Source organism: Cavia porcellus, unplaced genomic scaffold, assembly GCF_034190915.1.
Source record: "Cavia porcellus strain 051 isolate PalLab524CR breed Dunkin Hartley unplaced genomic scaffold, mCavPor4.1 scaffold_7, whole genome shotgun sequence".
Lineage (NCBI taxonomy): Eukaryota > Metazoa > Chordata > Mammalia > Rodentia > Caviidae > Cavia > Cavia porcellus.
Window position 1 is genome coordinate 87,839,321 of NW_026947490.1, and position 72,089 is coordinate 87,911,409.

The 72,089-nt window shown below is 36.1% G+C and overlaps 1 long non-coding RNA gene across 1 annotated transcript; it reads right to left on the reverse strand.

The window, feature by feature from the left end:
- Positions 1-17,390: 17,390 nt before the first annotated feature.
- On the reverse strand, positions 17,391-42,400 carry LOC134476766 (uncharacterized). Its single transcript, XR_010048561.1, has 3 exons — positions 42,261-42,400; positions 18,404-18,530; positions 17,391-18,209 (listed from the first exon to the last, which is right to left on the reverse strand). It is a non-coding gene; the product is annotated as an uncharacterized LOC134476766 (long non-coding RNA).
- Between the last annotated feature and the right edge of the window lie 29,689 nt (positions 42,401-72,089).

The following is a 72,089-nucleotide window of genomic DNA, read 5'->3' on the forward strand; positions in this document are numbered from 1 at the left end:
CCGAATAGTTTCCCTAGTGTAACAAATTAGAAGAATACATAGAAGTGTGTGGTAATCATGATTCCCAATCATATTGGTTTGAAGACATATAATGTTTTCACTCATTATCCGCAATGGTTTTAACCGGGGTTGTTCAATTTTAGTATCTATGAAAGCATGAATATCTTTTTTGAAGACAGCAACATAACATAAAAGCTAGTGCTGATTTAATATCGTCTTGTTTTGAAGTCCCATAAAGCTATAGTACCTCTGTTTCCAATGGTTTTAACATGTTGTATCTTACTATATTTCACTATATGCTATAGTATAAACAAAATTCTTTATAGGCAAAGAGATTATATAGAAACCATTGTTAGTTTTCTATTAGCAGGTTCTAAATTCTCTGTAATTCTTGCATTCTATTGAAAGGCTTCACACTGTCTAAATACGCTTGATATTATAGTTTGTGAAGTTACACTCAAATAATTTATGGAAAGAGGCACTATGGTGATTACTATTATGTTAGATTATCTGGTGGTGAAACACAATGATGCTTGAATTATTCGGTTCTGCCCTGCATTGTTCTATTACAATGTTCTCTCTTATCTCAATCTCTCCCTTTTTAAAATTAACTTATTTTCTCTCATTTTTTAATTAAGGAAAACTAAATTAAAAATAATGTGACATATTATAGTAATTTTTTTGTTATCCTATTAACCTGACTTGAACCCCAGTATTGCTCTTCCCATCTTGTTCTGTCTGATTATTATATATTCTATTTTGTTTGATAGTATCATGTTTGAGGGTATAGGCAATCACTTTGAAGGCAATAAGATATGCTATGATGCCCAATATGGATTGACTATTATCCTTTTTTTGAAGTCCTGTAAGGTCCTCAGTGTAGGTTTTATTGGTTTTCTTCTGTACTCTTTTGATGAATTCTATTATACCTGATGACATAGACAACTCAATTTAAAAATAGCAAGAGGCACAATGGTAACCACTTTTGATCACCTGGAATTCTATTTTTGCATCATGTGCTATGCTCACACTTCTGTTCCAGCTGACTCTTTTTTGTTTAGTCACATTTGGTTTTATTCTCTTCAAAAAAATAATAAGAACTGTGAGGATAATAAAACCCTAAAAGTCTAATTGTTATTGTAAAAAAGAGAGGAAAGTAAGGTGGACTAAGGGTTATAACTGCAGGTATGTTCGAGTGTGTAGGATGTAAAACCATATAACTGAGCTTTTGTTGGATCATTGAATGGAACTGTCTCCGATTTCACTGTTTCAAGTGGACATTTGTCCACTTCATATGCTTTAATTTAGTGATATGGACAACGGTTTCTCAGAAGATAATATGTAATCTATTACCTGGTGATTTCATACTATGTATTTTTTTCTTGAAACAATGTATTATTTGTACCCTTTTACTAAAGTTTTATGTCCTTTTTTTTTCTTCTCTCCTTAAATAAAAAAAAATATTCTTAACAATTTGTGTCTCTGTGAGGCTCACTGCAGGATCTTTTGCTGGTTGAAATACGTGGAGCAATTCACCCAGTGCTTTAGCGTGTGTCCTCAAGTAAGCAGGACACTTCCTAAGAAGATCCATTTTGCCAGAAAAGAATTAATTGTAACACTAAAAGGGGGAAAATGTTCAGGAAGGGAAAATGTGTAAGTTCAGTGCTAGTGACATAAAATTTGCAAGAGTATAAGGACAAATTCCTGATGTGCATAAAACTGATACATGATAATCATAGTGACAAAGAGAAGTAAATTGAAATAATTATAATTAATTATTCACAAAATCTAAAAGATTAGAGAAAATGATACCTGAATAACTATTCTGCATAGAGGGACAATTATCTTCATGCGGCAAAGACTATATATTTTGGCCAAAATATTTGAGAGCATTCCTAAGATATGTCTCTAAATTCTTTTTCCTGTGACACAGTTGGCCAACTCATTAATATCTTTTCTTCATCCAAAACTCATTAGGTAACCAGTGGCTGTAATTATGTGGAAATGGTGGTTGATAATAATTATACCTTTCCTCAATTTGTTTTTGTCCACACTAAGAGGTGCAGTAAAAGTATGGGTCTTCACCTTCTCAGTTTTATGGGCAAAATGTCCTCCAACTCATGGTACTGGATAGATATCTGAGTCTATTTTCTATTGCTGGAACAGAATGGATGGAGCAGATTGAATAAGTTCTGAAGGTTGAGGGTTCACGGTCAACCTTTTTTATAGTGACCCAAATGCTTGGCACAAGCCTCTGCTGTGGTTTAAAGAGAGCACTTCACACTGGGTCTACCCAAATCAGTGACATCCTGTGTGAGACAATAATTGGCCAAGTAATTAGCCCCTCACCAACAAGCTACTAATCCACTGTGCCATGAGAGGGTGAATCAAGCCATGATCAGGTTTTCTAGACCCCAGCACTTGCTTGTATTTACATTTTCGAACACTACTATTTCTCATATCCCATTTTTAAAATTTGTTAATTGCTTTTTCCATTCTCTGCTCTTATGCACCTCTGTCTTGACTAGTGTAGGTATTAAACTTTGTTAATATTTACATAACTAGTGTACATTACAGTATTGCCATTGAATGGTGTTCTACTTTTTAGAGGCAAATCTGTTCCATTTAGTAGATATTTACATTAGGTTAATAGCAGGTGAATATTTTGTTTGTCTTAGTGTTCATGCCATAAAAAAAGATCTCTTTTCTGTCAATAAGTGTAGTACTTTAAGGGTCCTTAGGTTTGATATTCATTTTGCATTTAATGACACAGTGGATACTGATTTAATTATTTTTCCAAAGTAACATAACATTGCTATTAATTGACTTTCTTTGACATCCAAACATCTATGTTAACTTGGTGTTATTACAAATATTATGGACTATTCCAGGAGAACTATGTATGGGCCCATCATGCTACCACATCACATATCAATTAAACAGAGCTGACAGAATCTTGGGACACAGACAAAGGTTGCTTGTTAACCACTCCCAGGGAACATCACTGAAAAACAGAAATTAACCAGAGATATCTCTAAAATAAGAACTCCACTGCAATAAGCTAACTACTCTCAACACAAAACAAAACAAACAAAAACACAAAGAGAAACACAAGAAGGCAATCCAACAGAAATCTTCCTAGGAATCCCAACTCTCCCAAAACTCTTCCATGTACTGATGGTGAAGAAACCAAACACCTCAGAGTGAATCATTCAATGTGGTTTGAGAGGGATAACAAAACCTTTCGATCTAAAAACTGGTACAGGCACAGAATAAGAAATAAAACATTGGACCTGTTAAATATAGTAATCAATAATTCTAAAAAAGGCAATACAAATATAGAAAACCTAATCAAATTATGTGAAGCACACATGATAATGATGTAACATGAGTGAGGGAGATGTTGGAGAGGAAACCAATGTGAATTCTGAAAGACTCATATCTGATGGAGTTAGACCATTACAGTCCCAGATGGATGGAAAAAGCACATTGTGCATCTCCTCAAGTAAAGCACCTGCATGGAGTGTTCTCTGGAGCACAGCCTGATGGTTTCATGGTGTAAGGGCATTATTATAAAATAGTAAAGGCACAGTTAGCACAACAAACTGAAAGACATGACAGCAATTGAAAATTCAAATAGTGGCTTTGGCCTAACCTCCTGGTGCTTTTCATATAAGCAGCCTGCTACATTCAGTTAGCTTTGACTGCTCAGCTGCTTTCTTCTGATCATACACTGATCAGGCAGACTATTCCTAGCTTGTAATTCTCTTACTTAAAAAACATATATCCTGTTTCCAACTTGTTTCAAGGTCTTTGATTTGAACAAAGTGATACAATCAAGAATACTTTTAACTTTGCTTTCTCCACTCAAGTCCCCTCTCCTTGTCCCCATCATGTTCCTACGTGACATTAAATGGTGGCTTTTAAGTAAATCTATTTAGACTTAAGTAGCCTGACAATATGTAACTTAATTAGATTCAGGAAACCAATAACCTGCCATCTGCCTTGCATTTCTGCTCAAAAGCTATTTAAACTGAACTCAAACTAGGGTTCCTCATTGGTGATTTAGATGCTATCATTCCCCAGCCCAATTGTGCTGAGATCACTAAATCAGCCTACTTGATTTCTCAGTGCAAAGAGCCTTCTACTTGGTTTGACATTGGATTTTCTTCACAAATGGAAGACAACAGGAAAAGCTCCAACATTTCCTTTCCATGCCCAGCAACTGCATCAACCACACACGAAAGCCACAGAAAGCAGTACAGCTTAGGCATGGATAAATCTCTCATGGTCAATGCCAGGCTGGGCAGCTGGGCAGCTCTCATACACAATAATGCCTGATCTTGGATACATTGAAAGTCATGCTGGCTCAGTATCCTATATAATGTCCTTCAACACATATGTGCAAATTAGGCTAGGGAATAGCAGACTAAATTCCCATGTGCAGCTTGGCTATTGGGAAGGTCCTCATCCTGCAGGCAACATGCAAACAATATGAACCTTAGGTTAGTCCTGAGGTCTCTAGATATTTAAGGGTTCTGGCTGTGGGAATGGAAGATTCTTCATGACTCCCCTTGTTCTCATGTGTGCTGCGTGATCTGACACTTGGGCAGTCAGGATCAAGCCTATTGAATGAGAAGAGCTTCTGTCCTACACCTGCCCTGTCTTAAGGAGCTCTGTCTCCAGTTACTACTTGAGCTGGAGCCACCAGCCTCCTGGTAAAGATTTACCATGGATGAGGTACTTGTTAGCACAGTCTACAACCTGGATTTTCAAGTCTGCATCTCCCTCACTGGTGACACAAATAAGAACCACTTTACCATGCAACTGAACTCCATGACCTCCAAGGACATGATCACATTTTACTGAGCAAGACACTCAGAAGATTTCAGTGTAAACCCAGACATAAACCTGGGGTGCTTTTAACTGACAGGAGTTTCTCCTGATCACCAAAATTTTAAAAAAAGTTTCATGTACATGGAATGATGTAGAGACACAGAGCTGGAAATGCTTGAGTAGCAAGTGTCATGTCACACTTCATAAAGACATACTTAACAACACTGATAGACAGTTGGTCAAGTCACAGTATCAAAGCATACAAAGTGGACATTCAAACAGTGAGACTGAAAACAGTTGTGTTCAATGATCCAACCAAAAACATTAATATTGTCAGCTATTTAACACCCCTAAAGAATACACTTGGGGTTATATCCTTTAGAGCACTTTTTTCCCCTCTTTTTACAAAAAAAATTTACACATTGTAGGTTTTATTACTCCTTAGTTCTTATTATTTTTTTGGAAGAGAATAAAGTCAAATATGGCAAAACAAAGCTGTCAGTCAAAATCAAGCATAGACATAGTACATGATGTAAAAACAGAATACAAGGTTATCAACAATGGCAACCATAATGACTCTTGCTTCCTTAAAAAGAATTGTCTATCTCATTAGGTATTATAAAGTTGAACAAAACAGTAGAGAGCAAGACCAATAAAACTTAAACATTGTAAACATTACAGGACTTCCAAAGGAGACAACAGTCAAACCAGAATGGGCATCTTAGTGAATCTTATTGCCTTCAAAGTAGTTGCCTGTACCCTGGAACTTGATACTATCATACAGAATGGAACAGAGTCTAATCAGTCAAAACAAGATAGTGGGAGTATTACAGGACTTCAAGTTAATAGGAAATCAAAAAAAGTTACTATAATATATCTTGCTAATTTTTAAAAGTTTTCCCCTTAATTAAAAAAAACCATAAACAATAACTAAATATTTTTTAATGAAAAGGGAGAGATTGAGATAAAATAGGACACAACAACATAACAATACAGGTCAAGCATGATTGTTGCTGCAACCTAGTGCTTCACCACCAAATGACCCGGCTTAATAGTAGTTACCATAGTGTCTATCTTTTTCCTTGAAATATTTGAATATAATTTGATATACTATAGCTTCAAATATTTCCATATCAAGAAGCCCAGAAAAAACCAACTCAATTAATAAGTGAAAACTTTATAAGGCTTCAAGGCCACATAATGGGGAGTCATGATTACCACATACTTTTATATATTTGAATCATTACTTACATTAGGGAAACTATTCAGTATTCACACATGCGAGATTGATTTATTTCACTTATGAGTATGGTCTCAAGCTGTGGCCATTTATTGATAAATATCTCAATGTGATCCTTCTTTATAGCTGAATAATACTCCATTGTATAGAAATACCACAACTTTTCTATCCATTCCTCTGTTGATGGACACTTGGGTTGTTTCCAAGATCTGGAGATTACAAATTGTGCTGCTATAAACACATATATCACTGTGATATAATGCACATGTATTACTCTAGTATAATGCTTTCAGTTCATCTGGGAATATGCCTAGAAGTGGAATAGCTGGAATAAATGGGACTTCCAATCCCAGCTTTTTGAGAAATCTCCAGACTGACCTCCACAAAGGTTGTACCAGTCTAGACTCCCACCAACAGTGTAGAAGAGTTCTTTTTCCCCAGAGCCTCACCAGCATTTGTTGTTGGTGGTTTTCTTGATCCTGGCCATTGTTTCAGGAGTGAGATGGAATCTCAGTGTGGTTTAAATTTGCATTTCTCTAATGTCCAATGATGATGAACATTTTTTCATGTATTAATTTGCCATTTGTATTTCTTCATCTGAGAAGTGCATATTCACCTCAGATGCCCATTTTTGGATTTTATCTTTGTATTTTGGGGGTCTCAGTTTTTTTTTTTTTAATTCTCTATATGTTTTAGACAGAAGTCCTTTGTCTGAGGGACAGTTCACTAAGATTTTTTCCGAGTTTGTGGGTTTTCTTTTCACTATGCTGGAGATTTCTTTTGACATGCAGAAACTTTTTAATAAGAAGTGGTCCCAGTTATTGATTCTGGGAAATATTCCCCATGCGGTTTGAGTCCTGTTCATGAATTTTCTACCTAGCCCTATGTCTTCAAGGTTTTCAACCAATTTGTCTTCCAATAGATTGAGTGTTTCTGTTTTAATATTCAGATCTTTGACCCATTTAGATTTTAATTTAGTACATGGTGATAGGCATGGGTCTAGCTTTAGTTTTCAGCAAAAGTCCCATTAAGCTTTTGTTCTTCTGTCTCCATTGGTTTTAATGTGTTGTATCTTATTGGATTTTATTATATGTGATAATATAAACAAAAACTTTTATAGACAAAGAGATCATACAGAAACAATTTTTCATTTTCTGTTAGTTGATTCTAAATACCCTGTAATATTGTCATTCTCTTGAATGGTTTTACATTGTCTTGATATGTTTGATGCTACAGTATATGAAGTTATACCCAAAAATTTTAAGGGAAGAGACACTATGGTAATTGCTATTATGTCGAGATTATCTTGTGGTGAAACACTATTTTGCTTAAATGGCTATTTTTGACCTGCACAGTTTTATTGTTATGCCCTCTTTTTTTATCTCAATATCCTTTTTATTATCTACTTTTTCATTTTTATCCTTTTAATTAAGGGAAAAATAAATAAAAATAGCAGGACATATTATAGTAACCCACTTTGCTTTCCTATTAACTTGATTTGAAACTCTGTATTGCTCTCACCATCTTGTTTTGACTGATTTTCCTCTATTCTGTTATGCTTGATAGTACCAAGTCTGAAAGTATAGGTAACAACTATGAAGACAATAAGATGTATTGTGACACCCATTCTGGTTGACTATTATCTTCTTTTGAAGACCTCTAATGTCTCCAATGTTTTGGTTTTATTGGTGTTATTCTTTACTGTTCTGTTCAATTTTATTATAACTGATGATATAAGCAATTCTTTTTAAGATAACAAGAGGCATTATAGTAACCATTGTTGATCACCTTACATTTTGGTTTTACATTGTGTATTATGTCCATCTTTTTTATTTGACTGACTCTGTCCTGATATGTCACAATTGGTTTTACTTTCTTCAAAAAAAAAGTAATAAGAATGGTGGGTGCAATAAAATCCAAAATGTGTAATTGTCATTGTACAAAAAAAAAAAAAGAAAGAATGTTCTCTAAAAGATATAACTGCATATATATTTAAGAGTATAAGATAGATAACCATATTAATGAGTTTTGTTGGGTCATTGAACAAAATTGTTTGCAGTCTCACTGTTTGAAAGCCTCCTCTATATGAGTTAATTTTGTAACTTCAACAACGACTTCTAAGATGACAATATGTAATTAACTAGTGATTTCCTACTGTTTATTTTTTCTGAAATTCTGTATAACTTGTAACCTTTTTCTGTTTTTTTTCTTTTTTCTCCTTAAATAAAATTTAAAAAAAGAGACAAGCAAAATTATTCTTTTGTAAATAAAAATTATACTTTCAAAACACGATCCCATTTTCATGTTTTTTTTTTTCTATTCACAGAACAGAATAAACAGGGAAAATACCCATTTACATAGATAATTGTTTAGCGTTCCATTTCTTAGGAGCAAACGGACTTTTCATGTGTAGAGAGATCACTGCTTACATATGGAATAGGTTTTATTCATTGAATCCTTCATTATCATACTATACATGGGCGATTCTACTCACCTACCCAAATGAAGAAGACTGTAAGCAGTCAGATTTCAGATTCCCATTACCTAAAACACATAATGTTCTCCAGATCCTAACTACAGTGCAGCTCACACTCTTGATGGTCCACCATCAACTGTTCAATATGTAAATAAAATTACTCTGATTAACACTTTCTGTACCTTCGTTATACATGTTCTCAAAATTCTCCTTCTGTGAAAAGACTCAGTGAACCTCCATCCGTCTGGGTGTATGGCATGTGAAGTTCTTCTAAGACCAAGTTCAGCAAAAACACAATTGCAGATGAAACTGAACACCAGGGAAGAAGAGAGTGTAAATGAGGGGCAATAGCAGAATCAAAATAATCACAGTATATTTTATGTAATATATATATCAATGGAAAGTTAGAAAAAGATCACATTCATCTCAAAAGATGCACAAAAATTATTTCACAAAGGATACACATTTATGATAATCTTCTTACAAAATTGTAAAGATGGTTTTCAATCTTAATCTGATAATCCAACTGTGACACCAACAGCAAACATCAGTCTAAGTGGCCCAAAACTGAAAACTCACTCGGAATTCTGAAATGAGCATGAGTTGAATGCACTCTGCTCAGATGATGAAGTACAAATGGCAAATTCATATATGGAGAAAACTTCAACATACTTGTCATTTTAAAGATGGAAATGAAAACAACTCAGATTTCATCTTACTACAGAAGATGGGAAATAATCAAGAAAACAAGCAATAAAAATTGCTAAGAATAATTTGGGAAATAAACTCTTCTTCACTGTTTATAGAAGTGTAAACAGATACACACCTCTGGAAATCAATGCAGACATTCCTAAAATATCTAGTATTACAGGGCTCATGTGTCACAATTGTTCTCCAACATAATATCTTCCCAAAATAATTTAATACATTTTACAAGAATGATGTATGTGTACCCATATTTATAAGAAAATATTTGGTAATGCTAAAATCTTGGGAACACCTCAAAATGTCCATCAACAGATGAAAATATCAAGAAGGCCTGATGTTTTATACAGTGATGAAATACCCAGCCGTTAATGATATACTTTATGCATTAATAGGTAAAATGATGCACTTTCACAATCTCCTTCAGTGACGTAAATTTTTAAAATTTGTGTAAATACTGCATGATCTCACTGGTGTGAAGATTTGAAAGTGGAAATAGAAAGCAAATGTAAAATAGATATAATGAAATAGTAAGCAGTTGTTCAAAAACAAAGGAGAAGTAGTGAAGGGGAGTATAAAAGGAAAGAAGGAGAAAAATGGAAGAACACAAAAAATCATTGAAAATGAGGAAAGGAGGGATTGTAGAGAGCAAAACAGAATTACAAAAAGAAGAATCAGAATATATAATGTACAGGTACATTTACCTGTGATGAATGCGAAGATTAGGAATATCTCAATTGTAAAAATAAATAATAATAATAATAATAATAATAACAACAAAGTGATTCCCATAAAAATCAATGTATATTATATGCAAGTTGCAGTACACCAAAATGTAATCCACTATTCTGTGCAATTTACATGAATTTTAAATCATTTTCAAATTCTATATATGTGGAAAGATTTATTAACTACCTTAATGTTTTCATTCAGCTATCTATCTAACAAAGATTAAAAACTCCAGTTATTTTTGGTTACGAGAAACAGGCTAGTGAAAAAGAAAGCTTTCTCCATCAGAATTAAATTAACACACACACACACACACACACACACACACACACACAGAGACTCACTCACACATATGTCCAGATTCACTACAGCCAGTTATTTCTTGCCAAAATTCCACTGTTGCAATTCAGCATTTTAAATAAAATATTTGGATGATTAATGTCAACAGATTGCTCCCTAAGTTTCCATTGATCTTCAGTTCTATGGATTTGATCTCCTCTCATCCTGGGTCAGGTCAAGACTCAGGTTTTATTTCCACCCTGGGACAAGCTGACCTCAGGAAGACCTTCCTTGGTCCATGAGGTGATATTGCCATGCGCCTTCATCCATTATGCCCTACACAAATGTGTTTCAATTTTCTACTTATTTTTGCCTATGACAGAGATGCTGGTACAGAACATATTCAATGTATCTCTAAATTTTGGTATTATGTTCAGTGAATCATGTTCTACCTCAGTCAGTATTCATGTTTGTTAAACAAGGTTAAAAGGACTCCATGGCACAGACTATGTTAGAGATGGAAACAGCCTCCTTATTCTCTGGAAACACAGTCATGGGTATTATGTATGTCCATGTGCAGATGTTCTGGAAACTTGAAATTTAATTCCTACCTTAGAAATGCTTCTTTCTGTACTCAAATCATGAACTTCACACTTTGCTTCCAAAACATTCAGTAAATGTAGAGTAATCATGACTGTCTGAGTCAAAAGAAGAATGAAGATTGAGGAAAAAAATACCTTTCTATATAGAAACAGCAGATGGGCCCGTAGACTACACATGCACCAATGAAGTCACCATAAAGAGTGTCAAGACATGGAACTGCAGGATAATTTGCTAAATGGGTGCCACTTTCCATGAAAATGATATTGCAGCTGGAACAGGACAGGGTACTGAGGTCTCAACTGCCAGTCAAGCCTCATGGCACACATCTGAAGGAATCAGGAGGAAGCCAGTACACAGATCAGGTCACAGACTTCACATATTTATAAGGAGACTCCAACTTCATCAGATAACATGTAGTCTGTCTGTCTCCATCTCAGAGCACCTTATCCCACACTTGCATTTCTAGCCTCTATGTTGTTTCCTTGTGTATTTGATTCCTGCTCTCTGAGGAAATCATCCAGCAACCAGGCTCCAATTCTAGGGTCTTTTGTTGACAGGTGACCATGGGTCCAAAACATGGTAGCAAAAATATAAAGGAAGACTCCGTATAATGAATTGTCCTCATCTCCCTGGTCCTCTTTCCAGTTGACAATGCACACAGCCTTCCTGCATCACCCAATAGCTGGTGATGAAAGACCAAATATTTGAGACTGAAAGGACAGAGAAAGTGATCCAAAACCTATACTGATGAGCAAGTTGACAGGTGCCTTTCCTGGATTACATATGGGCTACTGCAGTGCTCCACAAGGGCATTAGTACACTCAAAATGAGGTTTCTCTTGTATATACAGAGCAGGTATTGACTAACTGTATTTTTTGCAAGTTTACTCCTACTTTCAGTAAATAGAATGGAAACTATACTCCAGTGAATTCAGATTATGTAGTCTGGAAATGATTCCTAAACTGGGGGGTGGGGAGGGAAGAACAGGCTGGATATGCTCAGTGTGTGAGATGAGGCCAGTTGTTTTACTGCCTTATGAGAAAACAAGGCCTATTTCAACTTTTCAGGGCAGATGCTGGAATCCAGGACATTTATACAGACCTATCTCCTCAGCATCATTTTTCATTTGCAGACATGTTTTCACTATGTTTCCAAGTTACCAAGCCTGGGTTTAAATTGCAAACTTGAAAAACACTTGCCTCAGGTTCCCAGATTGCTTAAATCAAATGAAATCGCCTACTTTCCTATGTCTGAAACATTTTACTAAAAAATAATAAAACATTAAAATTAGAGAATATAAATATGAACTACATTGTAGTAATTCATCAGCAATATTCTATATCAAGATCAAGTGTGCAGAAATTCCAAATGCCTCAATGTATATTAGAATATTGGAGAGTAATATATTTCATACATGGAAACTTACACAAATAATATATTATACATGTTTACAATTTTAGAATATATTGAAAAATGAATACAAGTAAATAATTAAATAGTACTAAATACAGAAATTAGCATAATAACCACAATATAATCAGAATTTTGTGAATGTTTTCTCTTTCTTTTCATATCTCATACTGCCTTGCACTTAAACTTCTTTTCAGGTTGTGACATCATGTGATGGCTCTCAAATGAAGCAACATGAGATAAATAATGACTCCATGTGACATCAGATTTATTTACTCTACTGAGAATGAAACATGACTTAGAATTTCTCAACATTTATTTCTGAGTTTTATTTTAATATCATAAGATGCTGCTGAAATGCCACTGTGGATCATGTGCCTAAATGGGTACTACGAGAGTTTAGCAGTGCCATGTCCCCAAAGACTGTACAGAGAGCAGCAAAAGTGGTGTATTATTATCCTGCGTGAAATTTATTGCTAGAAATATAATGCTACAGCCTGGGCATGAAGGTGTATGCTTGTAATCTCAGGACTTGTAAGGCTAACACAAGACGATTGCTGGAAGTTCAAGATCAGCTTGGACTACAAATGGAGCCCAAGGTTAGCCTGAACTACAAAGTGAGCTCATGACAAGCCTGACCTACAAAGTGAGCCCAAAATCAGCCTGAACTTCATAGCAAGTTTGTTTCAGACAAAACAAAACTAATGGTACAAGTCTCATGCATTGAATTCACGCACTTGTAGTTGTTACCTTATTTATTGCACACTGGTGATTCTTTCTTTCTGATGTCATGATTTAAACATCACTTCCATCACTCACTAGTGCTATTCTGGCAACCATATTCCATGCATTTTCCTTTGAACTCTAGGAACTTCATGAAATCATGATTCACTTGCATACTCAGGATTGTACTATTTATAAATGACTGCCTTAATCTTAGAAGGATGCTGCTTACATTTGTAGAAAAGTACAAGATGTGTAACAGGCAGTAGGAGCATACTTCTTTCAGAATAGAGATGATCAAGAAAGAGAAAAAACATAAATTGGGCATGTTAAGGCAACAATAATGAACTCACGCCTATTATATCCAGAGGCCTTCCAAAGATGAACACTTACATTGTGAACTAAAAACAGGCACTAATGCATTTATACATATTTTAAATTTTCTTTTGCTTTTGTGATTGTCTTATCATAAGCATACCTGCATACTTGCATGTCATGAGCTGTTGTGAAGGACACTGCTGCTGTGTTTGTGAAGATCCTTTTACATGAAATAATTTATACACATCCAACTGGAAAAGAGTGTGAAAAAATAGGTGTCATCTATGCAGATGATGGTGGGTCAAAAATGAGGGGGAAATTCTTCAGAATCCTTGAATTATCATTGAAAACTATATTTTTAATAGTAAGCCTACAAATAGTTAAGCTAGTTATATGTGATACTGAAGCATAAAATGAACGGGATATCTCAATCTTCAACTGTGATCACTGGAAATTCTATAAAAATATATTCACATCTTTTTTTTGGTATTTCTACAGATCTTGACTACAAGAGTAATTTGCAAAGTATTTTCAAAATAGTTACTTACATATGCCCAATTTGTTTTCATAGTGCTGACTTTCATGTATTTGACCATACGCAGGAATACTGAGTGCTTTCTCAGACAGCATACAGAGGCATAATTTTGGAGGTTAGCATCTCTGTCAATGGAATATTTTACTCAACACATTTTTCACAGCTATAACCCAGTGTGTGAGAAATTTAGCATTTATACAATGCAAAAATTTGCAAGAAATCCTTCTCACATTAACTACTTACATGAAATGTTTCTCTGTTTGCATTATTTCATTATTTGATGGCATTATTTTGTACGGAATGCTTTTCTCCATTGTTGGAATGCATAGGGTTACTTCTTTATATGAACTCTTTCATGTCATTATAATCACTGGTGGTGGACAAATTTGCTGCATTGCTTACATGCATACAGATTTTCCCCATTGTGGTTTCTTTCATGTGTTCATCAAGTACAAAACGAACTGAATGTTTTCCCAAGTTGCTTATCTACATAGGATTTCTTCCCATTGTGGAATGTTTGATACATTTACAAGCTATGGGCTTGGCTGGTAGATTTCCCACACAGCTTACATACTGAAGTTTTTTCTCCATGTGGGATCTTCTAGGTCTAGAAAATGTGGATTATCAGCAGAGCTTTTAAATTATGACTTATATAAGTTTTCTCCTGTGTGAATTATTTTATGGACAAGATTACAATATTAATTGAAAGATTTTCCACATTATGCACCAATATAGGCTTTCTCCCTACTGAGAGTTCTATCATGTTTTTTATAACCTGTAATGAACTTTACTGCATAGATGACACCTATTTTTTCACACTCTTTTCCAGTTGGATGTGTATAAATTATTTCATGTAAAAGGATCTTCACAAACACAGCAACAGTGTCCTTCACAACAGCTCATGACATGCAACTATGCATGTATGCTTATGATAAGATAATCACAAAAGCAAAAGAAAATTTAAAATATGTATAACTACATTAGTGCAGAGGATGTACTGAATGCTTTCCCACATTTGTTTCATAAATAGGGTTTATCACCTGTGTGAATTCTTACATGTGTAATAAGGTTAGACTTTTGATTGAAAGATTTCCCACATGGCTTACATACAAAGGGTTTCTCCCCAGAGTGAATTCTGTCATGTACTTTACAAGCATAGGCTGTACTGAATGCTTTCCCACATTTGTTGCATACATAGGGTTTATCCCCTGTGTGAATTCTTTCATGTCTAATAAGGTTAGACTTTTGATTGAAAGATTTCCCACATTTGTTGCATACATAGCGTTTATCCCCTGTGTGAATTCTTTCATGTGTAATAAGGTTGGATTTTTGATTGAAAGATTTCCCACATGGCTTACATACAAAGGGTTTCTCCCCAGTGTGAATTCTTTCATGTTTAATAAGGTCACTATTTCGACTGAAAGATTTACCACATTGCTTACATACAAAGGATTTTTCCCCAGTGTGAATTCTATCATGTGCTTTACAAGCAGATGCGTGACTGAATGCTTTCCCACATTTGTTGCATACATGAGGTTTATCCCCTGTGTGAATTATTTCATGTCTAATAAGGGTAGACTTTTGATTGAATGCTTTCCAACATTTGTTGCATACATAAGGTTTATCCCCTGTGTGAATTCTTTCATGTATAATAAGGGTAGACTTTTGATTGAATGCTTTCCCACATTTGTTGCATGCAAAGGGTTTCTCCCCAGTGTGAATTCTTTCATGTTTAATAAGGTCACGATTTTGGCTGAAAGATTTCCCACATTGCTTGCCTACAAAGGGTTTCTCCCCAGTGTGAATTCTATCATGTACTTCAAAAGCAGAGGCTGTACTGAATGCTTTCCCACATTTGTTGCATGCAAAGGGTTTCTCCCCAGTGTGAATGTTTTTATTACTTTGACAGCCACTGAGTTTACTGAATGCTGTCCCACATTGCTTGCATTCATATGGTTGCTTTCCAGTGTGAAGTTTCTTATTTTTTTGAAAGATATTACTGTGAGATAATGCTTTTGCACATTTTTCAGTTATATGTTTCTCTCTACCGTATTTTCTCACAGGTTTTTCAATATTGGATGAAGAAATAGAATTATTCTCATAGTGATTTTGTACATACGAGTTTCCCAAATGGTGGTTTGTTTTGGAGGTTTGAACACTGTTAGGTGTTGTGTGGGCTTTGACACTTTTGTTACCTACAAAAATTTTCTGCCCAGAGTGAGTTTTTTCACTAAGATCAGATCTCTCCTCCTCATATTGCCCATATTCACAGGGTCTCTCTACAGTCTTCCTCATTTCATGCTTCCAAAAGGACTGGAAATCACTGCAGGTCTCTACATTTTCATTAAATTTATATTGCTGCTCTTCAATTCTCAAATAATTGTCTTCATCACATCTGTGAAGAAATACAAAAAAAGATATCAATCACAATGGAAAAGGCTCCACATTAGCAATAATTTTTATGATGACAAATTTAGTTTTATTCCTGCTAAGTAATTCTGATTGGTTAACTGACTCACTGCCCCGCAGGACTTCTTTCAAAATACTATTCATTCTAAATTTTTTTTACTGTTTTATTTTTGCGGGGAGTACCAGGGATTGAACTCACAACTGCATGCTTGCAAGGCAGACACTTATGCCCCTGAGATAAATCCCCTGCTCCATTTAGGCAATTTTAAATTGTTATGTGATTCTAATACTTAATATCATTTTAGGAGACTGGTACAAATGAATAGCAAACATTGATCATTTTTTTAGCTCTTTGTGTCTTAATCTCCCCTTTGTCTATTTAGCCTGATCATCTTTCTCATCTACAGATCATAAGGATTTCTGGTAATATATTTTCTCTCTTTACTTTCACTTCTCAAATAAGGTTTTAATTTCTCATTTAAGAAAAAACCTGAATTGTGGCCAGCGATTTAGCTCACCAGCATAAGCACCAGCCTGGCAAGCATGAGATTGTGAGTTCATTTCTCTGTACCAAAAGAGAGAGAGAAAGAGAGAGAAGAGAGAGAGAGAGAGAGAGAGAGAGAGAGAGAGAGAGAGAGACCTGTGATATTTCCATTTCTATGTCTGAATTACTTCACTTAAGGTCCAATACTTCTTGTTTCTTGGGAAATAATATCATGGTTCCCTTTCATAGCTTTTTTTTCAACATGGAGTTAAACACAGGTCATAGAATGAACTACATTTGCTGATCTACTATTTGTTTTGTTGAGAGAGATTTTTATTGATCATCAACTTGCCCGAGCTGAACTTCAAGTTATCATCTTGGTGATTCAGCTTCCCCAGCTACTTGGATTGCAGGAATGCACCACCGTGATGAGCTGACTTCATGTTTTCTTTACTTTGGCATCCAGTGATGGGCATCTGGGCTCTTCTCAATGCTTAGCTACTGTGAGTTGATTCTTTTATTGGATATTGTAAATGCCCTTTCATGTGCTTTAACAAACAACACACTCATACATCACTAACATTTGATGATTTTAATGTATTTGACAATATACTGAGAGAATCATTACACATAATGACACAGTACGACCCAATCAACGGTCAGGAGGTAGAGGCAGGAGGATTTGTCTGAGGTTCAGGCCATTATGGGCTTCACAGTAAGTTCAAAGTCAACCTGAACTACAGTATAAAATCATGGCTCACAAGATTTAAAAAAAGATATCATTGTGGATGTACATGTGAAACAATATGAAATATGTTGTTTTAATTTTCAGACCACTGAATATTTATTACCATGTTTGTATTTTATGTGTCCATCAACAATGTATGAGGAATTTTAAACACGAACAGCTCAATATTCTATAGGATATTTTCAGAGTAATTATTGTAACAGTAGAATTCATTTTCATTTTGAATGCTAATGCTATGTGAAAATAATTCTAGATCATGAAAATCTCAATACTCACGTGTATACATAAATGGTATTTTGAAGATGGGTTTTTATCAACTTTCACAATTTGTTCATTTCCTACATATCAGAACACAATATTTGAATTTATTATCATACATTTATACGATGTTGATCATGAAGGCAATTTTTAAACTGATACTATAGATAGTGTTATTTACTACATAGCATTAGAATTACCTCTGATTCTTATATTTCAGTATGTTTCTATGGATTCCCAGAAAATACAAAATAAAATCAAGTATATCTCTTGGTATTTTTCTGAAGTTAAATAAAGTATAACATGATTTCATTTCTTCAAGTTCCTTTGTTGTAATATTTTTGCTCACACACTGACAATTAAGTAATGTCCCCTTTCTCTTATGTTTCAGTCACCTTATATTACTTGAGCAATTTTTGTCCTCTTCCTTAATTTGCTGATTATTCCATATTCTTCCTGTAATATGGACATAGAAATAAAATACAATTACTATAACTGTGCACTAAAATATCACTGATTTGATTTACACACATAGTATAGTATAATCAGACTTGAGATACTCAAGCAAATGTTATTATTATCAAATATATTAAACTGTATCAATGAGCAATAATTAATGCTGTTAGTATAAACAAACATGTCATCCTTACTTGTTGCAGTAATACTCATATATGTTTCCCACGTCACTCTTCTGTAGAGCTTCTTTTGGGATGGAGTCAGCAACTCCCACTCTGCTGGGGTGAATTTCACAGCTACATCCTCAAAGGTCACTGTCTCCTAAATAATGACAAGGGTCCTGAAGTTCAGTCACACATGACCTGATATACCTCAGTTCCTGTCATAAATAGTCTAACTGAAATTCATTCCTTCAAGTATTAACTGCATGTCATGGTCATCAAAACTCAAGTACATTCAAATAGAGGCACCCAGTAACACTGATGCTAGACTATGACACACTGCCAAAGCAATCACAGAACTGTAGCATGGCTTATCCTGCAGGGCCACCAATAGTGTAGTTTTTCACTTACTTTAAAGCAGAGCTCAAAGAGTGAGCATGCAAACCACCATTCACAAAATATTGGTTATTCATAACACTGAGTTTGTGTTTCTTATCAATAGCATTGTGGTCTTGAATCTAGATTTATAGATAAATATTTAGTTGAATATGAAAAGAGATTTCTGAATGATTAAAATTTAATGACAGAAAAGTTATATTTGACCATTCTATAGACAAGGAAATAAGGGAAAATATAGTTATAAATCTATACCTCAAGGATACTAAATTAGCTCCTTGTACTTATATACTGGAAATTCCACTAGGGTGCAACGGAAGATAATGTGGGGAAAAAAACATATATGAAATGCTGGAAATGGAGTGAAAATTGAGGAATAGCAAAGTAACTGGTCACTAAATACAGATGGAAGAGTTCAGTCCAGTGGAGCAGTATATGCTTGTACTCTCAGAACTTGAAATCGTGATGTAAGAGGGGTACCAGAAATTTCATGTTTGCCATGCATACAGTGTCCAGCCTGGGCTATGAAATAAGGACAGTTCAGACTACAAAGTGAGGCCATTCATCACACTCCCATACCAAATGAAAATTAAAATTAATTCACAGTCATTGACAAATCACAGCTTTGCACCCAGGATATATCTCAATGGTAAAAGCATCTGTCTGACATTTGCAAGGGCCTGAGTATACTTTCCAGTACCAAAAAGAGAACTCAAGTGCACCTTTGATTAGTTCTGACAACTGTAGATGTAAGTTAGAGAAAAAAAGCCTACAAACATTGAATATTTGTGTGCAAGCAAACATTTTGCATAATAAACAGGAAAACATTTGACATTCAACATTCATATCAGTGGACAAATGGATCTCAGGAAAGGAAAATAATCTTCAATTCACCCACATGGAAGTAGAATATTATGTCACAATTCAGCTGGCATTGTGCTTCTAGGCAAGAAAGCACAATATGTTTCATTTACATCCAGAAAGAAACAGGTATGTCCCTAGAAATCTGGCCTGCACACTATCGTTGCCTATGTGCATTGGTGAATTATTGAAATGGGAAAGAGAAACATAAATTACTGTGCAATTTATACTGAAAAACACTCAGTGCAAAACTCTTCTGAAGAAAATCAAGCAGCCATGAAAATTAGAAGAATTTGAAATCTATGAAAATTGGAATTAAACAAGAAAACATTTATTGGGAACACAATACAAAGATTTTACATAGAGTTATGATCAATGAGCACAAATCTAAAAGTAAACAAAATTTATGTGACCCAGCAGAAATAATGAATAGAAAAGAAAATCTAAATCACATTTGTGAAAATAACCAAATAATATTGAAGTGTGGAAGAAAAAATATTTAGATTTATTCTTAAATTCCACAAACTCCTTTTCTATGGAGTTTATGAAAATCTACACACAAGTGAATTCTTTCTAATGTCTACAAAATATTTTGTTCTATGATTCCTTGAAATACACGTGATTCTTTTCAAGTGAAATTACAGACTCAGAAACTGTGACAAGAGAATAAATGAGGGGGGCTGAGAAAATGGCGGCTTGCTAGGGGATAGGGTGGTGAGTCTCTCTGGAGAAATCATATTAGAAGCTAGAATATGACAACATGGAGAGGGCCAGACAAATGGGTAATGATTCTTATTAACCAAGACAGCACAGCTGGAGGATTTAAAGTCGTGCTGAGGCTGTGAAGGCTGATAATGGGAGGCTTCAAATCCCATGCCTTTAAATCAGCGAACTGACCCGTGGACCCAACAGGAAAAGCTGTGTTGGCTTTTGGTCACTGCTGGAAACTGAGACCTGGGAACCCGAGAAGCAGCCAGGACTGCCCCGCTGCACCAGAGGAGATTGTAAAAGGCTCTGGAGCTCCAAAGCTGAACACTGTGCAGTTTTCTGACCATTCCTCACTGTGCCGGGAGCACAGGGAGGGTGGGCGGCGTGGTGTGCGGTGGACCCAGGAGGAGGACCTGCACTGAACCCTGGTGAGTACTGGGGACCCCGCAGCTGCTGGGGTTGGCCAGAGAACATCTTGGAACTGGGCAGTGCCTGCCACCACTGGGGACATCAATAACACAGAGAGTCTGGCAGCAGACATCTTAGAGTTGGGCAGAACCTACAGCTTGGTGACATCACCGAGTCCCCTATAGGGAGGTCTGGTGGAAGACATATTGAAATTGGGCAGAGCCTGATGCTGTGCTGGCTTCAGTGTCATACAGAGAACTAATGGTAGACATCTTGGATTTGGGCAGAACTGCTCTCCTGGTACTCCTGTCACAGAGAGGTCTGGAAGAGAACAGCTGGGATTTGGGCAGAAACCTGTGTAATAGTGACATTAGTCAGCTGCTTCTGGTACAGGGAGAACTGGCAGAAGCTACTGGGTCTAATCTAAGCCTCTACTTGGGGCCCAGTAAGCAGATACAAAATAGTCACAACTCAGTGACATCCAGAAAGTACAGCCTAATTTACGGATTGACTGGCACAGAGGCTGGAGGCTAGCCTGTACTGCCCCTGCATCCCAGTCTACCCCAGATAACAGCAAATTGGGGAGGACAGCAAAAACTCAAGCCAGCATGCTTCTGAAAGGCTCTAAGCAATACGGAGAGGGCCAAGGGACCCCCAGGACACTCCAGTCTGAAAGAAACCAGAAACATGACAAGAGATAAAAATTTAAAAAAAAATCTCCAGTTGCCCAACATGAGAAAATAAGCCCAGGAGAAGTAAACGCTGAAGACAACAAGCACAGTAACCATCCAATACTCGACACAGCATCAGCCGAAATTAAAAAATACCTTCATGACCTCATAGATGAATTTAAAGCTGTACTCCTAATCCAAGTGAGGCAAGATATAAAGAGATTAATTAAAAAAATGACAAGCCCCCCCCCCAGAGAACACAGATGGAAGAACTGAGGAAATCAGAAAAGAAAGAGAAACTTCTAAAGAAGAATTTAAACATAATTTAGAATACATGAAATAGATCCAAAGAGATTACCTGGAAACTAAAAACTCCATTGAACACTGGCAAAATGCCTTGACAGACTAAAGACAGCCTTCTGAAACTTGAAGAGAGATTTATGGCATATGATCGTGAAAGAAAAAGCCTCTTAAAAATAACAAGGAACCAGAAAGAAACAATTCAAAAACTAGAAGATGACAGAGAGATACATAACTTAAGAATAAAGAATTTGAATGAGGAAGCAGGAGCAACCAAAAATGAAATACAAAGAATATTCACAGATATATTAAAGCAAAATTTCCTATGTATAGCAAAAAGAAATGATATCCAGATAAAAGAGGCATATAGAACACCACCTACCTACAACCAAAACAGATCTACGCCTAGACATATAATAATCAAGATTCTAGAAATCCACCAAAAGAACAGAATATTAAAAGCAGCCAGAGAAAAGATGCAGATTACCTACAACAGGAAAATTATCAAAATAACAGCAGACTTATCCACACAAACTCTTAAGTCAAGAAGGGAGTGGGGAGAAATATTCCAAGTCCTGAAAGAAAATAATATGCAATGAAAGCTCATATACCCATCAAAATTCTCTCTCAAAATTAATGGAGAAATAAGATGCTTCCAAGACAAGGAAGAACTGTGGGAGTTCGTGGCCACCAATCCAACACTACAGAGAGTGCTGAAGGACATTACAGAGAAAGAGAGGAAGGGATACCAGGATTCCAGCAACAGCGGCAGAGAGGCCTCAATGAATGGGGCAGACAGTGGAAGGAGGGAATAAGCTGGACAAATTATAGCAGAAAAGTGGAGTAGCAGACATGAGTCAGAGACGGGAAGCTATAGCCTTTAAGATAGACAGCTCTGAAATACTACTTTAAAAAGGCAGAGGTCATTGTTAATGGTGTATAAGGATTTAAAAGACACAGTAGTCTTAATCACCATATTTAGTTTGAATTTAATTTGTTCTGGTCTGTCCACTCATGTCAGATTTGAGGGCACAGACATCCTGACCTAAAAATAGCAGGTTATACTATGGTAACTATCCTTACTTTCCTATTAACTTAAATTGAAATCCTGTATTACTTACATTGTCTTACTATGACTGATCTTAATTGAATCCAATTCATAAGGCCATGGGTTTGCCTTGGCTGATTTTATTTGAATTTGATATGCTTATTAGTATCAACCCTAAAAGTAGAGGCAACTACTCTGAAGATGACAAGATGTAAAGGATATCCATACTGGTATTAACTATTAGCAGACCTCAAATCCTACAATGCTTTCAAAGTTAAGTTTTTATAAAAATAGGTAATACTATGTTTAACTATAATAAGCCGGTGTTGTGGACAATTCTATTGAAAATAACAAGAGAAAACATAGTAACTACGAATATCATTTATAGTGTGGTCTTATATGTCTTATCCAGTGCATGTTTTTTCTAGGAAATTGTTTTGCTATCTTGCTAAGACATGGTTTTCCCTATAACACAGAGAGGATAAATATATATGTAGAAATTCACACATGAATTTTTTTTAATTATTTATGGGAAGAGATTATATAATGCAAGATGTAATGAACAGATACTCTGAGGAAGAGATGCTAAGAAACCTGAGGCTAATCTTGTAGCATTATGATATAAATTCTAGCAATACTATTGTTTGCTGATTAGAATGACATTGGACTGGTTTCTTGAGTTCAATTTCAGCATATATATGTAGAGATGGGGACAGCTATCACAAAGAGAATGAGAGATGTGGTGGTGGTTATTATTGTCTTCCCTAATGTTAGATCTTGAAGACCTAAAGAGCCTTCATCATCCTGTAATGATTGATTAGTTCTATAATATGCTGTAAGTATATAAAGTGGGTGAAGATGGGGACAACTATTTGTAAGAAACTGGAGACAGTTAAATAGTGAAGATCTCCAGTGGACTTGCTTTGAAATCTGTATTTTTTTAAATTGTTTTTTTTAACTGTTTTGTTCTGTTTTGATATGTTTAATCTTACCCTTCTTGAGATGTAAAACAAATGTGTAGGACTGATAACCATATTACTGAGCTTTTGTTCGATCATTGAGCAGTTTGTAGTGTCACTTTTTGAATGTCATTCTAAATACTTTAATTCTGTAACCAGAGCAGCTATTTCTAAGATGACAATATTTAACTTATCAACCAGCAATTTCTTATCGTTTATTTTTCTGTAATTTTGTATTATTTCTACCCCTTTTTTAAATCTCCATGTATTTTTTGTTTCCTTTTTTTTAAATAAAAAAAAAAGAGAATAAATGAGAATGTACTTTGGCCTTGATTCACATATCAGCCCTTGTGAACGACAGTGAGAAATGACTGAATTGAGAAATACTACAAAACCACACAATATATTTCTATGTGCAATTTATATTCTAGTTTATAAAAACTTAAAGGGAATAAGTTAAAAGAGTCATCTGCATAAAAGAACACAGTGTACACTTTTTAATATTTCCAAAGAATTGTCATGCAATTTCAATTGTAGTTTCTAAAAACTTAAAGGGAATAAGTTAAAAGAATCATTTCCATAAAACAACACATTGTACACCTTGGAATATTTCCAAAGTATTGTCATCAATCATGCAATAATACTTTCTGATCTGAAGGTATTTTTCACATGGTTACCTTCATTTCTTGCTTAAGACACAGTGGTGAAACTTTCTGAATACACCTGTGACTCTTTCACTGTTTTCATTAAATCTATACACAAAATCTTTCAGAACAAGATTTTCTTTAAATGATTAAAACAATAAATTGCAATACAGGTACTAATTGATTTGTTTCTGTTTATCTGTCTTGAGATATGAAATGATTGGACAGTTTACATATTAGATAGTGATAAACAAACTACAGTTACAAATATCAGTGTAACAAATTCAGCACTAACAGTTGTGAAATTTGAAATTCACCAAAAGGAGAACAGGTCACCCTATCAGGAGAGGACAAATTATCAGGAGAACAGGTCAGATTAAAAGGGACTGAGAGAACAGGTGTCAGAGCTGATTAATAGCTAGACAACTAGGTAATCCGCAAATACTCTCATGATCCGGAGTGCAGTGTTTATTATGTGCACACTGATATGATAGGTTAAATAGTAAGCTATGAAAAAAGACATACCTCAGTGCCATTGATTCAACAAAACATACTCAAGCTACATTAGCTTGATTATATTCCACATGTACAATCAGCAGTTATTTAGAAACAAATATCATTCCTTAATACATGTACCATATAAACAGCAATCAACTGCATAAACAGAAACAGAATTGAAAGAGAAAAATCAATCATTTACAAGTATATGTTTAAGAGTTCCAAACATCTTCATCAGTGACTGACAGCTCAAGAAGACAGAGCAATCTTTAAGGTCACACATAAATTCAACAAGATAATAATTCAAAGCAATATATCAGATGGATTCTATTGAATGGTTTATTACAGAAAAACATACGACAATATTCTCACAGCAAGGCAATAAGTATTCACACGTGTAAACCAGGTTCAACACAGCAACACAGAACGTAACATAGTCATGGAGTGGAAGTCATGCAAAGCAGGCTCTTACACAATACTGGAATAAAATTATAAATGAAAAGTAGAAAAAATGAAGACTATCCTTAGAATGAGAGCTCAAAACACAAATTTTAAATAATGTTTCAATAAAAAGCTTAAATAATTAAGGATTTCACAATCCATGTCAATGAATGCACATTTAGAATTATTTCAGTTCCTCAAAATTGATGTCTCAAAACATATTAAAAACAGTGAATGGAGGTACTGGAAAAGAACATAGACTTCCATTGTAGAACATTAGAGAACACAGTGCAGAGGGAAGCTCAACAGAGCAGCTGTGAACTGAGTGCATGGCATCACTCTGCATGGCAGTCTTTTGGAAATCTGAGACTAGGGACAGCAGAGCACATAACAGGCCCATCCCTGAGCCTCAGGAAGCTAAGTTTCCAGAGAGAACTAGAGAAAATTGCTGTAATATAAAAATGTTAATCACCCCACAGGAAATAGGATATTCATTGCTCTATATTTGAGCAGATTCCAAAGTACAATAGAGAAGAAACTCTTAAAAATATTAGAGGCATTACTTAGTAATTAATGTAACTAAATACATAAATATCTGGGGAAAAAAGTCAGACATTGATATCAGCGGACACAGACAAGACACAAGATGAAAAAATTAGCAGAGTAAGCTAGAATGCACACAAATATATTCACTTTCAAATAAGAGTCTACATGGTGAAAAAATTAAAGTTTCAACAAAAATTTAATAGAATTTATAGGATAATATACCACAGACAATATCTCTTCATTGGAATCGAGATACATGCCATGTAAATATGTATCAGGTATCAACAACTGATTTGGCTTGCAGCCACCATGAACCGCAGCCCAGCCTTGCCCGCTTGCCTTGGAGCCAACTGAGTGTGGAAGCCAACCTCCAAAAACTGGATTGAACTCACAACCTTGTGCTTGCCAGGAAGGCACTTATCCTGCTGAGCTAAATCACTGGCCAGAAGAAACTTGAATGTACTCACCAAGAAAAAATGTTGGATTTCCAGGAGAACATGGTGGATAGAGAGCAGCAGCTTCAGAGGCTCTCTGAGAAACCGCACTTAAAATCCTGGAATTGTGCCAGGCAAGAGATCCTAATCAAGTGAAGATACACTTTGCCAACCCAGGAACAAACTAAACTAACAGAAACCAACTGGAAACACAATCCCGGTGATATAACAGGAACAGATAAGGTCTCAGCATGGAAGCTGGACCCCGCGCCACTGGAAGCTGTGATTTGAATTTCCTGAAGCTGCTGATGTGTCCCAATTGCACAGCAAGGAGAGAGCCACAAAAGCACTGACAGTGGGAAGCGATGAACGGAGTTGAGAGCAGTACTGGCTGGGGGCCCTGCATTGACCTGCAGTGAGTGAGAGGAACACGGACCCTTCCATAGAGTAGGAGGCTTCAGCAAAGGACATACTGGGACCAGGCAGACTAGCCAGAACAGGTTGTTGCAGTGACTTCAGTCACATATTCCCCTCTCAAGAGAGATTGGTGGGGAATGCCTGGTCTGCATGATGCTGCTAAGACCCGGTAGGCTAGCCCAAACCAGGTCCCAGTGCTGGGATGTGCACCCTAGGAGTGAAGCCTTCAGTAGGTTGACCTGGAGGGGAGGGCCCAGCATAGGCTCCCAAGGTCTCTATCTCCCTAGTACACTGCAGTGGGCAGGAACATCTAGCTGGCGCAATTCAAACAAATTTTTTTTATCGGTACCTGGGATCAAACTCATGATTGCCTGCTTACAAGGCAGGTGCTTATGCCACTGAGTTAAATCACCAGCCCAACTGTAACCAACAAAGAAAGAAACTGGGCATCCTATATTTGCTTGTATAAAAGGAACAAAAAATATGGGAAAAGGGAGTGACAAGAAAGGGTCCTCTGTACCCAATCCTGAGAAACATGCAATATCAGACATGGAACCAATAGACACAAAGCGCTATCTCTGGAGCCTTATAGACAAGTTAAGGAATGAAGTTATTAATAACCTGAAGCAAGATATAAGTAAAATAGTTATAGAAATGCTAAAAACCACCCAAGAAAAAAACAGATGGTGGAATGGAAGAACAGAAAAAAAAGGGGAGAATTGTTTGATAGAGAAAATAGAGAAAACAGAATACGTGAAGCAGGTTCAAAGAGATTACCAGGAAACAAAAAACTCTATCAGAAACTGGCATAACAGCTTGAAAGAAACTAAGGATAGATTATCTGAACTGGAGGACAGATTTGTAATATGGGAGCATGAAATGAAAAACTTCTTAAAAATAACAAAATACGAACAGCAACAATACAAAGGCTAGATGATAAGAGGATCTATAACTTAAGAATTAAGAACATAAAAGAAGAAGTAGGGACACAAACAAATGGACTACAAAAGCTATTCACAGAAATAATCCAAGAGAATTTCCCTAAGTTAGCAAATGGTAAAGATACTCAAATGTATGTGGCATGCAGGAACCCAGCCACCTAGATCCCAAATAGAGCTACACCCAAGCATATAATAATCAAAATTCCAGAAATCCAATATAAGAACAGAATATTAAAAGCCATCAGAGACAAGAAACAGATCACTTAAAAGGGAACACCCATCAGAATTTCCGCAGACTTCTGTGAACAAACCATCAAATCACGAAGAGCATGGGGGGAAATAATTCAAGTTTGAAAGATAATAACCTGCAGTCAAGATTGATATATCCTGAACAACTGTCCCTAGAAGGTGATGGAAAAACAAGGTGCTTCCAGGATAAAGAGGAACTAGAGCAATTTGCAACCATCAATTCAACTTTGCAGAGAATACTGCAGGATATTCTAAAAAAGGAAAATACCAACATTTCAGAAATAGTGGCCAAGAGGCAACAATGAATGGAGCAGAAATCAAAATGAAGAAGACAGGCTGACAACAAACGACAGAAAAAGAGTTCAACAGAAATGAGGCAGAGAAGATCAGATGGTAGGAACAGCTATTTTGCAGAAAACAAGACATCATCATAGCTAGTGTTGATTCAGTATCAACTCGTTTTGAAGTCCCATTAAACTTGTATTCTTCTGTCTCCATTGGTCTTGAAAGGTTGTATCTTATTGGATTTTATTATATATGATAATATAAGTAAAAACTTTTATAGACAAGGAGATTATACAGAAACCATTGTTCTTTTTCTGTTAATTGGTTCTAAATATCTGGTAATAATGTCATTCTCTTGAATGGATTTATAGTGTCTTGATATGTTTGGTGCTACAGTATACGAAGTTATACTCAAAGATTTAAAGGAAAGAGACACTACAGTAACTATTTTTGTGTCAGTATATCTTGTGGTGAAACACTATTTTCCTTAAATGGTTATGTTTTGACCTGCACTGTTTCTGTTGTTATGCTCTCTTTTATCTCAATCACCTTTTTTAAAAAAAATTATTTACTTTTTTCTTTTTAATTAAGGGAAAAATAAATAAAAAATAGCAGGATACATTATAATAACCTACTTTGATTTCCTATTAACTTGATTTGAAATCCTGTATTGCACTCACGATATTCTTTTGACTGATTTTTCCATATTCCACTTTGCTTGATAGTACCAGTTTCGAAAGTATAGGCAAAACTGTGAAGACGATAAGCTTCATTATGATGCCGATTCCGGTTGACTATTATCTTCTTTTAAAGTCCTGTAATGTCTCCAATGCTTTGGTTTTATTCTTTACTGTTTTGTTCAATTTTATTGTAACTGGCAATTCTTCTTAAAATAGCAAGAGGCAATATGCTAACCATTGTTGATCACCTTGTATTTTGTTTTTACATTACCTATTATTTCCATCCTTTTGATTTGACTGACTCTGTTCTGATATATTGCATTTGGTTTTATTCTCTTCAGAAAAAGTAATAAGAACTGTGGGAGTAATAATACCCAAAAATGTGTCAAAGAAAAGAAAAGAAAGTGCTCTAAAGTTTATAACTGCATATATGTTTAAGTGTATAAAATAGATAACCATAGTACTGAGGTTTTTCTGATCACTGAACAAAACTGTTTGCACTCTCACTGTTTGAAAGTTCACTTTATATGCTTCGATTTTATAACTTGAACAACTATTTAAGAAGAGAATATGTAATCTATTAACTAGTGATTTATTATTGTTTATTTTTAAATTTTGTATTACTTGTACCATTTTTCTGTTTTTTTCTCCTTAAATAAAAAAAGAAAAAAAAACCAATTGATTGAAATTATGAGCATTATACCACATGCAACTCATACTGACATAATTTTAAAAATATGAATACCACATATGAAACATATAAAGAGCCCAAGGTGCATCATTTAGCGTGTCCTTTTCAACAATGTACAGTCACTATCAATGAAGTGTAATAATTACAGGAGCAAATGGTGCTTCCTTCTCTGCACACAGAGAAAAAATTCTTGTACAAGATCAGGGATATAGCTGAGCAGCACATTGCTTACCTGGCAATGTGGCATTGTGAGTTTGATTCCCAGTATTAAACAAATTGCATGTACATGTGAATGCCCTACTTCAGAGATCAATTTGTGTTTTTAACAGGCAGCCCCTTTGCAAGTTGTCCTTTATCATATTATTTCACTTTCTGTTATTTAAATTCCTATCACAATATCCAACTTTTATCATTATATGGTATAGAACTTAATATATTCAAAAGTGTATTCATGTATTGCATGACCCTAGATGTAAGACAGTAGTTTATACATGCCTGGAAGGCTCCTAGTAATTATTTTCATCATAGCCATAGTAATATGTATTTTAAAATTTATTGAGGTTAAAATTTAAAAAAAATTCTCATGTGATTTTTTAAACATCCTAGAAGGACTTAGAATTCTGAGGGTGTGTTCATTGATTCTGGAATTCAACATCATTACCATGAAACTCAATGTGGAGGATACTATTTGTCTGCTTGAGGCCTCATATTAAACTCTCATTTGATTTGTCATAGTTAAATGTCCCTGGCATTTCCTATGACTTGGTTAAAATATCCAACAGTGTCACTACAATGGATTCAAGACTTATGAAAACTAAACCTAGCTGGAGAGCAGAAAGAAGGCTGTGTGCAGTGTCCCACCTTCAATTCTGGCCCTGTGAGAAGATAAGGATTCAGCATGTAAATTTTCTGTAATAGACCTTTCCATCTCAAGGGATGAATGCTAATCTCTTGTAACTTACTAACTTTTTCAAAGTAAATACTCAACTTTGCATGCCTGATGCCTAGAATTCTACCGTCACATTCTGAGTGTTTGAAGGCATTGAGGTTATTAGGAAAGACATGTATGCATGTGGCTTCATGTTGCAAGGAAACATGACCCACAACATTACATCTGGTGCATGAACCCTGCCTCTCAGGCTCTCTCTCACTCCTAAAGAATCTCCATTGGAAGGTTGAAGATTTGATTCTGAGAGAATGAGCAACCTGAAGCCAATATCATAAGGCAATGAAATACGTATGCCCATGCACAAAATGTAAGAGACTTGTTTTCCCTTATTATTCAAACCAGGTCATATTTGTTTTTGTCAAGCACAGAGAAGGGAGTCATTTGCCATGTGCTATAAATCAGTAATTCACAAAGAAGTGCAGAGCATTAAAAATGGACTGGGACATTCATACTATCATGAGACACACCACAATAATCACTACAAAAAATAATCTTTATTTTGCTAAGAATTCCCTTCACAGATATTCTTCATACATAGTAATTATTTTCTGATCCTCTTAAATCTTTGCAGTAGATAAAGAAACATTTTATTGGTAAAGCCCTATAACCACTGGAATCCCTTCTCCAGAAAGAAAAAATTCACAAAATTATCTGTATATTACACACAATCATTCCAATATTCTGCAGCCTGTCCTACTCAAGAGTACTATGTCACCCTCATGGATTTAAAGCAGTAATTCATATCATGAAAAATCAAAAATGCTCAAATCTTATTTTAAGTGGAATAATTAATCACAAAATACACAATGTGCTTTGCCTATTTTTCCTGGGCAGTTTCACCTCCCCCATTCTACTTGAGTGAAGGCCCTATGAACTGAATCTAGTGATTTTCATGCTCTAGTCACCTTATTGAAAAATTTCTGTATGCTCACACAAATATGCATGTAGTCCATACTCTAATAAAGTCCTAGATACCTTAGAAACTCCTCTCCCTTTAAAGAGATGAAACTCCTGAAAATACAAATCCTTCTGATGATAAATCACACCACTCAACTGAAATTATAAACCTTAAGCTGTGTTACAGAGATGACATTAAAAGATATATTACAGAAACACTTGTAGTGTCTAATTATAAACTTAACATCAGCCTCTCAGCTCAGTTTCCACTAATTTAAAATTTCCATTTAATCCTCTTGTCTGGGGTATATAGGTCAAACAGTATGACCATATGGGGCCACATCAGTACAACAATAATAAAAAAAATCCAGGGAAACATAGACACAAAATACCCAGAGTAGTGTTCACATTTCCAAACAGGATTTTACTGCTCTCCTGATAGAGCTGCTCAATACAAACAGGTGAATACAGCTATCTAAACTGGAAAGAACTGGGTAAGTGAGGCTCCTGTTCTACAGGGTACAAAATTGAAGGCTGGAAGAAATAACGCAAAAGAGATATTTGAGTTTCATAAGGAAAATGACTTGATCAAACTAAAACTAAGGGACAACAAAATGAATTGAATATGCACAAAAAACAAACCTATTATTGCAGACACTATCATTAAGCATTAGATTTTTTTCAACCTGCTGAATACAAATGCTTTGATATGTATTTCAGATATAACAGAAAGAGAAATTCATAATACAACACTAAATGACATGTAGCTCACTGAATGCAGCACACTGTGAATCACTGTTTGTTCACCCATGGTGTCCTTTTTCAGAGAACAGAGACTCATCTCTGTATCCTCCAACATGAGCATATAAACTTCACATTGAGCCATGTATCGCTAGTACAAATATGTGTCAACTTAAATATTTAATATAAGTTTACACTTAAACATTTTCTCCGCATTATCCAAGGGCCCCATGGACTTTAGAAAAAGATAATTTGAGATGGGCATAAACTTTCTTTTTTTTTTTTTATTTAAGAGGAAAAAGAGAAAAACACAAAACAAACCAAAGCGGCGTAAGGGTACACGCAATACAGAACTACAAAACAAAACAAAACAAAACAAAAAACCATAACAGTAAGAAATTACCTGCTAGTAGATTACACACTATTTTCTTGAAAATAGTTCCTCAAATCACAGTATCAAAGAACACAAGGTGGACATTCAAACAGGGAGACTGCAAACAGCTGTGTTCAATGTTCCAAAAACATTGATAAAGTCAGCTATTTAACACCCCCAAACACACTTGCTGTTATATCCGTTAGAGCTCTTTTTTTTCCCTCTCTTTTTTACAACAAAATTTACACATCTTGGATTTTATTACTCCTTAGTGCTTATTACTTTCTTTGGGGGGGGGAAGAATACAGTCAAATATGGCAAAACAAAGCTGTCAGTCAATACCAAGGATAGACATAGCACATGGTGTAGAACAGAGTACAAGTTTATCAACAATAGTTATCAACGTTGTCCCTTGTTTCCTTAAAAAGAATTGTCTATCTTATTAGATATTATAAAGTTGGACAAAACAGTAGAGAACAAGACCAATAAAACTTAGGCATTGTAAACATTACAGGACTTCCAAAGAAGACAATAGTCAAACCAGAATGGGTATCTTAGTGAATCTTATTGTCTTCAAAGTAGTTGCCTATGTCTTCAAACTTGATACTATCATATAGAATGGAACAGAGTCTAATCAGTCAAAACAAGATCGTGGGAGTACTACAGGACTTCAAAACAAGTTAATAGGAAATCGAAAAGAGTTACTATTTATATATCCTAATTTTTTTGAATTTTTTCTTTAATTAAGACAAACATAAGAAATGACTAAATAATTTTTTTTGAAACAATAAGGGGGAGATTGAGATAAAACAGGACATAACAATATAACAATAGAAGTCACAGCATGACTGTTTCAATAACCTAGTACTTCACCACCTATAACCTGACTTAATAGTAGTTACCATATTGTCTTTTTCCTTGAAATATTTGGGTAAAACTTCATATACTCTAGCTTCAAATATTTTCATATCAAGAAGCCCAGAATAAAGCCATTCTAATTAATGAGTGAAAACTTTATAAGGTTTCAAGGCCACCTAATGGGGAATCATGATTACCACATATTTTTATATATTTGAATCATTATTTACATTAGGGAAACTATTCGGTATTCACACATGCAAGATTGATTTATTTCACTAATGAGTATGGTCTCAAGCTGCGCCCATTTATTGATAAATATCTCAATGTGATCCTTCTTTATAGCTGAATAATACTCCATTGTATAGAAATACCACAACTTTTTTATCCATTCCTCAGTTGATGGGCACTTGGGTTGTTTCCAAGGTCTGGCGATTACAAATTGTGCTGCTATAAACATAGGTGCACATATATCACTGTGGTATGATGCTTTCAGTTCTTCTGGGAATATGCCTAGAAGTGGAATAGCTGGAATAAATGGGATTTCCAGTCCCAACTTTTTGAGAAATCTCCAGACAGATCTCCACAAAGGCTGTACCAGTCTACACTCCCACCAGCAGTGCAGGAGAGTTCCTTTTTCCCCACAGCCTCTCCAGCATTTGTTGTCGGTTTTCTTGATCCTGGCCATTCTTTCAGGAGTGAGATGGTATCTCAGTGTGGTTTTAATTTGTATTTCTCTAATGACCAATGATGATGAGCATTTTTTCATGTATTTATTTGCCATTTGCATTTCTTCATCTGAGAATTGCATATTCATCTCAGATGCCCATTTTTGGATTGGATCTTTGAATTTCGGAGGTCTGAGTTTCTTTAATTCTTTATATGTTTTAGACAAGAGGCCCTTGTCTGAGAGAGAGTTCACTAAAATCTTTTCCCAGTTTGTGGGTTTTCTTTTCACTATGCTGGAGATTTCTTTTGACATGCAGAAACTTTTTAATAAGAAGTGGTCCCAGTTATTGATTCTGGGAAGTATTTCCCGTGCGGTTTGAGTCCTGTTCATGAATTCTTTACCTACTCCTATGTCTCCAAGGTTTCTACCTATTTTGTCTTCCAATAGATTTAGTGTTTCTGTTTTAATATTCAGATCTTTGACCCATTTAGATTTTAATTTAGTACATGGTGATAGACATGGATCTAGCTTTAGTTTTCGGCAAATGGAGAGCCAGTTTTTCCAGCACCATTTATTAAAGAGACTGTCGCTCTTCCAGTGAACCTGCTTGGCTCCTTTATCAAAAATAAGGTGGTTGAGTGTGTTCGTAGTTGTGGTTGTATCTTCTAATCTATTCCACTGATCTTCAACTCTGTTTTGATTCCAATACCATGTTGATTTTACTACTGTTGCTTTGTAGTATAACTTCAAGTCAGGGATTGTGATGCCTCCTGCTTTGTCTTTGCTGCTTAGAATTGCCTTTGCGATTCTAGGTCTCTTCTGGTTCCAGATGAAATTTAGGAGTGATTTCTCTAGATCTATAAGGTATGTTGATGGTATTTCTATTGGGATTGCATTGAATCTGTATAACAGTTTTGGGAGAATGGCCATTTTCACAATGTTTGTTCTTCCTATCCATGAGCAAGGGATGTCTTTCCATTTTCTGAGATCATCTTCAATTTCCTTTTTCAGTGTATTATAATATTCACTGTATAAGTCTTTCACTTCTTTCGTAAGAGTAATTCCTAAATATTTCATTTTTTTGCTTGCTAATGTGAATAGTCCAGTTTCTCTTATTTCCCTCTCTGTAATTTTGTTGTTCGTGTATAGGAATGCTATTGATTTCTGAGTATTGATTTTGTATCCAGCCACATTACTGAATTTATTTATTGTATCTAAGAGTATTTCAATGGAGTTTAGGGGGTCTTCTATGTAGAGTATCATGTCATCTGCAAACAATGATAATTTAACTTCTTCTTTTTCTATCTTTACCCCTTTTATTTCTCTTTCTTGCCTAATTGCTCTGGCTAGTACTTCCAGTACTATATTAAATAGGAGTGGTGATAAAGGACATCCTTGTCTTGTACCCGACTTTAAAGTAAAGGCTTTCAATTTTTGGCCATTTAGTATGATGCTGGCTGTTGGTTTGTCATAAATGGCCTTTATTATATTGAGACCATTTATTCCAATTTTCTGTAAAGTTCTTATCATGAATAAGTGTTGGACCTTATTGAAGGCTTTTTCTGCATCTATAGAGATGATCATGTGATTCTTATTTTTGGCTTTATTGATATGGTGGATTACATTTATTGATTTGCGTATGTTGAACCATCCTTGCATTCCTGGGATGAATCCCACCTGGTCATGGTGTATAATCTTCTTGATGATTTGCTGGATCCTATTTGCCAATATTTTATTGAGGATTTTTGCATCTGTGTTCATTAGGGAGATCGGTCTATAGTTCTCTTTTATAGTTGGGTCTTTCTCAGGTTTTGGTACTAGAGTAATATTTGCTTCCAGGAATGACTTAGGAAGGATTGCTTCCCTTTCAATTTCATTGAATAGTTTGAGGAGTGTCGGCATTAGGTCTTCTTTATATTTCTTGTAGAATTCTGCAGTGAACCCATCTGGGCCTGGGCTCTTCTTGGTGGGCAAGGACCCAATTACATTCTCAATTTCATTAGCAGAGATTGGGTTATTCAACAGTTTTATATCCTCTTGATCTAGCTTTGGTACTTCATATGCTTCTAAGAATCTGTCTATTTCTTCTGTGTTATCAAACTTTTGAGAGTAGAGGTTTTCGAAATAGGTGTTGATGATCCTCTGTATTTCTATTGGGTCTGTAGTGATTTCTCCTTTTTCATTTCTTATTGCATGAATTTGAGCTTTTTCTTTCCTTTTTTTAATAAGGTTGGCTAGGGGCTTATCGATTTTATTTATTCTTTCAAAGAACCAACTCTTTGATTCGTTGATTCTTTGGATTGTTTTCTTAGTCTCTATTGCATTGATTTCTGCTCTGATTTTTATAATTTCCTCTCTTCTTTTGGCTTTGGGCTTGACTTGCTCTTCTTTTTCTAGCTGTTTGAGGTATAGCATCAAGTTATTTATTTGTATTCGTTCTGCTTTCCTGATGTGGGAACTCAGTGCAATAAATTTTCCTCTCAGAACGGCTTTCATTGCATCCCACAGATTCCGGTAAGTTGTATCTGCATTTTCATTTTCTTTTAGGTATTGTTTAATTTCTTCTTTAATTTCTTCTGTGACCCACTGATTACTCAAGAGTGTGTTATTTAGTTTCCATGTGTTTGCGGAATTTTTGCAGTATCCTTTGTCATTAATTTCTAATTTCAGAGTGCTATGATCCGATAATATGCAAGGGATGATTTCAACTCCTTTGCATTTGCTTAAATAAGTTCTGTGAGCTAATATATGGTCTATTTTAGAAAATGATCCATGTACTGCTGAGAAGAATGTGTATTCTGATGTTGTTGGGTGGAACATTCTGTATATGTCTATCAAACCCATTTGTTCACAGGTGTGATTCAGTTCTGTTATTTCTTTGCTCATTTTCTGTCTGGTTGATCTGTCCCTTGGTGTCAGTGGTGTATTAAGGTCTCCTGTTACAATTGTGTTACTGATAATTTGAGTTTTCATTTCTGTTAATAATTGTTTTATATAACTGGGTGCTCTGGAGTTTGGTGCCTATATATTTAAGATAGTTATCTCTTCCTCTTGGAGTTTTCCCCTTACGAGTATGTAGTGACCTTCTTTGTCCTTTATGGTCATTGTTGGTTTAAAGTTCACGTTGTCTGCAAACAGAATGGCTACTCCTGCCTTTTTTTTTATTCCTGCTGCATGAAGTACTGTATTCCATCCTTTGACTTTCAGTCTGTGAGTATCTTTCTGGGTTAGATGGGTTTCCTGTAAACAGCATATGGTTGGATTTTGTTTCTTGATCCATTCTGCTAGTCTGTTTCTTTTGATTGGTGCATTGAGACCATTTACATTAATGGTTATTCCTGTTAAATGCTGGTTAATTGTAGGAATGTTATCTCTCTGCTGTTGCATCTTTATCTTTCAGTTCTGTTTAATTATTTGCTTTGCTTAGTGGTTTTTTCCTTTGTGTATCTAAACTGTCTTTCAATATTTTTTGCAGGGTTGGTTTGGTGTTCATGAAGTTCTTCAGCTGTTCTTTGTCATGGAAGTATCGTATTGCACCATCTATTTTGAATGATAGTTTTTCAGGATATATCAGTCTTGGTTGGAAATCATTTTGCTTTAGGATCTGGAATACTTCACTCCATGCTCTTCTTGACTTTATCGTTTGTGCTGAGAAGTCTGCTGTGATTCTGATAGGTTTTCCTTTATAAGTGATTTGTCTTTTCTCTCTGACAGTTTTTAATAATCTATTCTTGTGTTGGATTTCTGGGATGGTGACTATTATATGTCTGGGTGTAGTTTTATTTTGGTTATGACTGTTTGGAGTTCTATATGCTTCACTGATCCTGATGTCAGTTTCTGATCTCATGCTTGGGAAATTTTCAGCTATTACTTCTCTAAATATCCTCCTGACATCCTTCATGTTGTCTCCCTCTCTTTCATTAATCCCTATCATTCTTATGTTATTCTTCTTTGCATCGTCTTGCAGTTGTTGAATTGTTGTTTCCTGGTTCCTTGTTATTTTCAAAAGATCTTTCCTTTCCTGTTCACTAGCTGCTATCCTGTCTTCAAGGTCTGAAATTCTATCTTCACTTTCATTAAGGCGGTTTTTACAACTTTCAGTGGAGTTTTTTATTTCCTGTATATCTCTGTGCATCTGCATTATGTATTCTGTTTCTTATATTGCTCGTCTAGGGATTCTATCTTTTTGTTTAGTTCCTCCAATTTTTTATCTGTGTTTTCTTTAGATATATTTAGAATCTCTTTCATTTCTTTTATCATTTCTTCTTTTATCTGGGAGATTATTTCGAGTTTGAATTTCTTTAAAGCTTCCTGGAGTTGCTTGTCAATTTCAGTGGCTATTGTGTCCGATATATGAGGTGGATGGGATATATTTTCTTCTATATACATCACTCCTAGGGTTTATTGAGATGGGCTGGAGGTTTGAGGTTGTAATTTGGTCTTTCGTTTTGTCATTTTCCTATATTTCTGTGTTTCAAGTGTTATTTGAAAGCTTCCTCAGGATCTGTTGAAAATCCCCTTCTATGTTTGGAGCTACTGGGACTCTGGCGCCGCGCTACTCCAAGCCATTAGGCCTACAGAACCAGTGGCCCTCCTCTGCCTGCTCAGAACTCCGCAGTTCCAGACAAGCTGGGCCTCAGGGACACTGTGCGCCCACCTGCCCCTTGGAAGCTCCACAGTTCTTCAATCGCAGCCGGGTTAGGGTACTCACCACAGGCCGCAGTGCTTCAGGAACCTGTGGACCCTCCCTGGTTGCAGAGATATCCACAGTCCTCCAGACACGCAGAGAGGCCGGTGAGGGCACCCCAGATCTGCCCAGCTCCTCCTCTGCAGACCTATGGCCAGGCGCGGCAGCTAAACAGGCTGGGCTAGGCTGGTAGTGTGGGCCAGCCCACCTATGGGGAGCTCAGCAGGTCTCCAAATGAAGCCGGGAATGGGGAGGCTGATGTGGAAGCCTCAACCCCACCTCTCCCCTTCACTGCACCTGGAAGCCTGAGGGAACTCCAGCAGACTGGGCGCAGATATCCAGAGTCCTCCAGACACGCAGAGAGGCCAGTGAGGGCACCCCAGATCTGCCCAGCTCCTCCTCTGCAGACCTATGGCCAGGCGCGGCAGCTAAACAGGCTGGGCCAGGCTGGTAGTGTGGGCCAGCCCACCTATGGGGAGCTCAGCAGGTCTCCAAATGAAGCCGGGAATGGGGAGGCTGATGTGGAAGCCTCAAACACACCTCTCTCCTTCACTGCACCTGGAAGCCTGAGGGAACTCCAGTAGTCTGGGCGCAGAAATCCAGAGTCCTCCAGACATGCAGGGAGGCCAGTGAGGGCACCCCAGATCTGCCCAGCTCCTCCTCTCATAAACTTTCAATATGCATCTCATATTGAAAAATTCAGTAATCTGGGTTGGCCTTGATTTTTAAGCACTCCTAACTTTCTGAGGAGGCTGGAATTAAATTTGTGCATCACCATGACTCAGTGTTGTTTATTTTACTCCAACAGTGAATTCTTGGTGAAATTGGGTGACATGAAAATAAAACACCGATCCAGGCATGGCAGTGCATGCCTGAGTCCCTAGCATAACAATGGATGATGTATGAGGCTCTGAGCAGTAAGGACCATGTGAACTAAAGGAGGAGACCCAATTCCCTCCAGCAAAGCAGAGGCATAAGCATCACCATCAAAGCAGAATATTTCTGTCATCCCCTCACTGGCAGTTGAGCTAGTTAGAAATATTACATCCATCAGAAATGGCTAGGCTCAAAGGGCCCCCCAGAGGACAAGATATCTGGTGACTTTGGAAGAGATACACACACCACATGCTGTGGACCAGATCTCAAGAGAGATGACAAAGAAACACAACCACGCCCTTAAGTATAATCCTTAGGGATTAGGTATGGATCACCTTGAGAAGATTGGAGTTGCCATTCTAACCACCTACAGAAAAAGTGACTGAACCATAAAGAATTCTAGCTTGCTATGTGATTCAATTCCCCGTTTGTCTCTGATATAGTCAATTTTACCTGAGGAGGGAAACTGATTTTTTGACCATAGCTCTTTCCCACCTCATGCCTGCCTGTCTTGTGAGTTATTGATCTGCCTTTAGACTTGCCTCATCTCATTGTTTTACATTATACAATTCCTAGAAAATGCAGAGTCTTTGGCAACTCACATGGGACCCCTTCTGTCTCTCTCACAGAAGCATTCTTTCACTCAATAAATACTTCTTCTCTTAACCTTGGTTGTACCTAAAATTCATGCTTAAATTTAAAAGAACATGAATTTCTGCTGGACATATAAGGGTAGACAATTTCATTCCCATATATCAAACTCAGCAGTCAAAGTGCTGGAAAAAGACACACCTCTTCTTGTGACCATGTGCAAAGTAGTGAGACATCATCTCTAAATGCCAAAAAAAATTTTATTAATTAAATCTTTTTCAAAATTTGCAGGATGTTAATAAGGGCCAGGTTTCTAAGGTCAGTCACTGGACAAGAAGAAACAACAAATGTATCTTAAATTCTTTGGTGTCCAAAAGAAACTCCTTCCCATGTTATTTTAGTTGTGATGCCCAACATATTTCAAAACCTTCAATACTAGGGTTCTAACTACCTATCTTACCTCATACATGATTAGGAGAGCTGATCAGTACACATAGATAAAGTTTTTATCCATGACTAAGTTTCCCTCCTTTCTATAGGCCTGTGAGCTTTTTCCTACTCTCAGACCTACCACACAGACAATCCTCCAGTGCTGTCACAGTAGGTCAAGCTCACCTCAGAAGTCCTTTATTATGCTGGCTGCTGATTGGGCCTCCCCTCCTCATGCCCCTGCTCTCTCATTTCCTTTCCATCATGTTGGCACATATTATTAAAACTTTTTTCCTTATTCTTTAATACTCATGAATATCCTGACCATGTGAAGATACCTCTACTTCAGTAAAACAGTCCATCTCATCGTTCAAATTTCTTTTTGAGACAAGGACTCATGATGTAATTCAGGATGCCATGTCCTGGAACTCACTTCATCCCCCAAGCTTGTCTTAAACTTGCAAGGATCCTCCTGTAACAGCCTTCTGAGTGCTAGGATTAAAGCCATGTGCCACCACACCCCACTCACTGCTTCAAATTTCAGGTCAAACTAAAGCACAACCCAAATGTAACAAATTTTTGCAGTTATGAAACCTACTTCCATTTCCACTCTCATTTTATCAGATCTCTACATCCCTGTAGACACCAGTTTGCTGATTTTCTCAGTGTGGGATTAGCAGGCAGCACCTACATGAAGTTGTTCTCAGCAAGAAATTTCCACTCAGGAACTAATGCATCACCATCCCCCAAATACCTCACAACATTCTAAACTTTAAGAAAACCATTGCTTCAGTAGTTCAATTGTAAAAAAGTGTTTATACTTAGCTTATAAATAAGGCACTCGCTAAGGAAAAGACCTGAGGTAAAGTTGCAAAAGTAGTGGCTGGGATAAGAATTAAAATCAGAATAGACCATGACCTAAGACTTTGAACTTCACAATAAATTGCAGATTCTAGTCTACCAGAGTGACTTGCAGGCGCTAATTACTAAACTCCTGAGGTAACAGAAATGTAAACACAAACATCCAGTTTATCTCTAAAACCTGTTTCCTATAGACCCCACAGGCTGAAGAAAAGGGTTGGAGAACCTCAGCTCAAAGTATTTCTTTTTCTGGGTGCAGTGACTCTGGTCTGTAATATCCTCACACTGGAGACAGATGGAAGAGGATATCCTGGATCTCATGGGCTGGTCAGACTACAGAGATACACTCTGTATCCAAACAATAATAATAAAACATAAAAGAAAAAAGAAAAGGATACAAAGATGGAGATCTATTTTAAATCCATAGAGCCAGGTGTACCCTCATGGCTATCTATCCATGTACGAAACATTCACAAAGTCAAGCAGCTTTCTCATTTTTATTTTGGTTCCATAACTCATAACACACAATGCCATGAGATTATGAGTTCTGTTCATGCCATAACATCACTGCGAGTAGAAGTCTCACATAAGGAATTCAAATGATAGTGTTTTCTAATTTTGAGGCCAGAATTCATGTTTGCCTCCAAAGAACTGCACTCCTTAAACACAGCTGTGCCTGAGGCTGTGCAAAAGACACTCTGGGTATACAGGGGTTCTGCCCAGTACCATCCAGACTGGCCAAAATTCCATCCCATTCCCAGCTGCAATACCATCAAGTTACCATTTTTATGCTTGAGGATTTCCAAGGATCCTTTCCAGTCCTCAGTAAGAAGAAGTCACAGAAACTTGACATGAGCTCAGCTCCAGGCACTCAGCACTGAACTCCCAGTGAGCACTTCTACAAGAGGGATGGGAAGACCCTCCTCCCCTGGCCCACCTGATTGGCCCTTCTACCTTCACCCACCTTTATCAATAATTGCCTCCTGGGCCCATCTCTCTTCTATGATGTCACCCTCACCTGCCAGGATTCATAGTTTACTCTTGGCTTTTCAGTGCTGTCCTTGATTTACTTAAAGGTTTAGTGCCCTCTCCTGAAGCTAGGTCCCAAATATAACCAGGTGAATGTCCTGTAGAAGAACCAATCCCTTGAGGACAGAAAAGTTTATTTGTCAAGCTCAGGCTGGGACAACTTGGCACAGGTAGGGTCTGCTCAGGAATAAGGCCATAAGCTTTATTGCCCAGAAGTTCACAGGGTCTCTCTCAGTCTGCTCATTTGCATTGAACTAATTTTTAGGCCATCTACCAAGAGAAGTCCATTACAGCATGAATGAAGAAACTACACATTAACAGTAAGAGATTTCTGAGAAAAAGTAAAGATAAAGGAAAATCAAACAGTCCAACTGCTTCAGAAAAGCTTTACACTCTATTCAGAGTCATAAATCATAACTAAGTTTTGAAGATAATCCTTGCCAAGCATAAGCTTCACTATTGCTGCTGAAAAAGAGTACCATACTTGATCCACTAAATCACTTCCTGGTATTGAGTGTGGGATAAAAAAAACCACTTTAGATTGTGTTATGGATTAAGAACTGGTGGTCAACTTAACACCAGATGGATTACATCAGCATGACATTGATTGAAGATGCTCCACCTGAGGAAAGTTGCAGGATAAATAAGTGGAGAAGAAGCGGTGCTGAAGAATTAGGGCGTTATTGCATTGAGGTATAGTGGGTTCTCCTACGAGTTGCTGCTTGAACTGTTGGTTCTCCTGCAGAAGCTTTGGTCCTCACACCCAGCATTGCTTCCTGGCTCCAGAGGGGAAGACATGTGATGCTTGGACTCCAGGATTAAATCATCATGCTCCTTCCTAGCACGTACCCGACTGTGCTTGTTTGGAGGAGCTCAGGGCCTCCGTGTTGCTGAGGATGGCTTTTGTGCCTTTCAAGACAGACCTGGTCTTTTTGTTTTGAGTGTGAGTTCTTGGCTCCAGTGCAGAACCCTCATCCCACCAGCACAGCTCCTTCATTCTACTGGCGTGGACATCCTGGCTTCCACCGCTGAACCTTGGGTTTTCCTGGCATAGATCCATAAAAGAGACTGGGGTGAGCCTTTGTTGTGGGCGCAGTTGGACTCATCAGAGGCATTGTCCTGAGTTCGGGGTTTATATCTGGACTCGTGTAGGACATTACTGTGGGATTTAGGCCCTTGACTAAATATTCTATGTCTTTGGTGTTGTGGATAGGTTTCCTGCATTTTCCTGTGTTAACTCCCCGTGACCATTATAAAAATACTATAAACTCCATGTCCTGATTCTAATTGTTCTCAGTGTATAGCCCCTAACTACAACAGACTGTAAGTGGAAACATTGTTGGCAAGTATGTATATATTTTACTCTAGAATCATTATATTTTTGTATTAACCTGTTGCCTAATTGTTGACTTCACTTCATGTGCAAGATCGCTTTTGGCCAATCTATATATTTAAGATCTAAAATATAGAAAGTATAAAAAAAAACCTAATGAAGCTGAAGTAGGAATGTGCATGTAGGAAATGATACCTGAGTTGGGATCATAGAGCCTGGCACAAGTTCCAGGGAAAGGGTTTTTTTTTTTTTTGTCTCTTTAATCAATGCTGCCAGGAACATAGGCCCTCAATTGTGCAGACACTACCTTCTCACAGGTAGCTGCTTGACTGTCATTTCTCTTCCTTCTTCCAAACTAAGTTTTTTTTTATTTTCCATTTCAATCTTGCTGTCTTTAAGCCCTTATTTTTATGATTGTTACCTTCCTTTATTTACTATAGTGCAGTAGTAGGGTGTGCACAACCTTCTGTGGCTAGGTAAGATAGAATACCAATTCTCTTTTTTCCATGGATTCCACTTATTGAACAGCAAAAAATTATTTTCTTTTCTTGTTTACTTTTTAGTAACAGAAGAAAAATATCTCTCCTAAGTTTCTGGTTTTGTCCACAGCTACATATCTTGTCATTGTGAATCCCTGAGCTCAGTTTGTACCAAATTAACAGGTTCAATAATTTTCTCCATAATGATTACTGTTTGGCTATTGCTAATAGCCTTGCTATCCACCTAATAACAATGCCTCTTGAATAATAGATTTTTCATAAGTGTGCTGATGCAGTTTTTAATTACCAATCATGTATCTAACTAGATCTATTGTAATGCATTTATCTGACATCAACTGTATAAAATTCTGTTTCTAAGCATCAAGCTTCTGATGTTCTTGAGGCCCTAATTCACTCCTTAGAAAAAACTGGAAACCTGACACTAACAGGTTCCATATGAACCTGCAGATGTCTGTGACAACCTTCACAGTACAGAGGTACTTTATTGGTCATAATATTAAATAAACTGTTATTCATGAATTTTGGATTCCTGAGTGTTTTTGTACTTACAAGAAGAGATGGTAACTGAATTTTTATCATTCTGCATTCGTGTTAATGAATTTTCTATCACTGTGATAAAGTGCCTGAAAAATCCAGATATTAGAATTGGAAATTTACTCAAGGTGTATTTTATCTCATACTTTCTGAAGATCAGCCCATGGGGCAAATGTGAGATAGATCACAGGAGCTAGGTCATGTTGGTAAACATGCAGAGTAAGAGATGACATAGCTGCATCAAAGTAGGCAGGGTCTGAGGGCACTATGTGTGTGTGTGTGTGTGTGTGTGTGTGTGTGTGTGTGTGTGTCTATGTTTCTGTTTCTCTCTGTTTGTGTCTATTCTGTGTCTCTCTCTATGTGTCTGTGAGCAAGGGATCCAACAATCCCAATGGGAGTACCTGTTCTTTCTCTGCACAGCTATGACCTGTGTCACTGTAAAGCTCAGCCCCTCAGTACACTAAACCTCAGTTTTCTGTCTCCACATGGTTGTTGTATCTTAGTGAACACAGATCTCACTCCCTGTTTCTCTCACACAGTGAGGTTCATCAGCGTCCTCATGGTCACACAAGGAGACTGTTGCAAAACAGGCTTTTGAAGTTGTCTCTGGAGTTGAATGCATTATACTGAATTAAATACTGTACTAAGCATAACATCCAGCATCAGTGTGAACAAATAATTCCAACCCTACAAATTGCTAAGGAGTAACAAATAGGAGACAACATATGGTGATAACTGACAATGTTATATAAAAATATAAAACAAAATTATTGACTAGAGACTCTCTATACTGCTTCCTTCCATCCAAGTTGAGCACTCCAAGATGAGATAATTGACATGTTCTACATCCAGCTGAGATAACAGTGTCCAGCTCCATCACGATATATCCTTTCACTGTCACCTAAGCACTCATATTCCCCAGGAAATCACCAGGATTGGCATTTGAGGATTTAGTGAAGTCCCTTAGTCCACTGGCAGTGTCTCCCTGTGAAGGAAGTGGCAACTGCAGGGGGCTTACACCTGTCTTTGCTGACATTCTCTCTGTGTTCATTGTTCCTGGACAGGAGTCTCTGATCTGGAACACAAGGCTGACAGAATCAAAAGGTACTTCTTCAGGTCCATGATGCTTCTTTGGCTCTGAGCCCTCCTGTTTCACATCCAGTATTCTCAAGGCCTTCCTTCATGGTACTGCAGTCCCTTCAATGTGGAAATTCAAAATTGGTGTGTAAAGTTGTAAAGGCCTTTAAATTCCAACCCAGATTTCCTACAGTCTGCACTGGGGGCCTGAAGATGTATCATCCATCTATGCAGAAAATAACTCCTCTGGCCCAGATAACTGCTGGTGTTGGCAAAGGAAAACAAAGATATCTGTGGATGAAGGAGTGCCTTATTCCTGCAGATTGTCATTACTGGGGCTCCCTATAGAAGAAAGATAACTAAAAGATTCAGTCTTTACAAGCTTTTAATTTTAAATCATGCAAGGATCCAAGTCCTGTAGGGACATGTCCCTTATTTGGAAAGTTTACCTTTACTGAAGTGCAGGGAGGTCACCTGTTAAATTCCCTTCTGCTCTCCATGCCACAGAAAGGGACCTGTATTGATCTTATGCATGTATTAGCACTTCTGATACACATGGAAAAAGGTGACTGAGTATCAACACATTTGTCCATTGACCCTGGTGGTGTGGTTTCAGGGTCAACAATTGGAAGCAACACTTGCCTGATCAGAAAGTTCATCTCCATCAATGAGACACATTCTACAGGACACATTCTAGCCAGGAAGGACACAATGCTGGTGTGGTGGTTTCCAGTTACTAAGCTTTTCCATTCATGACCTGAGAAACCAGGATAGACATGAACACAAACATCCTTGAGTCTGTGTTGTGTGACTACTTGGTTAAAGGAAAATGTCTGTCCGGTGTGTCCTTCTGGGTCTGTATCTTCAGCTGAGTCTCATGGCACTCCTGGATGTCCCAGCTGCCCATGTGAGATATTCATTGCTGTGATGATCAAGGGGAGAGGGAAAAATGCACTTGAGGTCTTGGGGGCTTTCAGCATTGTATGGAGTTTGTGGAAGCAGATGCTGTTCAAAGTTGCCCTTTTTTCTCTTCTGTCTCCTCTGCCTTCTGCAGTTTCACTGGGTTTTCTCAGGTGAACCTGGGTCCTGCAGCTCCCTCAGCTCCAGTTCTCTCTCATCACACTGTGTACCTGATACTGTGGGATTATGTGATCCCTAAGATTTTCTATCATATGACATCCTAAATAAAAGTCTTGTGATATAGATCAATGTCACCTGACAATTGTAACTTTTGGTGGGACTGCCCATTTTCTTTGGTTTATTTCACCTATGAATTGTTTTAATTGTTCAGGATCATATTTGAATTCTGGCTGGTTGTTCTGTACTTTAATGTTATATCCACATAGCATCCATTTCTGAAAATGTCCTTTGAGAGTGCCTTCCATCTGTACCAAGTTCTATGTCCATTTCCCAAAAACCAGTCCTCTCTTCCCCATATCAGGGACCTGAGTGATTTTTGTTAATATTATGGTTGAGATTATGAGAGATGCTACAGGTGACATTTGGTTTCTGTGACACCTAGCACCTTGATGTTAACTCCTCATGGTCCTCTCCTGTCCTCCAGTCATCCAGCATCTTGCCATCAGTGCTCCCTCCACTCTGGGCCTGAGGCACTTGCTGTACCAGGAAGCAGGGCTTGCCTGGGATCTGGATATTCTGTCTCTCTAAGTTAATTGGTGTTCATTTGGTCTGCAATTTTATTTCTTTCATTGGTGAATCAAAAGAGAGTGATGTTTATTTTATCCAGATCTTTGTAGATTTGAATATGTGAGAAATGATTTTCTGTTTCTTTACAAGTTGGAGCAAATCTAGGTACACCTTCAGTAGCAAAATTTGAACTCTTGTTTGAATCAGTGTTCTAAGATCAATAATTGAAAATGTCATTTGCACATCCATGGCTGAAAATGCAATAATAGAGAAATAAAAAGAAGGAAATACATGAAAAGTTTTAGACATTTCAGGGATCTGTTGTTAGCTGGAATTAAGAAGATCCATCAGAGGGGATCTGGCTAAATCTCAGGTGATGATGTTACTGGAAATACAGGTATGTTTGAATATTTTAGGAAAAGTTAAATATATATGACTTATAAATACAGAATTAATTGAGGCAACCTGACATAAAGTAAAGGATATGCATGAAGACAGAACTATGAGAATGTGTTTAAAAATATTGAATATTATGATACTAAAGTATTTAATATTATATATGAAAGACACAAAGAGAAACAGAGACAGAGGGAGAGACACAGAGACAGAAAGAGAGTGAGAAAGAGAGAGACAGAGAGAGAGAGACAGAGAGAGAGAGAGAGAAACAATGGCTAGATTGTATTGTGCTGTATTAATGAATCCCTAGTTTCTAATGTTTAAAAGGAAAAAACATGCCAAAGTCCTGCTCAATGCACTGTCATAGGAAGAGAACACTAAAGCCCCTGGATTGTACCCTGAGTCTAGCTAGACTGCCTTATTTCCTTCCTCCCTCAGGTCTTTGCTGCTGGGACTGAAGCTGGGGATGAGGAATTCTGAGGGGGCCAAGGAGAATAGAGGGTCTGTGAATTCTCAGAACTTAGAAATAGAAAATTGATGCAATTAATTTACTAAAATGAAGCATTTATTCTTGAGTGACAAAAGTCATTGTCATCCAGAAAAGGAAATACATTCATTTTAGATGATAATTAATTGCCATACTAAAGAAAGCAATTGTATGGATGAATCTAGAGTGAAGCTGCTAGGTTGGTGAGGAGAAATTTGTCATCAAAATTAAAGAGACCACAGCAACAAATATTAAGACAATAAGATTCATGTGACGCCCATTCTGGTTGATTATTATCTTCTTTTGAAGTCCTCTAATGTCTCCAAAATTTTGGTTTTATTGGTCTTATTCTTTACTGTTTTGTTCAATTTTATTGCAACTGATAATACAGGCAATTCTTTTTAAGATAACCAGAGGCATTATGGTAACCATTGTTGATCACCTTGTATCTTGTTTTTACATTATGTATTACGTCCATCCTTTTGATTTGACTGACTCTGTCCTGGTATGTCACATTTGGTTTTACTTTTTTCAAAAAAAAGTAATAAGAACTGTTGGAGTAATAAAACCAAAAATGTGTAATTGTCATTGTACAAAAGAAATGAAAAGAAAGTCCTCTAAATGATATAACTGTATATATATTTAAGTGTATAAGATAGATAACCATATTACTGAGTTTTGTTGGATCATTGAACAAAACTTTGCAGTTTCACTGTTTGAAAGTCCCCTCTATATGCTTTAATTTTGTAACTTCAACAACTATTTCTAAGGTAACAATATGTAATTAACTAATGATTTCCTACTGTTTATTTTTTCTGAAATTCTGTATAACTTGTACCCTTTTTCTGTTTTTTTCTTCTTTTTCTCCTTAAATAAAATTTTAAAAAAAGAGACCACCATAGGAAACAAGAGTAGCAAAATCTGAGCAGTGATTCCTGTCAATACCTACATGGCAGACTTGGAAGGATGTAGAGACACAGAGCTGGAAATGCTTGAGCAGCAAGTGTCATGTCACACTTCATAAAGACATACTTAACAACACTGCATATGTACATGAAACTTTTTAAAAAAAATTTTGGTGATCAGGAGAAACTCCTGCAGTTAAAAGCACCCCAGGTTTATGTCTGGGTTTACACTGAAATCTTCTGAGTGTCTTGCTCAGTAAAATGTGATCATGTCCTTGGAGGTCATGGAGTTCAGTTGCATGGTAAAGTGGTTCTTATTTGTGTCACCAGTGAGGGAGATGCAGACTTGAAAATCCAGGTTGTAGACTGTGCTAACAAGTACCTCATCCATTGTAAATATTTCCCAGGAGGCTGGTGGCTCTAGCTCAAGTAGTAACCAGAGACAGAGCTCCTTATGACAGGGCAGGTTTAGGACCAAAGCTCTTCTCATTCAATAGACTTGATCCTGACGGCCCAAGTGTGAGATCTCGCAGCACACATGAGAACAAGGGGAGTCATGAAGAATCTTCCATTCCCACAGCCAGAAACCTTAAATATCTAGAGACCTCAGGACTAACCTAAGGTCCATATTGTTTGCATGTTGCCTGCAGGATGAGGACCTTCCCAATAGCCAAGCTACTCACAGGAATTTAGTCTGCTATCCCCTAGCCTAATTTGCACATATGTGTTGAAGGACAATATATAGGATACTGAGCCAGCATGACTTTCAATGTATCCAAGATCAGGCATTATTGTGTATGAGAGCTGCCCAGCCTGGCATTGACCATGAGAGATTTATCCATGCCTAAGCTGTACTGCGTTCTGTGGCTTTTGTGTGTGGTTGATGCAGTTGTTAGGCCTGGAAAGGAAATGTTGAAGCTTTTCCTGTTGTCTTCCATTTTTGAAGAAAATCCAATGTCAAACCAAGTAGAAGGCTCTTTGCACTGAGAAATCAAGTAGGCTACTTTAGTGATCTCAGCACCATTGGGCTGGGGGATGATAGCATCTAAATCACCAATGCGGAACCCTAGTTTGAGTTCAGTTTAAATAGCTTTTGAGCAGAAATGCAAGGCAGATGGCAGGTTATTTGTTCCCTGAATCTAATTAAGTTACATATTGTCAGGCTACTTAAGTCTAAATAGATTTACTTAAAAGCCATCATTTAATGTCATGTAGGAACATAATGGGGACAAGGAGAGGGGACTTGGGTGGAGAAAGCAAAGTTAAAAGTATTCTTGATTGTATCATTTTGTTCAAATCAAAGACCTTGAAACAAGTTGGAAACAGGATATACGTTTTTTAAGTAAGAGAATTACAAGCTAGGAATAGTCTGCCTGATCAGTGTATGATCAGAAGAAAGCAGCTGAGCAGCCAAAGCTAACTGAATGTAGCAGGCTGCTTATATGAAAAGCACCAGGAGGTTAGGCCGAGGCCACTATTTGAATTTTCACTTGCTGTCATGTCTTTCAGGTTGTTGTGCTAACTGTGCCTTAACTATTTTATAATAATGGCCTTACACCATGAAACCATCAGGCTGTGCTCCAGAGAACACTCCATGCAGGTGCTTCACTTGAGGAGATGCACAATGTGCTTTTTCCATCCATCTGGGACTGTAATGGTCTAACTCCATCAGATATGAGTCTTTCAGAATTCACATTGGTTTCCTCTCCAACATCTCCCTCACTCATGTTACATCATTATCATGTGTGCTTCACATAATTTGATTAGGTTTTCTACATTTGTATTGCCTTTTTTAGAATTATTGATTACTATATTTAACAGGTCCAATGTTTTATTTCTTATTCTGTGCCTGTACCAGTTTTTAGATCGAAAGGTTTTGTTATCCCTCTTAAACCACATTGAATGATTCACTCTGAGGTTTTTGGTTTCTTCACCATTAGTGCTACATGGATGAGTTTTGGGAGAGTTAGGATTCCTGGGAACATTTCTGGTGTATTGCCTTCTTGTGTTTCTCTTTGTGTTTTTGTTGTTTTGTTTTGTGTTGAGAGTAGTTAGTTTATTGCAGTGGAGTTCTTATTTTAGAGATATCTCTGGTTAATTTCTGTTTTTCAGTGATGTTCCCTGGGAGTGGTTAACCAGCAACCTTTTCCTCTGTCCCAAGATTCAGTCACCTCTGTTTAATTGATATGTGATGTGGTAACATGATGGGCCCATACATAGTTCTCCTGGAATAGTCCATAATATTTGTAATAACACCAAGTTAACATAGATGTTTGCATGTCAAAGAAAGTCAATTAATAACAATATTATGTTACTTTGGAAAAATAATTAAATCAGTATCCACTGTGTCATTAAATGCAAAATGAATGACAAACCTAAGGACCATTAAAGTACTACACTTATTGACAGAAAAGAGATGTATTTTTATGGCATGAACACTAAGGCAAACAAAATATTCACCTGCTATTAACCTAATGTAAATATCTACTAAATGGAACAGATTTGCCTCTAAAAAATAGAACACCATTCAATGGCAATACTGTAATGTACACTAGTTATGTAAAGATTAATAAAATTTAATACCTACACTAGTCAAGACAGAGGTGCATGAGAGCAGAGAATGGAAAAAGCAATTAACAAGTTAAAAAAATGGGATATGAGAAATAGTAGTATTTGAAAATGTAAATACAGGCAGGTGCTGGGGTCTTGAAAACCTGATCATGGCTTGATTCACCCTCTCATGGCACAGTGGATTAGTAGCTTGTTGGTGAGGGGCTAATTACTTGGCCAATTATTGTCTCACACAGGATGTCACTGATTTGGGTAGACCCAGTGTGAAGTGCTCTCTTTAAACCACAGCAGAGGCTTGTGCCAAGCATTTGGGTTACTATAAAAAAGGTTGACAGTGAACCCTCATCGTTCAGAACTTATTCAATCTGCTCCATCCATTCTGTTCCAGCGATAGAAAATGGACTCAGATACCTATCCAGTGCCATGAGTTGGAGGACATTTTGCCCATAAAACTGAGAAGGTGATGACCCATACTTTTACTGCACCTCTTAGTGTGGACAAAAACAAATTGAGGGAAGGTATAATTATTATCAACCTCCATTTCCCCACAATTACAGCCACTGGTTACCTAATGAGTTTTGGATGAAGAAAATATATTAATGAGTTGGCCCACTGTGTCACAGGAAAAAGAATTTAGAGACATATCTTAGGAATGCTCTCAAATATTTTGGCCAAAATATATAGTCTTTGCCGCATGAAGATACTTTTCCCTCTATGCAGAATAGTTATTCAGGTATCATTTTCTCTAATCTTTTAGATTTTGTGAATAATTAATTATAATTATTTCAATTTACTTCTCTTTGTCACTATGATTATCATGTATCAGTTTTATGCACATCAGGAATGTGTCCTTATACTCTTGCAAATTTTATGTCACTAGCACTGCACTTACACATTTTCCCTTCCTGAACATTTTCCCCCTTCTAAATGTTACAATTAATTCTTTTCTGGCAAAATGGATCTTCTTAGGAAGTGTCCTGCTTACTTGAGGACACACGCTAAAGCACTTGGTGAATTGCTCCACGTATTTTAACCAGCAAAAGATCCTGCAGTGAGCCCCACAGAGACACAATTGTTAAGAATATTTGTTTTTATTTAAGGAGAGAAGAAAAATAAAGGACATAAAAATTTAGTACATGGTACAAATAATACAGTATTTCAAGAAAAAATATATATAGTATGAAATCACCAGGTAATAGATTACATGTTATCTTCCAAGAAACAGTTGTCCATATCACTAAATTAAAGCATATGAAGTGGACGAATGTCCACTCGAAACAGTGAAATTGGAGACAGTTCCATTCAATGATCCAACAAAACTCAGTTATATGGTTTTCCATCCTACACACTCCAACATACCTGCAGTTATAACCCTTAGTCCACCTTACTTTCCTCTCTTTTTTACAATAACAATTAGACTTTTAGGGTTTTATTACCCTCACAGTTCTTACTATTTTTTTGAAGAGAATAAAACCAAATGTGACTAAACAAAACAGAGACAGCTGGAACAGAAGGGTGGACATAGCACATGATGCAAAAATAGAATACCAGGTGATCAAAAGTGGTTACCATTGTGCCTCTTGCTATTTTTAAATTGAGTTGTCTATGTCATCAGGTATAATAGAATTCATCAAAAGAGTACAGAAGAAAACCAATAAAACCTACACTGAGGACCTTACAGGACTTCAAAAAAAGGATAATAGACAATCCATATTGGGCATCATAGCATATCTTATTGCCTTCAAAGTGATTGCCTATACCCTCAAACATGATACTATCAAACAAAATAGAATATATAATAATCAGACAGAACAAGATGGGGAGAGCAATACTGGGGTTCAAGTCAGGTTAATAGGATAACAAAAAAGTTTCTATAATATGTCACGTTATTTTTAATTTAGTTTTCCTTAATTAAAAAACGAGAGAAAATAAGTTAATTTAAAATGGGGGGAGCTTGAGATAAGAGAGGACATTGTAATAGAACAATGCAGGGCAGAACCGAATAATTCAAGCATCATTGTGTTTCACCATCAGATACTCTAACATAATAGTAATCGCCATAGTGCCTCTTTCCATAAATTATTTGAGTGTAACTTTGCATACTATAATATCAAGCGTATTTAGACAGTATGAAGCCTTTCAAGAGAATGCAAGAATTACAGGGTATTTAGAATCTGATAATAGAAAACTAACAATGGTTTCTATATTATCTCTTTGCCTATAAATAATTTTGCTTATACTATAGCATATAGTGAAATATAGTAAGATACAACATGTTAAAACCAGTGGAAACAGAGGTATTACAGCTTTATGGGACTTCAAAACAAGATGATATTAAATCAGCACTAGCTTTTATGTTATGTTGCTTTCTTCAAAACAGCTATTCATGCTATCAATTTTAGATACTAAAATTGAACAACCCCGGTTAAAACCATTGTGGATAATGAGTGAAAACATTATATGTCTTCAAACCAATATGATTGGGAATCATGATTACCACACACTTCTATGTATTCTTATAATTTCTTACACTAGGGAAACTATTCGGTATTTATACATGTGAGTTTGATTTATTTCACTTCTGAGTATGGTCTCATGCTGCGTTCATTTATTAATAAATGTCTCAATGCGATCATTCTTTATAGCTGAGTAGTACTGCATTGTATAAAAATACCACAACTTTTTTATCCATTCTTCAGTTGATGTACACTTAGGTTGTTTCCAAGATCTGGCTATTACAAATTGTGCTGCTATAAACATGGGTGCACATGTATCACTGTGGTATGATGCTTTCAGTTCTTCTGGGAATATGCCTATAAATGGTATAGCTGGGTCATATGGGGCTTCCAGTCCAAGTTTTCTGAGAAATCTCCAGACTGACCTACACAGTCTACACTCCCACCAACAATGCAGGAGAGTTCCTTTGTCTCCACAGCCTCCCCAGCATTTGTTGTTGTTGGTTTTCTTGATCTTGGTCATTCTTTCAGGAGTGTGATGAAATCTCAGTGTGGTTTTGATTTGCATTTCTCTAATGACCAATGATGATGAACATTTTTTCATATATTTAATTGCCATTTGTATTTCTTCATCTGAGAATTGTTTATTCATCTCACATGCCCATTTTTGGATTGAGTCTTTGAATTTTGGTTGTCTGATTTTTTTTTAATTCTTTATATGTTTTAGAAGGAAGTGCTTTGAGGGGCAGTTCACTAAGATTTTTTCCCAGTTTGTGGGTTTTCTTCTCACCACACTAGAGACTTCTTTTGACATGCCGAAACTTTTTATAAGAAGTGATCCCAGTTATTGATTCTGGGAATTATTTCCCGGGTGGGTTAAGTCCTGTTCATGAATTCTCCACCTACTCCTATATCTTCAAGATCTTTACCCAATTTGTCTTCCAATATATTTAGTGTTTCTGTTTTAATATTTAGATCTTTGATGCATTTAGATTTTATTTTAGTACATGATGATAGGCATAGGTCTAGTTTTAGTTTTTGACATATGGAGAGCCAGTTTTTCCAACACCATTTATTAAAGAGACTGTTGTTCTCCCAGTGAATATGTTTGTCCCCTTTATCCAAGATAAGGTCGTTGAGTGTATTTGTAGTTGTGATTGTTTCTTCTAATCGATTCCACTGATCTTTGGCTCTGTTTTGTTTCCAGTACCATGTTGATTTTACTACTGTTGTTTTGTTTTGTAGTATAATTTCAAATCAAGAATTGTGATACCTCCTGCTTTCCCTTTGCTGCTTAGAACTGTCCTTGCTATTCTAGGTCTCTTCTCACGCCAGATGAATTTTAGGAGTGATTTGTTGAGTTCTATGAGGTATGTTGATGGTATTTTTATCGGGATTGCATTGAACCTGTATAAAAGTTTTGGGAGAACGACCATTTTCATATTTATTCTTCCTATCCATGAGCAAGGGATGTTTTTCCATTTTCTGAAATGATCTTCAATTTCATTTTTCAGTGTATTATAACTTTCCCTGTACAGGTCTTTCACTTCTTTTGTGAGAGTAATTCTTAGATATTTCATTTTTTGGTTGCTAGTGTGAAGGATGTGGCTTTTCTTATTTCTCTTTCTGTGACTTTGTTGTTAGTGTATAGAAATGCTATTGATTTTTGAGTATTGATTTTATAGCCAGCTATATTACTAAATTTATTTATTATATCTAGCAGTCTTTCAATGCAGTTTTGCAGATCTTCTATATAGAGTATCATGTCATCTGCAAATAATGATAACTTAACTTCTTCTTTTCCTATCTTTACGCCTTTTATTTCTCTCTTGTCTAATTGCTCTGGCTAGTATTTCCAGTACTATATAAAAAGGACTGTGATAAGGGGCATCGTTGTCTTGTGTCTGATTTTAAAGTAAAGGCCTTCAATTTTGGGCCATTTAATATGATATTGGCTGTTGGTTTGTCATAGATGGCCTTTATTATATTGATGTAAAGACCATCTATTCCAATTTTCTTCAGGGTTCTTATCATGAATGAATGTTGGACTTCATGAAAAGCTTTTTCTGCATCTATAGAAATGATCATATAGTACTTACTTTTAGCTCTATTGATACGGTGTATTACATTTATTGATTTACATATGTTGAACAATCCCTGCATGCCTGAGATGAATCCTACTTGGTCATGGTGTATGATCTTCTGGATGATTTGCTGCATCCTATTTGCCAATATTTTATTGAGGATTTTTGCATCTGTGTTCATTAGAGATATTGGTCTGTAGTTCTCATTTTTAGTTGGGTCTTTCTCAGGTTTTGGTACTAGAGTAATATTGGCTTCCAGGAATGACTTAGGAAGGATTGTTTCCCTTTCAATTTCATTGAAGAGTTTGAGGAGTGTTGGCATGATGTCTTCTTTGTATTTCTTGTAGAATTCTGCAGTGAATCCACCTGGGCCTGGGCTCTTCTTTGTAGTTAAGGATTTAATTATGTTTTTGATTTCATTACTAGAAATTGGGTTATTCAGTAGGTTTATCTCTCCATGACCTAGCTTGGTACTTCATATGCTTCTAGGAATTGGTCTTTTTCCTCTGTGTTATCAAACTTTTGAGGATAGAGGTTTTTGAAATAGGTGTTGATGATTTTCTGTATTACTGTCGGGTCTATAGTGATTTCTCCTCTTTCTTTCCTTATTGCATGAGTTTGAGCTTTTTCTTCCCTTTTTAAAATAAGTTTGGATATGAGCTTATCAATTTGATTTATTCTTTCAAAGAACCAACTCATTGATTCCTTGATTTTTTGGATTGTATTTTTAGTCTCTATGGCATTGATTTCTGCTCTGATTTTTATAATTTCTTCTCTTCTTTTGGTTTTGGGCTTGACTTGCTCTTTTTTTTTCTAGATGTTTGAAGTATAAAATCAGGTTATTTATTTGTATTTGTTGTTTTCCTGATGTGTGAACTCAGTACAATAAATTTTTCTCTGAGGACAGCTTTCAATGCATCCCACAGATTCCAGTAAGTTGTATTTTTGCTTTCCTTTTCTTTTAGGTAGTGTTTAATTTCTTCTTTGATTTCCTCTGTAAGCTACTGAATACTCAAGAGTGTGTTATTCAGTTTCCATGTGTTTGTGGGAATTTTGTAGTATCTTTTATCATTAATTTCTAATTTCATAGCGCTATGGTCTGATAGCATGGAAGGGATGATTTCAACCCTTTTACATTTATTTAGATATGTTTTGTGAAATAATATATGGTCTATTTTATAAAATGACCCATGCACTGCTGAGAAGAATGAGTATTCTGTTGTTGCTGGATGGAATATTCTGTATATGTCTATTAAGTCCATTTGGTCACAGGTGCGATTCAGTTCTTTTGTTTCATGTTTGATTTTCTATCTGGTTGATCTGTCCATTGGTATCAATGGTGTTTTAAGATCTCCCGTTAGAATTGTGTCACTGTTAACTTGGCTTTTCATTTCTGTTAGTACATGTTTTATATTACTGGGTGCTCTGGAGTTTGGTGAATATATATTTAAGATAGTTATCTCTTCCTCTTGGAGTATTCTCCTAACCAGTATGTAGTGACCTTCTTTATCCCTTCTGATCATTATTGGCTTGAAGTTCACATTGTCTGTAATCAAAATGGCCACCCCTACTTTTTTGGGGAGTTCCTGTTGCATGAAGTATTGTTTCCATCCTTTGACTTTTAGTCTGTGGGTATCCTTTGGGGTTAGATGGGTTTCTTGTAGAAAACATATGGTTGCATTTTGTTTCTTGATCCATTCTGCCAGTCTGTTTCTTTTAATTGGTGCATTGAGACCATTTACATTAATGGTTATAACTGTTATATATTGGTTTGTTGTTGATATGTTATTTTTCTGCTGTTGCATCTTTGTCTTTTTGGTTCTGTTTAGTTGTGTTCTTTGTTTAGTGGTTTTTTCCTAGATGCATCTAGGCTGTCTTTCAGTATTCTTTGCAGGGTTGGCTTGGTGATCATGTAGTTTTTCAGCTGTTCTTTGTTATGGAAGTATATTATTTCTCCATCCATTTTGAAGGACAGTTTTGCAGGATACATCAGCCTAGGTTGGAATTCATTTTCTTTTAGGATCTGAAATACTTCTCTCCATGCTCTTCTTGACTGTATGCTTTTTGCTGAGAAGTCTGCTGTGTTTCTGATAGGTTTTCCTTTATAAGTGATCTGTCTTTTTCTCTCTTGCAGCTTTTAATATTCTATTCTTTTGTTCGATTTCTGGGATGGCCATTACTATGTATCTGGGCGTAGTATTATTTTAGTTATGGCTATTTGGAGTTCTATATGGTTCATTGATCTTGATATCGGTTTTCAATTTCATGTTTGGAAAATTTTCAGCTATATCTTCTCTAAATATCCTCTTGACATCCTTTATGTTATTCCCTTCTTTTTTATTTATCCCTATCAACCTAATGTTGTTCCTCTTTACGTCATCTTGCAGGTGTTGAATTATTTCCTGATTTTTTTTTTTGTTATTTTTAAAAGATCTTTCCTTTCCTGTTCACTGGCTACAATCTTGTCTTCAAGGTCTGAAATTGTATCTTCACATTCTTTTATGCAATTTTTACAACTTTCAATGGAGTTTTTGATTTCCTGTATATCTCTTTGCATCTGCTTTATATATTCTGTTTGTTTCTTATATTGTTCATCCAGGAATTCTATCTTATTGTTTATCTCCTCAATTTTTTTACTGTGTCTTCTTTAGATATGTTCAGCATCTCCTTCATTTCTTTTGTCATTTCTTCTTTTACCAGGGATATTATTTCTCTTTTGAATTCCTTTAAGGCTTCCCAGAGTTGCTTGTTTATTTCAGTTACTATTATTTCAGGTATGTGGCATATATTTTCTTTTATGCACATGGCTCCTAGGCTTTTGTCGGATGGGCTGGATATTTGAGAATGCATTTTGGTCCTTCATTTTGTCATTTTCCTATATTTTTGAGCTTCAAGTTTTTTCCAAGTGAGGTAAAGAGGTCAACCACTTAGGACAGAATTCCCTGCCCTCTCCTTACTCAGTGATTTCGACAGGAAGCTGGATCCTGGGCCTGAGTGATGTGTTAAATTCTGTCTGCAATCATCATATTGAAGAGTTTTCCATGTTGGTTCCTAAAGGAAATTTGTCTATAGTACTCTTTGTATGATAAGTCTTTGTCCAATTTTGTTATGCTAAGCATGATAATAGAGTTTTAGATTTCCCCATCCTTTTTGTTTTCCTACTTATCCCTGAGATATTTTGTTCTTTTTGAGCAAATTTCTATCCTTTCACTGTATTTATTGAGTATTTTGTATCTTAGGTACTGTCACCATTTCTTATTTAAGGAAAACAATACCGTGTTTACTCATGTGAATTTGATTTATTTCACTTATGAGTATGGTCTCAAGTTGTGTCATTTTATTTATAAATATCTCAATGTGATCATTTTGTATATCTCTGTTGTACTCCATTGTATAAAAATACCACAATTTTTTTATTCAGTCCTCAGTGATGGGCATTTAGGTTGTTTCCAATATCTGGCTATTACAAATTGTGCTAATATAAACATGGGTGCCTATCTATCACTATAATATGATGTTTTCAGTTCTTCTGGGAATATGCCCAGAATTATAATACCTGGGTCAATGGGGACTTCCAATCCCAGCTTTTTGAGGAACCTCCACACTGACCTCCACACTGGTTGCACCAGTCTACACTCTCACCAACAGTGCAGAAGAGTTCCTTTTTCACCACAGGCTCTGTAGAATTTTTGTTGGTAGTTTTCTTGACCCTGTCCATTCTTTCTGGAGTGAGATGAAATCTCAGTGTGGTTTTGATCTGCATTTCACCAATGACCAATGATGATGAACAATTTTCATGCGTTCACTTGCATTTTGTATGTCTTTTTCTGAGAACTGTGTATTCATTTCAGATGCCCATTTTTGGATCGGTTCTTTGAACTTTGTTGCTCTGACTTTAAATTCCTTATATATTCTAGACAGAAGTCCTTTGTCTGAGGGACAGTTGACTAAGATTTTTTTGCCACTATATGTGTTTTCTTTTTGCTATGCTGGAGGTTTCCTTTGATATGCAAAAACTCTTTAGTAAGATTTGATCTCACTTTTTGATCATGGTATTTAGTATGCAGTTTGATTTTTGTTCATGAATTCTTTATCTTCCATTATGTCTTCAAGATTTCTACCTACTTTGTCTTCCAAATGATTTAGAGTTTCTGTTTTAATATTTAGATCCTTGATCCACTTAGACTTTAGTACATGGTGATAAGCATTAGTCTAGGTTTAGTTTTCAGCATACAGAGAGCTAAGATTTACAGCACCATTTGTTAAAGAGACTATCTTTCTTTCAGGGAACATGTTTGGCTCTTTTATTGAAAGTAAGTTGGTTTAGTGTTTTTGTAGTTGTAGTTGTATCTTCTAATCCTTTTTAATGATCTTCAGGTCTGTTTTTTTTTTCCAGCACCATGCAGGTTTTATTTCAGTAGCTTTGTATTTATGTCTTCAAGTTAGAAACTATGATGTCTCCTGCCTTACCTTTGTTGGTTACTATTTTCATTGCTACTTTAGGTATTTTATGATACCAAATGAATTTTAGGAATGATTTTTCTAGATTTTTGAGATATGCTAATGCTATTTTGATTGGAATTGCATTAAATGTGTACATCAGTGTTTGGAGAATGGTCATTTTCACAATATTTGTTCTTCCTGTCCATGAACAAGGAATGCTTTTCCATTTTCAGAGGTCCCCTTCAATTACTTTTTTCTGGATATATAATTTTTCCTGAATAGATCTTTTACCTCTTTTGTTAGACCGATTCATACATATTTTATTTTTTGGGTGCTATTGTGAAGGGTGTGGCTTTTCTTATTTTTATCTCAGTGATTTTCTTATTTGTGTATAGATATTGAAAACAAGTACTGATGATCTCTTGCATTTCCCACAGGGTCTGTAGTGATTTCACCATTTTCATTACTTATTGCCTGAATTTGAGGGTTTTTTCCTTTGTAAAATAAGATTGGCTAGAAGCGTATCAATTTAATTATTCTTTCAAAGAACCAAGAGTTTGATTCATTAATTCTTTATATTCTTTTCATAGTCTATTACATTGATTTCTGCTCTGAACTTTATAATTTTCACCCTTCTTTTGGCTTTGGATCTGACTTGTTCTTGTTTTTCTAGATGTTTGAGGTGTAGTATCAGGTTGTTTATTTGTATTCTTTCTGTTTTCCTGTAGAAATTCACGACAGTAAATTTTCCTCTGAGAACTGCTTTTACTGCATGTCACAGGTTTTGGTTAGTTGTATTTGTATTTTCATTGCTTGTTTGTATTTCTTAATTGCTTCTTTAATTTTCTCTGTGACACACTGATTGCTCAGGAATGTATTATTCAGTTTTCATATGTTTGTGAGGTTTTTGCATTTTCTTTTGTTATTAATTTCAAGTTTCATGGTGCTGTGATGTGATAAAATGCACAAAAGGATTTCAATATTTTTTCACTTCCTTAATCATGTTTTGTGGGCTAAAATATGTTCTATTTTTGAGAATGGCCCATATGCTGCTGAGAAGAATGTATATTCTGATGTTGTGGCATGCAGCCCTTTGTACATGTACACCAAGTACATTTCTTCACAAGTGTGATTCAGTTCTGTTCTTTCTTTGCTGATTTTCTGCCTAGTTGATCTATCCCTTTGTACCAATGGCATGTTAAGTTCTTCTGTTATAACTGATTTATTGCTTATTTGATTTTTCATTCCTGTTAATATTTGCTTGGTATAACTGGATGTTCCCAAATTTAGTACATAGATGTTTAATATTGTTATCTATTCTTCTTGATTTTTCCCCCAAAATAGTATGTAGCAATCTTCTTTATCCCTTTGGATTATTCTTGGTTTGAAGTCCATATTTTCTGCAAACAATATATCAACCACACTTATTTTGTGTATTCCTGTTGCATGGAGTAATGTTTTCCATCCTTTGACTTTCAGTCTTTGAATTTTTTTTAGTTAGATGGGTTTCTTGTATACAGAATATGGTTAGATGTTGTTTCTTTATCCATTCTTCCAGTCTGTTTCTTTTAATTGGTGAATTGAGGCCATTTACATTAGTGGTTATAACTGGTATATATTAATTTTTTGACATGGTATTTTCTTTTGTTGATTCTTTATTTTTACAGCCTGATTAACTGTTTGCTTTGATTATTGGTTTTTCCTATGTCTATCTAGAATGTCTTTCAGTATTTTTGCACAGTTGGTTTGATGATCATGAAGTTCGTCAGCTGTTATTTTTCATAGAAGTATCTTATTTCTCCATCAATTTTGAAGGACAGTTTTACAGGGTACATTAGGCTGGGTTGGAAGGCATTTTCCTTCAGGATTTGAAACACTTCACTTCATGTTCTTCTTGACTTCATTTTTTGTGTTGAGAAGTCTGCTGTGATTCTGATAGGCCTTCCTTTATAGGTGACCTGTCTCCTCTCTAACAGCTTTTAGTAATATATTTTCATATTACATTTCTGTGAGGTTGATTATTATATGTCTAGATGTCATTTTATTTTGGTTTTGGCTATTTAGAGTTGTATATGCTTCACTGATCTGTGTATCAGTTTCCATTCTCAGCTTTGGGAAATTTTCAACTATTAATTCTGTAAATAGCCTCTTGATGTCATTTGTGATGTCTCATTTTTTTTTCATTTATACCTATCAGTCTTATATTTTTCTTCTTTGCATCATCTTTTGGTTGTTTATTATTTCCAGATTCCTTGTTATTTTTAAAAGGTCTTTCTTTTCATTTTCACTAGCTGTAATATTGTCCAACATAGTATTTCAAATTTTAAGCCATGTTAATTGATCAGATAAAAGAAATAAAAAGTATCCCTGGTACCAAAAAAAAAAAAAGGCAAAAGACAAAAAAATAAAAAAAGAAATTAAAAGTACACAAAGAAGAAAGGAAGAAATGAAATCCTATTTCTTGAGAATATGCTTTTTATAAAAGACTCTAAAACTTCCACCAGAACAGAGTTAAGTGTAACAAATTCAGTGAAAGGGGAAGATACAGAATTGCCACTAACAATCAGTTCCTGTCTGGTGTACCACAATGAATGACCAAGAAAAAATTAAAACAATTCCATTCACAATACTTTAAAAAAAAAACTAGAAATCAACCTAGCAAACAGTGTGGAAGACCTTTGTAATGAAAAGTACAGAACACTGAAAAAACATTTTTGAAGACATTAGAAAATTGAAAAATCTCTCTGTTCATGTCCTGGAAGAAATATGTCAAAAATGTCCACTTTACTGAAACTAATCTAAAATTTCCTTGTACTCCCTGTTAAAGTACTAAAAACTTTCCTCACAAACTAGAAAATTTAATCCTAGCATTTATAGAGAAGCACAAAAGACCCAGAATAGTCCATGCAAACTTAAGGAGAAAAAATCAACACTCAAGGCAACACAACACCAAATTTAAAACTATACCATCAAGACAAGTAACAAAAGCATAATAGTTTCACCTGAACAGCTATGTAGCCAAATAAAATACAACAGAAGACACAGAAACAAACTCATTCACCTAATCCATTTGATTTCTGACAAAGAAGGAAACAATAAGTGCTAAAAAAAGAAAAAGCAAACTTTTCAGCAATTGCTGCAAGGAAATCTATCCACTTCCAGAAAAATGAAATGAGATCTTACTCTGTACTAAAATCAAATAAAATTGCATAAAAGTCTTTATTTTAAGATGGGGCACTTCACAGTTGCTGAACTATAAATGCAGGAAATATGCTTGAAATTATAGGCACAGTAAAAGACTTCTGGAATAGGGCCACAATAGCAAAGGAAGTAAATCAACAATAACCAAATTAGATGACAACAAAGTGAAACTCTTCTCTACCTCAAAAGAAGCAATTAACAGAAGACACAATTTGCAAAATGGGACAAAAATCTTTACCAGCTACTCTTCCAAGAGAGGATTAATATTTACAATATGTAAACAACTCAAAAACCTGAATATCAAAGAAATAGCCTAGTCATCAAATAAGGGAATTTAACAAAAAACCCTTAAAGGAAGAAATATTGATACCAGAGGTTCAAAAGGGCTGAGTATAGACAGTGTTGCATAAGAGAAGTTTAGAAGATGTTTATGAGAAAGTACAGGTACTCAGAAATGCAGAACGCAGAGAAACACAGCTAAAGTAAGGCAACCTGCAGTGATCACCCACCAAATCAAGCTGAGGATCAGGGGATTGCAGAAAGGGAAGCTGCTCCACTCTAGCACAGAGGACTCCTTACACACCAGACCCACTGGTGAACATATCACCCCTTGAAAGAATCTTATGCACTTGAAAGAGGAAGCATGTCTTCTGGGAATGGCTCCAGCATACGCACTCTCCTCACAGGGAGAGGGACTCAAGCAAGGGAGGTATTCATGTATTAGGACTACAGAGTAACTGACAGCCAGAGAATCACTCAAAGGGGTGACTAAGAAAGCACCATCAGGCCTGTGTAAATGTAAAGCAAAGGCACAGGCCTGCTTAGGGTCCCAGGTCAAAGCACTGAGACAGCCATGGTTCAGGGAGTTGCAGGTGCAAGCAGCATTATCTGCTGATGTGACCCTGGTCAAAAAAGTGCCATGAGCAGCAGGACAAAAGGCTGATTTCCATTATGACACCTGTGCTTCCATGTCTAAGAAATATCCTTGCCACTTACCATTATTCAGTGCCTGCCCTTGAGACCTTCTACACTCAAGCAAAATCTGCTAAATCCCTAGAGCCCAAGACACCACAAAGTTCACTGGCAGGGTACTGCTGCATTGTGGAATGTGGAGAAAAATGTCCAGTGAAGGGCCTGGAACAAGTGGCACATCCAGAGTGTGTGGCACACTATGCTCTTCTAGAGCCTCACGGAATGAGAAGATAGAAGTGGAGGTCAGGATTATCACCGCGTGAAAGGAGTGGTGATTCAGAATGCTGTAAAGCAGTCAGTGAAAACTGGATACTAGACTAGATACAATGCACCTTCCACTCCTCTAACTTAGCTGTAGTATCTCATCACATGACAAAAGCACAAGCCTCCACCTATCCATGCGTGTGGGAGCATAACTAAAATCATTCAGAGCACTGACTAATGAGTGAAGGAGGCAGGTTTTGTAGTCCATTCAGCTCTTAATTCAAGCCACTCACTGCAGGAAAGCAAGAAAATCATAGGTGAAGAGCCCACTTAGTTCATTGTAGAAAAAGACAGACCTGTGATGATAGGAAAAGCAAAAAAAAAAACAAAACAAAACAAAACAAAAAACAAATCCAAGCAGTATCCCGCCCCAGCTAATTCAGTGTCCATGACCTACTCTGCACAACAACCATTGTTGGGTACTTGAAGGCGGATTCTTCCACACTACAACCAAAATCCTGCTGAGTTCTATGAAGCCTGTGTACTACAGAGTTTATGGACTGAATAGCACCTTTGGTGTCCAGAGGTGCTAGAGGAGAAGAAGAAAGAAGCTGCATAACCAGGGTTCATTTTGAAGTATGGTACCTTAGAGTTACAAAAAGGAACAGATTGTTTTCTTTTTTGTTTTGTTTTGTTCTTTTTTGTTATTGTTTTGTTTTTCTACTCCTTATCATCTTACTTTTCTCTTCTTTTAAAATTTTGTATTTTTATTTCCACTTCCCAACCTACTCCATTATTAATATTGCTATTAAGCTTTGTGAATCTTTAGATATTTAATTGATTCTATTTTATCATTACCTACTTATTTTCTATTGTTAATGATAATGTAGTTGCTTCATTTAGTATATATTTATGGTATGTCAATAATTGGTATACAGTTCTGTATACATTATTATTATTATCCTATATTTATTTACATTTATGAATGGTACATTATTTGTTCTTATATTACACATATATCCAGATTCTCTTTGAGTCTATTGTTACTGATTTCTTTCCTGATTTTGGTGATATGATTGTTGCTACTATTGGAGTTTTAGTATACTCCAATATCTGCTTTGCCTTGAGCCACCAATACTACTGTGGATTATTTCTAAGAAAATAGTATTAAGCCAATTACACCACACCCTTTCCTTCCCAAATGAACAGAAGTGGTCAATTGTTGAGGTAAGCAAGTCTAGCCATGCCAAGAGTGCATCACTGGAAAGATGAGGCTGACTGAAGAGATCTACATACTAACTAACTGTCTTTCTACTCTTATCAACCCTCAACTCTTAATGTGCACACACACACGTGCATGTGTATGCACACACACAGTCACACAGTGTATTAAATAGAGGTAAACAATGCAACAAAATGTCTCCAAAAACCCCCAGTGCCCCAAAACTCATCCACAGGAAATTTGTGAGGAGAAAACTTTAAAATCAAACAGATAAATTATACCCAAACATAAAAGAAACAAAAATAGATTGATAATGTGTTTGGTGAGCTCATGTACTAAATAAACAAATTGATCTTAAGAAGACATGACAAAAATCTTGCTGAATAACACAATATGTTACAATACATGAATGACTAATGTAGCAAAAATGATGGTCCATGGAAATGTACCAAACATACATCCAGGAGATTTTTTTAAAAATCTAGTGAAAGGATTGGCAGCAGAAGTCACAAATGTCAGAACAGGCTAGGGCTCATGCATGTGAATGTACACTTGGTAAATTCTTATAAAAGAAGAGAACACAGAAAATGTAAGTTTATAACCATGAGTGTCAACACATGTTAGATGATGCAAAGAATACTAACCTATAATTAATTGAAATTAGTGAGAAATCAGAAGTCTGCATGAAGATTGTAATAGCAGTTTACAGAAATCATACAAGGAAAGTTTCCTTGCATGGAATTTAAAATACAGGTAAAGGGCCTGGGGTTTAGCTCAGAAGTTTAAGTGCTTGCTTGGCAAATGTAAGGTTGTGAATTTGACCCCCAGTATGAAAAAATAAATAGGTAAATAAATCAATAAAATAAAATACATGTAAATATGGTATATCGAGCCCCTAAATAGCTACAATCAGACACTAACTTCTCCACAACGTTTATGTTGAAATTCCACAAGTCTAACACAAGGGCCAAATCTTACAAGCTGTTAGATAAAGCAACAAGTCAAATGTAAAAGTAAATGCATTACAATCAACTCCTAATAAACACAAAATATAAAGTACAGGACAGCATGGAGCAAATAGTTACAAGCCCTAAAGGCAAACAATTTCCAATCCAGATTAATATGCCCACAAATTTACCTTTCGCAGTTAATGGACAAATAGGGTATTTCCTTGACAATGATCACCTTAATAAATTCATGACCACCAGCTGAACATGTCAAAAATGCCCAGGCTATGGAGATAGCTTATATCTGGCTGTCCCCCAAAGCCTAAATGCCCTCATAGTTGGGGCTTTTCAAGGTGACTGCATCAGGATGTATGAATAAGAGTTAAGGGTGCATGATTACATGTTACTCCACTGATTGGCTTAGCACAGTTCTAGGTGTGTATAATAGGAAGGCCATCACTACCATGGTTGCTAACAATTAGTATGCTTGTAGTCCAAATACAATAAAGGAAAAAGCAAAAGGAAAACTGACTGCTTTTTGCCTATCCAACCATGGACCAGTTCTCCTCTACAATGATGCAATGACAAGACTATCTCAAACTCTTTATGTAATGATTCTCAACTGAATGATGTCGCCTCCCAAATGAAGGACACTGATTGCCAGATTGGATTAAGCAAAAGCAAAAATTAATCATACATGATGTACAAGAAACATATTTAATCCAAAATTTTAAAAAATTTATAGACTAAAAATTTTACAAATGGAAAGCAATATTCCATGCAACAGAGGCTGAAGAAGAGAGGAACAATTATCCTATTTTTAGTCTAATTGGACTTCAAGATAAAGTCGAGCACAAAAGAACAAAAAGGCACAGTATATTAGTTAGTGTTGTGACTTAACAGGAAAATATATTATTTATAAATATTTATACACCAAATATTGATGTGCTGAACTCATAAAACAAATATCCCTGGACATAAAATTAGATAAACATCAACACAGTTTGGGGGAAAGTTGAATACTCTACTCTCATAAATAAGCAGATGAACTAGATAAGAAAAGAACAAACATTTAACTATAATCTTCCTGTGAAAAAAAAGAAATGAACAAGCAAATATTGAAATTGAAAAACACCTATAAACAAATAGATATAATAGAATATCTATAGAGCCTTACATCCAAAAATGAAAGACACCTTCTTTCCATCAACATATGAAACACTCTCAGAAAATAGACCTTATATTATCAAAAAAATGCTTAAAATATTATAAAATAACAGAAAATTTTCTTTGCACATTATCAGATCACAGTACAATAAAAGTGGAAATCAATGGCAAAAGAATCCAAAAATAATAAGCAAAGGCCTAGAAATTAAGTAGTGCTTTCTTGAATCTCTGAGCTACACAACAAATCAAGGAAGATATGACAGTTTATAGTATCAAATGATCTAATTACAACATACCAGAGCCTAAGGGACACAATAAATGTAATTTTAAGATGGAAGATTATAACCATGAGTGTTTACATAAAAATAGCATTATACTTTGTATTTAATACAAGGTGGGAGATTCTGAGATGCCTAGATCTAGGACATGTGGCACTGCAATTAAGTCTGTTTATCACTAAGTTAGTCCACAGATAGGAATATAGTTTTACATGTAATAATGGATTTATTGAATACAGAAGATTTCCTGAGTGTATGTGGGTCCACTAAAAAGCTTGTATCCTTGATGGAATAAAAGGGAAAGATAAGCTGCTCCTTGAAGTCTTCCTCCATGAACTGTTTTTCCTCTTTGATGTCCCTCAGCCATGCCACTCTGCTGTAGATCAGCTGACCACAGAGTGAAACCTCTACAAACTGTGCACTGAAGTAAGTCTTTCCTTCTTTAATTTTGGGTATCATGCATTTTGTCTCAGCAATAAGAAAAATAAAAAGACTGCGGCCCTTCCAGGGGGAGAACCAGCAACAGCTCCTGAGATCCACACCATGTTGGAACTTAGGACGCTGGGAAGCCAAGCAAGCACCTCCCCTCCCTGGTAATCGGTGGCAGTGTGACAGACAGCAGCCCTTACAGCGGGAGAACTAGAAGCAGCTCCTGAAATCCACACTATGTTGGAATTTAGGACGCTGGGAAGCCAAGCAAGGAATTCCCCTGCCTGGTAATCAGTGGCAGTGTGGCAGACTGCGGCCCTTCCAGGGGGAAAACCAGCAGCAACTCCTGAGGTCCACACCATGTTGGAATTTAGAACCCTGTGAAACCAAACAACCTGCCTGCCCCCCTGCTAAGCAATAGTGAACCTACTGATACTCGGCCTAGAGTCAAATATCCCACTTCCCCTACACCCCTTCTCCCCCCCTCCACCTCCCATTAGCAAATGGGAACCAGAAATCTGAGTGTCTCCTGGGAGGTTCACCATAGCCAATAATGGGGACTTCCTTCTATCATCTCTGTGAAGGCAAATATTTTTATTACTGTTTTGCTCTTTTCTGATTAATGGTGCTGCTCTATTCAGTATTCTGTTTTGATAAGTTCTATACTGTACTATATTTTATCTCAATTTGATATACATGATTGAAAGAACAATTATTTTAAAGATGATATAATATACTGTGATGCCTATTACTGTTGTCCCGATAACCTGCTGTGAAGTTCTGTACCAATTTCACTGTACAATCTTAGTTGGCTTTATTCTGTCTTTTTCTGTTGTATATTTTCAAAATAAAAAGAAAAATAACAAAGACACATAGCAAGCACAAATAAATAACATAATGATGGACCTCAAGATCCTTGAAACCCTTGAGCAATCCAATTGCAAAGCTTGTTTAAGAATGAATTTTAAAAGTTCAGTGAGACATTACTGAATTTGAAACAAATATACAAAGAATCATGAACTATAAAGCTGCTTCTTTGAAAGGATAAACAAATAAAACCACTTGCACGAAAAATGGAGGAGAGGCCCAAAGCAATGCAATTAGGAATGAAACAAGTGAAATCACAAGTAAAGATGCTAAAACCCAGATTGTAGGAAATATTTGAAAACTTATACTTCAATAAGGAGGATTCAGAAGAAATGGATAGATTTCTAAATTTATGTGAATATCCAAAATTGAATCACAAAAAAATAAAAATCCTGAATAATACAATAATATTCAATGAAACTGAGGCAGGAGTTAATAATCTAATAACTAAAAAAAGACCAAGATCCCACTGGATTACCAATGAATTCTACAACTACAGGGGACACTCAAACTCTTTTTTTCCTTAATTCTAAAATAGCAAAACAGAAAACATGGATAGAGAGGATACAGAATTTCAAAAATAGTAGGAAATTAACTTGAATTAATGTATTGCTTATTAATATCTTAAAGTAATTGTTCAAATTATGAGATTAAGGATGAAAAATATGAGCAAGTAATCAAACAATAAGAGCACAAACTGTTCTTTAATTAAGTAATGTTCTTTAATTAAGTTCTTTAATTAAGTAATATTAAGTAGGATAACTGAAACCTAAAAAGTATTGCCTAGCTCATTTTTGGAAGCCAGATAGTGTTCTTTCCTTCTTTTCCTTTTTTCTGTGCTCTCAGGTTGTTACATCGTAAATCTGACTGTCTGCCAGCAAACTGTCTAAGTAGCTTTGTCTGTTCTGAAGCCGCAGAAGCACAAATGAACTTTGTAACTAGCGTAAAAATATAACATTCCAATGAAATAGTACAAGCATATCAGTTAAAAATATTCACACAAAAAGGAGCCCAAGTAAGTTTTGGTTTCCCTAGGCCAATAATTATTCCACTTTTGGCTGGTCACCATGACTGAGCTTTCTCGAAACTCCCACTAATGGAGGTCTTATATGACCCCTATGACTTTCTATACTTCCAACTTCCCCGCAAAATAATGGAGGTTTCTTATGTGTCCCAAATTGCTCCTCTGTGCATGTAACTTGCATCTAGAACATATCTCAGTCACGACCCCCAAAATGACCTAACGAGGCAGAGGCAGTACCTATCATCAAGATGTTTCCATCTTGGTTCATCTCTCAGGTGGCCTGGCCAACAGGTGCCTGTTTCATCTCCCTTGTGTTAGTTTCATTCTTTAGTTTCCAGAGGCAGTAAAAGCAAAGTTTCAATAAGTTTGGCTTTCTTGAACATCTATTTAAACAGATTCTCATGAAAATAACAAAAAGATACAACAGGAAAAATTAAGGAGTTCAAACAAAGCAACTGAAGGTGCTGTAACAGGTTGCTAGCAATGGTTTGGGTTTTAATTATTTGATAATTTTTCATGTATATAATTTGTAATCTGAACAACTGCTTTGAATATTGCAATATGCAATATATTAATCATTGTTAATTTCCCATTGTGTTGCTTTAAAATTCTGTGTCATCTTTTCTATTCTGTTTTCATTTTAAAATTTTGTAAAAAGAAAAGTAGAACACAAGTTTCTGAGCAACACCTTAAGAAACCACTAAGTATTGAAAGCTATAGGGGTGTTAAGTAGCTGACTGTATCAATGTTTTTGGATCATTGAACACAGCTGTTTGCAGTCTACCTGTTTGAATGTCCACCTTGTATTCTTTGATACTGTGATTTGAGGAACTATTT